Source organism: Perca flavescens, chromosome 9 (genome assembly GCF_004354835.1).
Source record: "Perca flavescens isolate YP-PL-M2 chromosome 9, PFLA_1.0, whole genome shotgun sequence".
Lineage (NCBI taxonomy): Eukaryota > Metazoa > Chordata > Actinopteri > Perciformes > Percidae > Perca > Perca flavescens.
The window spans coordinates 30,873,106-30,943,778 of record NC_041339.1 but is presented as its reverse complement, the minus strand read 5'-3'; the positions used below and the strand labels follow the sequence as shown (position 1 = coordinate 30,943,778).

General features: G+C 41.0%; 4 protein-coding genes and 1 non-coding gene across 10 annotated transcripts in view; 4 read left to right on the top strand and 1 right to left on the bottom strand.

Annotated features, from left to right (window-relative positions):
- The window catches only part of LOC114561036 (complement factor H), a 232,826-nt gene extending 228,535 nt beyond the window's left edge, over positions 1-4,291 (top strand). For 2 of the 3 annotated variants that reach the window (XM_028586691.1, XM_028586690.1), the window contains 5 exons: positions 1,396-1,410; positions 1,728-1,890; positions 1,987-2,252; positions 3,690-3,835; positions 3,916-4,291. In XM_028586691.1, the coding sequence (XP_028442492.1) occupies positions 1,396-1,410; positions 1,728-1,890; positions 1,987-2,252; positions 3,690-3,835; positions 3,916-4,149 (824 nt within the window). In that variant the 3' untranslated portion in view covers positions 4,150-4,291. The remainder of the gene's footprint in view (positions 1-1,395; positions 1,411-1,727; positions 1,891-1,986; positions 2,253-3,689; positions 3,836-3,915) is intronic. The other variant, XM_028586692.1, reaches the window with a different exon arrangement.
- A 16,271-nt stretch (positions 4,292-20,562) lies between these two features.
- On the top strand, positions 20,563-24,972 carry LOC114561044 (complement factor H-related protein 4). Of its 2 annotated transcripts, XM_028586705.1 has the most exons (6): positions 20,563-20,814; positions 20,915-21,097; positions 21,399-21,504; positions 21,662-21,738; positions 24,060-24,257; positions 24,589-24,971. In XM_028586705.1, the coding sequence occupies exons 4-6, from the start codon at positions 21,669-21,671 to the stop codon at positions 24,771-24,773; spliced, it is 453 nt and encodes a 150-aa protein (XP_028442506.1). In that variant the 5' UTR covers positions 20,563-20,814; positions 20,915-21,097; positions 21,399-21,504; positions 21,662-21,668; the 3' UTR covers positions 24,774-24,971. The 2 variants fall into 2 exon arrangements, with proteins under 2 accessions (XP_028442506.1, XP_028442505.1); XM_028586704.1 differs by lacking the exon at positions 21,399-21,504 and having other exon boundaries at positions 24,589-24,972.
- Positions 24,973-28,252: 3,280 nt separating this feature from the next.
- aspm (assembly factor for spindle microtubules) lies at positions 28,253-57,072 on the bottom strand. The gene is made up of 27 exons (XM_028586606.1): positions 56,657-57,072; positions 55,771-55,914; positions 53,547-55,056; positions 52,547-52,642; positions 52,355-52,420; positions 51,885-52,031; positions 50,087-50,326; positions 49,892-49,959; positions 49,634-49,775; positions 48,515-48,645; positions 47,459-47,634; positions 46,354-46,499; positions 43,895-43,980; positions 43,568-43,780; positions 42,983-43,187; positions 41,742-41,884; positions 40,591-40,719; positions 39,769-39,963; positions 39,310-39,401; positions 34,989-39,210; positions 34,564-34,713; positions 34,214-34,405; positions 33,256-33,448; positions 31,408-31,562; positions 28,943-29,119; positions 28,629-28,801; positions 28,253-28,530 (listed from the first exon to the last, which is right to left on the bottom strand). The coding sequence occupies exons 1-27, from the start codon at positions 56,930-56,932 to the stop codon at positions 28,428-28,430; spliced, it is 9,570 nt and encodes a 3,189-aa protein (XP_028442407.1). The 5' UTR covers positions 56,933-57,072; the 3' UTR covers positions 28,253-28,427.
- Positions 57,073-57,552: 480 nt separating this feature from the next.
- On the top strand, positions 57,553-57,624 carry trnah-gug (transfer RNA histidin (anticodon GUG)). Its single transcript has one exon. It is a non-coding gene; the product is annotated as a tRNA-His (tRNA).
- Positions 57,625-60,387: 2,763 nt separating this feature from the next.
- Positions 60,388-70,331, top strand: depdc1a (DEP domain containing 1a). Of its 3 annotated transcripts, XM_028588464.1 has the most exons (12): positions 60,553-60,914; positions 62,415-62,680; positions 62,794-62,941; positions 63,061-63,185; positions 63,384-63,514; positions 64,021-64,068; positions 64,352-64,489; positions 64,948-65,913; positions 67,435-67,607; positions 68,292-68,468; positions 69,120-69,326; positions 69,952-70,331. In XM_028588464.1, the coding sequence occupies exons 1-12, from the start codon at positions 60,867-60,869 to the stop codon at positions 70,078-70,080; spliced, it is 2,556 nt and encodes an 851-aa protein (XP_028444265.1). In that variant the 5' UTR covers positions 60,553-60,866; the 3' UTR covers positions 70,081-70,331. The 3 variants fall into 3 exon arrangements, with proteins under 3 accessions (XP_028444266.1, XP_028444265.1, XP_028444267.1); XM_028588466.1 differs by lacking the exon at positions 64,948-65,913 and having other exon boundaries at positions 60,576-60,914; XM_028588465.1 differs by lacking the exons at positions 67,435-67,607; positions 68,292-68,468; positions 69,120-69,326; positions 69,952-70,331 and having other exon boundaries at positions 60,388-60,914; positions 64,948-67,378.
- Positions 70,332-70,673: the final 342 nt, after the last annotated feature.

Genomic DNA, 70,673 nt, shown 5'->3' with positions numbered 1-70,673 from the left:
TTTGGTTTTTGAATATGTTAAGCCCCTCAAGAAGGCAATTCATTTTCCGGGAAAAAGAATATAAAGAAAGAAAGAAAGAAATAATAGAATAGAAACAATAATTCCTTCACTTTCTATAGGGCCTTTGCCGCTGTCGGCGCTCGGGCCCTAATTAAAGCTGCGAGCAGCGATGGATGGGCCCTCGCGCCTCTGTGCGCATCAGGGTTACTGGCGGACGCCGCTCCCTGCGACGTGCATTTGCACGTTAGTCAGACGCCGCAAATCGTCACCAATGAAAAGGGAACTCCCCGCTGAGTTCAATGATACCTCGGCTGTGAAAGGGGGCGTGGCCAAAGTATAGGGGGCGGGCCAAACCTTTACCAATAAAAATGTTTTTGAATATGTTAAGCCCCTCAAAAAGGCAATTACTTTGGTGTAATAATAATTCCTTCAGTTTCAATAGGGCCTTCGCCGCTGTCGGCGCTTGGGCCCTAAATACTTAGAAGTGGGTCTTTAACAAAACTGAGGTCAACATAACAATACTATCAGGTACCTTTTAATATAACAAAACCAACCTCCAGAGAGACTTGAGAGAGGGGTATATATACCCCAAGACTAGCCTACCCCAAACACAAAGGGAAGAAAATTTAACTTACTACAATTACCAAGACCCAAATTAAACTCCACAACCAACCATAAGCAATAAACACTACCAAAACCCAATATTAATCCCACCCAAACAAATTATCCACATGCTGCTGTGTTGTTAAGTATTTTTGTAGTTCAGAGTCCCCCTGCCCACTGCCAAGAGTTGGTTCCTTCCACTTCCTGGGGTAGAGTATAAAGGACAGTTTCAAACTCCAGCTCTCCCTTTGGCAGATGGCTCAGCAGCAGCATGTGAAGAAACCAAAGACCGGTATAAATCACTAACAGTTCTAATCAAATGATTACTGTTATTAACCAAAATGCATGCACTCAGATTGGAAACGTTAGCATAATTTGTGAAAAGAATAAACATATCTAAAGAAAATGTGTTGGTGGTTATTTGTAGAAACCAAACCCATTACCCCACTTTAAATGCTGGCGGTGCATAGGGCCGTCACAGAAGCAATATTGAATGGGTGAGTGCCCCTTTAAGTACTCTGACAGTTTTTAATAATTTCCACATAGTTCACATTTATAAAAAAAATAAAATAAAAGTTTGCCTCTGTTAAAGTATCAGCAGTTATCTCTTCTATCTTGAATAATCACAGTAACAAAAGTAAATGAAATACATCTTCACGACAAAGAAAAAATATTAGTTTGAATGACTTTGGTTATAATTTTTTATTTCTATGGTTACGAATGATCACATTAGGTGTCAGTAAATATAAATATATTTTAAATGTTATTTTGTGTTTGTTCCCTATTTTTCAGAGTCTCCCTCAGATGGTGAGTCAGTTTTATGCACACTTCTTTACTTTCACATGGCTGTCAACATGTTGGATATAGTTGTTTTGTTTATATCTTCATGGTTGTTAGTATTTGCTATCAAACCCAGTAAAAGCAATGAAATGTGTAGACTTCAATTGAAATAAGAATAGTTTCTCCTCTGTTACTTAGGACTGTTGGATTAGAAACACCTGAGAGCATCCCAGGATCATAATCCTCAACCAACAGTTAAAGTTTATAATCCCAGCAGTGCTCAGTGGTAATCCAGGGAGAGGGGAGTATTGCTCACTGTGTTCTTATTGTCTGTCTCTCTGCAGTGTGCGGTATAACTCCGCTCAACACCAGGATTGTTGGGGGACAGAACGCCACTGTGGTTAACTGGCCCTGGCAAGCCAGCCTGCAAACATCAGGGAGCCACTTCTGTGGAGGATCCCTCATTAACAGGGAATGGGTGGTGACTGCTGCTCACTGCTTCTCAAGGTAAGCAGTAAGGGTCAGATTCTCTTTGGTGGGGGTTTTTGTGTTTGCTTAACTGCTCTGCTCTTAACTTCTTTGCACTGTTTTGTTTCTCTTTAGCATCCCAGCCAGACTGACCGTGTCTCTGGGTCTCCAGAGTCTACAGGGACCCAACCCCAATGGGGTGTCTCGGATGGTATCAAAGGTCATTAAAAATCCTATCTATAACTCCATAACTAATGACAACGACATCTGCCTCCTGAAGCTCTCCTCACCAGTGACTTTCACAAAATTCATTGTTCCGGTCTGCCTGGCAGCTCCAGGCAGCACCTTCTTCAGCGGCGTTAGCGCCTGGGTGACCGGCTGGGGCGCCATTGCATTTGGAGGTGGGTCAGAAAGCAGCTAGGTTAAATTTATTTATTTCAATACAATGGTGAACAATTGAGTTTACTCAGACATTTAAATGCTAAAATGAGTACCATGAAGCAATAAAACAGAGTTTTAGAAATATCATTAAGTTTAAAAACACCCCACGATACAAAAGATAAATTGCTGCAACGAGCTTGTTCTGGTGATGGCAGGGACAGATCTACCGGCATTTGCCACCCTATGCCACCCTAAAAGAAAGCCTTGCCACCCCTGCTGCCAACCCAACAGTTGGCAGCAACGAATTAAAAGTTATGGCCAACTTGACCATTTACGAGCGCGACTCTCCAATGTCCGACTGCAGTCAGTCAAACACTGTTTGCTTCCCCTCTCACACATCTGTCACTCATCACCTGTGTCTTACCTTAATGCCTTTCCTGTGATAATGCCCCTTAACTTCTATCACACTTCTATCTCCTATTAAGTGAGATCACATTGTAGGGTCACCTCAAATGCAGGACAGTGATTGCATAGATTAAGTTTGTCTGTATGAGTTTGTAAATGGCAGCCTGTGTCCTTTTGTAGTGTACATACTATTTATCATCAAACTGTGATAACTGTGATTAAATTCAGTATATATACGTCTGCCATATGTTGCCACCCCTCAAAAATTCCTGCCCCCCTCTAGCCAACCCATAAATATTTTTCTAGATCCGCCCCTGGGTGATGGTGCTTGAGGAAAGGTCACTAAAGTTCACCTGTGGAGTTTAAAAGTTAATTTTCTCACCAAATCACACCGTGTGTCTCCTTTAGGTCTAACAAAGTGTTGACTGTGTTATCTTCATAAACAAAAAAAATTCAAAAAGAAAAATAATTATCAATTTAGAAAAATTTTGGAAAAAAACATTTCAAATTGTTTTCATCCATGTTCGGTTGCAATCCTTCTTCTTCATTGTCTTTGTTGGTGCATGTAGCTACACCTGGCCCCTTGCCTCGTACATGGTACAAACAAAACAGGGATTTACTTGTAAAAACATAGTGTTACTAGTGGTCAAAAATTCACAGATAGATTTTCAAATTAATTTAGAAATTAGAGGGGGTGAGAGGAAACACTCAGTGGTAGGCTGAAAAAATTAGGATTCATCCTCTTGGGAACATAAATATTTACAGCATATTTCATGGAAATCTTCAATAAGTGATGTTAACAGCATAAACAGCTTTAACATTATTTTTATTTGTCCCTGTCTATGACCTTTCAATTTGAGGTTTCAGTTCTTTGTTTTGAAGTTGTAGTGGACCTGTTCTTCGGGTTGACTTTGTTTAACTTTTAACTCCTGATTGTACCTTTTAATGGGCAAAGGTATGATCCTTTAGATTCATAGACGTACTGATGTAGTAATCAAACACTCATAATACATCACATGTGCTGTTTATTTACTGTATTTGTTTCTCTTTAGTTTCCCTCCCTACCCCAGGAAACCTAATGGAGGTGAATGTGCCAATCGTGGGGAACAGAGAGTGTAACTGTGACTATGGAGTGAGCTCAATCACAAACAACATGATCTGCGCCGGGTTACGTGCTGGAGGGAAGGACTCCTGTCAGGTTAACATTTTTACGCCTGTGTTGGTGTCAGATTTAATCTCCTGCAAAGATTTCTTTCCTAAATGTTTCTTTCCTTAAAGGGGGATTCAGGTGGTCCGCTGGTGAGCAAGCAGGGCAGCCGCTGGATCCTGGGGGGAATCGTAAGTTTTGGAAATGGTTGTGCCAAGCCTAATTTCCCAGGAGTCTACACCAGAGTGTCCCAATATCAGTCCTGGATCAACAGACAGATCACCAGCAGCCAGCCAGGCTTTGTCACCTTCACGTCCACTGGAACTGACAGTGACCTCAGCATCAGCTGTGCTGTCCTGCCATGATTATTTGTCATTGACATAAAGTGTGACCCTAAACTGACACAGAGAAGGATGCATTTATGATTACTTTGCAGATAGGGTCAAACTAACTTCATGTCAGGGAAGTATGGAGCTAAATCAGGGCCAAATTTTTTTGTTAATTTGAAAAAAAATATATATATAGTAAAACTAAAGCTTGAAATTAAAAAATTTAAGTTTTGGTCTAAAACTTGAAAAAATAAAACCATGTATTCAAACTAAAAATAAGTGTCCCAATTTTTATTTCAGTCCCAAATTTTGATTAAATTCTGGAATTATTTTGAATAAATTATACATTTTCATTTTTTCACTTTTACATTTGTTTTCAGTTCCACATTTCATGTTTTCAGATTCAAAGCATATTTTTTTTTTACGGCTTCAAATCTTTTTTTCAGTTTCAGATCAGTTTTTTTCAGTTTCAGACTTGTGGCCCCGATTTTGCTTGGGGCTTCAACTCAGAGGGGCGTGGAATTATGAGTGACAGCCTAACAAAGAAGGCAGAAGACTCCTCTGTCATGTTGCCTTCAGGAAATGGTGTTACCATTGACATATATTAAAGGGTGTTACTGCGAGAACTATGACTGAATGCTTTCTATCCACTATATACATGTGATTTTTACTTAACAAACTGATGCCAGTGACAAAGTTCCATTTAAAAAAATGTTTTAGACAACACGTGGTACCAGAGGTGGGTAGTAACGAGTTACATTTACTCCGTTACATTTACTTGAGTAAGTTTTTGAAAAAATGATACTTCTAGGATTAGTTTTAAATCACTATACTTTTTACTTTTACTTGAGTAGATTTGTGAAGAAGAAACTGTACTCTTACTCCGCTACATTAGGCTACAATGAGCTTGTTACTTTTCTTTTTACCTCTTTGGTATTCTACGCGTCATTGTTTTTATCCCCCCGCGTACGCCTCATTTTAATGTTTTATTTTGACAGAGAGAGAGACTTCCGCTAAAGGCTCTACCACGTTACTGTGTTTCACCAATCAAAAGTAGTTGTGCAGTCTCGTCACGTGACCGTACTCAATCTCAGCGGCGGGACCGGACCATAGACAGTATACCGGACCATGGATGTATTAAGAGAACGGACGGGTCAGCTTTACAGTCGTAGCAAAACAAAGATGTCAGAATCAACCGACTGTACTACCAATCCAGATCAACATGACCTGGATTTCTTTCAGTTACCCGGCTTCACCTAACCTAACAACCGCGGTCCCGCATAAACTGTGTCGTGACGGTGGTTATCAACTAGTTCAATCAACCCAGGGTTTCCCAATCTAGAGATGCGCATGTTCACATAAAAGAGGTGATGTTTGCACAACATGACCAATAGCCACATATTTTACATAAGAAGAGCAAACTATAATTCTACATAAATATAAAGAACACAGACACGGTTTTACAGGCAAAACACAATACAGTCGCTGCTTCCTAAAACAGGACAGCTGACAAAAAAAATAGACGACGCCGTAGATGCGTAAATCACAACACTTATCAGTATCACTTCCCCATCAGTCAGGCACAAGATCTGACCATAATTACACTTGTCCTTTCCATAAACTGTCGTTGCTTTAGCCTATTTGCAGTTGCAACCCTGGCAGTGGAAGCGATCATGAGAGCAAACAAAAAAAATATAAAAACATTATTCAAACCGCTGTGCGCATTGGCGACACATGGCTCAAGAAGCCAAGAAATAGCCGATATGTAATTCCCTCCCATTAAAATCTATATATTTCATAAATATATCCATCAGGGAATGTTAACGGGGTTGTCTGTCTCTAAATGTTTTTTGTATGATCGCACCCCTCTCTCCCCCTCTCTCCCCCTCTCGCTCTCTCTCTCTCCACGCACCGAGCTCCGCCTGATCTTCTATAAGAACGGTGACGCCGTTATCAATCGAGTATTGATTGGTCAGTAGGCGGTGCTTTTACACCGGTTGATCTCTGATCTCCAACCTGCTTCCGACCAGGTTAGGCGTCCAGCATAAGTTACCATGGCGATTGAACCCGTTAACAAGTGATCCACCTTCGTGATACAGAAAACCCTGGGTTGAACCTGAAGTTACCTCGTTAACCCCAAATCTTCGTAGTCCAGGCCTCTGGCCTCATAATGAAAGCATGTTTACCTTAGTAAAAGTGCCAAACAGCAGCTCCATTACCTTGTTCTAGTTCTGCCTGCAGAGCCTGGTAAAAAAAGTATAAAAGTTTGGAAATTTGTGTTACTTGTGCTTATTTATTTTTTTATGTATTATTATTATTTTATTGATTTTATTTTTTAAGTACTTGAATACTTACCTGGATTATTTTAATTTAAGCTATTTTGTAATTAATTAATACATTTTAATTTATTGTATTGATTGGATGAACTATAATTTGCCTAAAGATGATTATTTTGTATTTTTGTAGATCTGATTGAATGCTTGTGTTAAAAAATAAATCAGACGTTACTCAACAGTTACTCAGTACTTGAGTAGTTTTTTCACCAAGTACTTTTTTACTCTTACTCAAGTAATTATTTGGATGACTACTTGTTACTTTTACTTGAGTCATATTATTCTGAAGTAACAGTACTTTTACTTGAGTACAATTTTTGGCTACTCTACCCACCTCTGCGTGGTACCAATTACACTATAAGAGCAATAAACTGTGCCAGATTGTGCAGTTCAGCAGGAACAATGACTTCTCCCACTTCCACGTACGACTTTGAATGTAGCACCACAGTTTTCATTCGGCAGTCAGCATGGCGTCCGCTCCGCCAAGGCAACCCGATGGCGCCAGTGCACAGATAAGACATGTGAAAGATATTAGCCTTTTTGAATAGATACTTTGGGACATTATCCCCGCAGTGGCATTTTTTTTTTTTTTGTCATTAACACATAAAGGGAAAATAGGTGGACAGCTGGACAAAGCTGGCAATCAAGCATCGCTAGCACTAAAGTTAGCATTAACTAACGTTAGCTTCACACTAGCTGGTGTTTTTACACAAATTTCAGTGTCCAACTCAAGTTTCTTTACTTTAATGTGTAGTGGTCTTTGTTAACCTCTGTCAGAATGACCATAACTCGACAGTGGCTGCGATGAAGAAGGTCTCTTTTCATTTTCTCCTAGAATAGACAAATACGACTTTACATTTATGGCCTGATAAATTACGTTTTACACACATAACGTTACATGTAACAGCATGACAGTTATGCCTTACAAAATATGCCAAGTGGGCAAACATTGAAGGCTTCTACCACAGCCTAACTTATGTATCAGAATACACTAACTTGTCTTTTTGTATTTGTATGTCTTATTTTCCGTTTTCTGGAACGTGTGTGTCCGTAATAAAAGCTTTGATTGATTGATTAACAAAGCAACCAGGACAAGTTATGTTGTTTAAACTAACCATGAAAAGGTAACACTATTAACTAGGGATGGGCATTCAATTAAATTGTCTTAGTTGATCGTCGGGAGAATTAATGATCGTCTATTGATTAATCATTAATATTTTTATATTAAAATTCATTATTTATTTAACTTTTTATAAATTAAAAATGCAATGAAAATACAAAAATACAGCATGTTTTTCCTCGATGAGATCTTTATTACAAGAAGAACAACTTTTGGCAGTTAAACTGGAGGTTATAAATATAGATATAGATTATAGATATATGCGCTGCGGTGCAGTGCTCTGAAGCAGTAGAACCTGCAGCTGCGAGCCAGCGTTCTTAAACGCAGACCCGTGTTTGTTCCAAAATAATAAATAAAAAGAATCATATTAAATAATAACTTAACCAAAAATATAATAATTCTTAGATCTGACAGGTTTTGTCAAAATGTAACTCAAAACTATCCAAGGCACGGACAAAGTCTAATAAAAAATAACCAGTAGGCTAACTCAGATACAACTTCTGCACCAGTCTACTGACTTTTGTTGAGAAAGATAAGCATGTTGACATGATCTGGGGTCAGACGCGACCGCTACCTGGTGACCGTCAGTCCAGCCGCCAAAAACACCCGCGTTGCCGGGATGCACAGGTACCTCCGCGCAAACCTGGCCAGCCCTGGGAAACCTTATTCTGTTCTTCGTAGTGAGTTTCTGCCAGTCTGGTGATGGTACGTCGTGACGAAATGTGATATGCTGGTTCCAATATCCATCTCAATGAACTTGCAGGTCCCTTGGGTAATTATTTCTCTTCTCGTTGTGCAACGCAGCTCATCGGAGGTGCACGTTGTTTAGTGGTAGGCTACATAATTTGAGTCGTGGCCGTGTTGTACTTATACACGGCATCTCAGTGTTTGCAGTGAACTAAGTCGTTTAAAAAAATAAATCCAAATGGTCCCACGCCACACTTCGCCGTGTCCTCTTCATGATTACTTTTGAAATCAAAACGGAAACTCACAGCCAGGTAACTGAGTATGGAGTCAAATATTGCCCCAGAGTGGTAAAATGTTTAATTGCTGCCACACTGTGAAATTAATTTAGTTGCTTCAAGACTCACACTACACAATGCAACCAGCATTAGTGTAATCAATAACAAATTAACGTGATTGACGAAATTCTTAATAATCAATTATTGATTGTTGAGTAATCATGCCCATCCCTACTATTAACTTAGCAATGTGAGTTATCTATAATTTTTTTTACATTTATAAGGCTCTGTATAGCTGCAGCCACTGTCGAGTCATGGTCATTCTGGCAAATAGAGGTTAACAAAGACCACTACACGTTAAAGTAAAAAAAACTTGAGCTGGACGCTGAAATTGTAAAAGCACCAGCTAGTGTGAAGGTAACGTTAGTTAATGCTAACTGTAGTGCTAGCGATGCTTGATTGCCAGCTTTGTCCAGCTGTCCACCTATTTTCCCTTTATGTGTTAATGACAAAAAAAATGCCACTGCCGGGATAATGTCCCAAAGTACAGTACAGGCCAAAAGTTTGGACACACTTTCTCATTCAATGCGTTTCCTTTTTATTTTCATGACTATTTACATTGTAGATTCTCACTGAAGGCATCAAAACTATGAATGAACACATATGGAATTATGTACTTAACAAAAAAGTGTGAAATAACTGAAACCACCCTTTGCTTTTTTATTAATAAGGGAAAAACTTCCACTAATTAACCCTGACAAAGCACACCTGTGAAGTGAAAACCATTTCAGGTGACTACCTCACGAAGCTCATTGAGAGAACACCAAGGGTTTGCAGTGTTATCAAAAAAGCAAAGATAAGGACATCAAGTACACCGTGAAAACTGATTACAGCCATCAAGAAAGTGTTGAATTCATGTGTCAAAATTACTACACCATGGAGGGTGGGCCTCACAGAACCTGCATCAATGGTGAATGGACCGGACAGATCAAATGCCTCAGTAAGTTACAACTTCTTTCATATTTTTCATGTTGCATTTGTTGAGGATTTTGCATACAGTATGTAAAATTATTTTTTTGGTTTCTGGTGTTTGCATGTAGCCACTTGATTAAAACATTACATAATGAAGATAGACAAGAAGTAAATAATAATTAACAGGCAACAGTTGGTCTTAAACTATGCTGACAGTAGAGCTGAACACAGCCCTACAAAGCCAAAATGCAGTTACTACATATTTGGTAAAAAATAATTATTATCTGTTTTACCTTATGAAAGAAGAACTAGTCAGCTATATATATACTGTATATATATATATATATATATATATATATATATATATATATATATATATATATATATATATATATATATATAAAGATATTATTATTATCCTTTATTAAAGTTCTTTTTATCTGTTATATCTTGCAGAACCCTGTACTGTGGATAGATACCTCATGAACAAATATAATATTGCCTTCAGATATCTTCATTCCAATAAGCTGTATTCAGTCCATAATGATAATATCACGTTCACTTGTACTGAAGGTCATAGTCCTACCATTGTCCATGCGTCAGCAATGTATTGAGGGTGTGATGAACCTGCCCACTTGTCAGTAAAGGTTTTTAGTTAACTGGATGTGATAAACATGATCTGGCTGGACAAACATGTAAACAATTAACAAGAAGTACAGTTATTAACTGATCTTCTGTACCTACTTCTGCTCTGTCAACTGAGACAGTTTTAATAAAACATACATGTTCTCCTGTTTTCTTCTTCATATCTATTGTTTTATTAAAGAATTTGGTTAAGTAGATCAGACACTATTTTGTATGTATTAGTCACGCCTGCAATGCTGTTAAGTACATTTGCATTTTAAGGATTTATTTTTCACACTCTTAATAAAACATTTGAATAAATAATGGAGGAAGTATGCAGTATAGCAGGTACTAAATAAATAGTATTCTCCCCGATGCTGGACAGACAACTGTAACAGTGTTGAAAAGTAACTAAGTACATTTACTGTTTGAAGGTACTTGTACTTTACTTAAGTATTTTCATTTGATGCTACTTTATAGTTTTACTACTACTACTCCTACCACATTTCAGAGGGAAACATTGCTGTAATTTCAACAGCTCCATACCTTATTTCCATAACAGCTAATTACTCTTCAGATGATAATTTTACATAGAAAATGATATAACCTCATACAATACAACACATTGTTAAAGATTAAATCCAACCTTTTTTTCTCTTGTGGCACCGTTTACAAAAAGCAGTCTAGCTGAGGACTCCTTGTCTCATTTTGGAGAACTTTCTCTTCTAAACTTCTTAGATGGTTACTTTCCAAACACTGTTTAAAGGGTATAGAGGTCAAATTATCTATACTAATTTTTTAGTTTTGAAACATAATAGTGCATTAACATTGAGCCATGACCAAAAGCCCACATTAAGCCCATAGTAATGAACCTGAGATCAGGTGTACCAAAGGAAGAGCCAGTGAGCCACCCATTGATTGTGGGGGTGTTCTGATGGTGGGATGACCCTGTCCTCTTGCCAGTAAAAGCTTCAGTTGACTGGAAGTTACATGAGCTGTCTGGACAAACATGTGAATGATCAACCAGAGGGAAAAGATATTGAATTGTTGTGTATTGTAGTGCTGTTATCTGTAACAATTCTAATAAAGAAGAAATGTATTTTGGCCCTGAAGCACTCAGTGCTTTATAAATCAACAGTAGTATTTTAAAATAACTTATATCACAAACGGGAAGCCAGTTAAACAAGCGAGACATTTAAAAACAAAAATCTTTAAGCAGTAGTCGTAAGCCTGTTAAAGAAGCCAGTTAAAATATCTGAGAACTGGAGTGATGGTCCTGGTCTTTAGAGGACTTCTAAGAGAGACATTTAAAAACAAAACTACAGTAGTCAAGCCTGTTAAAGATGGCATGGACAAGTTTTTATAAATCTAGTTGAGACATAAGTCCTTTAATGCCTGATATAGTCTTACTGTAAGGTGATACTAGGCTGATTTGTATCTCATCTTAATGTGGATGTTAAAATATCCTGTAGGTCTGAGTATGTGTTTGTGGTGTTTAATGATAGCCTGGTGGTCAAACGTTCTTTTATTTTCTATTTTATAAGCATTCCTGACCCTGATTCCTTGACCCAAGTAAATCCATGTCTGAAAGCTGAAATTAATAAATTAATAAATTAAACCAATATTGCAAAATGCTGTTTGGATTTATTTACATTTCTAATCTCATTCCTTTTTTGGGGAAATTGTCAATATGTGTGTGTGTGTGTGTGTGTGTGTGTGTGTGTGTGTGTGTGTGTGTGTGTGTGTGTGTGTGTGTGTGTGTGTGTGTGCGTGCGTGTGTGTGTGTGTGTGTGTGTGTGTGTGTGTGTGTGTGTGTTGGTGGGGGTGTGAGACTGTTTCACTGTAAATGTCTGCATTTCTACTGCACAGACAGACTTCAATCTGAATAAGAGGAAAAACATTACCTCAGCCTCAAAGAGTGGAGTTCCTAAATACAGAGATTCCTGGATCTTCACAATGAGACTCTTTCACCTTCTTTGGCTTTTTATCCTGTTACTGAACAGTGAGTCATCTTTACAACAGAATAAGCCTGTCAGATTTTAGTCAGACATTATACATTATAAGTTAATGCTTTGTACCTCCATGCCAAAGTGACAACAGTGTTTGAAAGAAGAGTCTGAGTCCTGGGTTACAGAACACATCATAATGACTACCATAACTTTAGCCAGTTATAGAGACTGTTCTGATGTATCATAACTGATTATAAATACTGAATTTTCTGAAATTGAATAATGTCTCATAAACCAATAATACACTATAGCATGTCTGTGAGCTTTAAGCAAAGTGACATCACTGTATAAGGTTATTGCTATTCTATAATACAACACATTTATGAGGACTTATTTTTTTATATTTTTATGGGGTTTATAGTCTTGAATTTAACTGATGAATAAAACATGATATGGTGTCAACTTACACATTACCATTATACGTCACATGAAGCTAATGCCCACAGGAGACAATGGCACCATCACACCAAACAAAGTGGCTAATGGCACAATACTGGGCTAGTATAGAGCATTGGTTAATCTCTTAGGAGAGGTGTTAATGTGCAACAGAGAGTTGCTGTAAGTAGAGATGGCCCGATACCACTTTTTTGCTTCCCGATACCGAATCCGATACCTGAACTTCCGTACCGATCCGATACCAGTGTGTCATATATTTTATTATGTTTTAACAGCTGTATACTACTATCCCTGTATGGATGTGATATAAATTCTATCTTTGTTGTCTGTCTGGCTCAGAAACATGAACAAACACAAACAATGAATGCCACAGAACTTTCTTTTATTCTCCAGTTTGACAGTCAGTTATAACGGAAAAAGAACATAAATAAACTACTTTAATGTAGATTTTCTTTAGGGCTTTATTACGTGGTATCGGATCGGTGCATAAACTCCAGTACTTCCAAATACCGATTCCAGCATTTTAGGCAGTATCGGAGCCGATACCGATACTGGTATCGGTATCGGAACATCTCTAGCTGTAAGTGAGCTCAGCCAATCTACACTGGGTAAATAAAACCAAAATCCATGCAATCCCAGTTTAACGTTTTTATCCACCAGTGAAGAAAAGTCGCAAATATGTACTTAGCTTTTCAACAATTATGAACAGCAAATGTCTTAATGTCATGCTATAGCTATAGTCCTGCACTTTAGCTGTAATCCTACATGTACTGTATATACACTGAAGCCAGTTTGTGAATGGTAAGCATGTCAGATTTCAGGACCATTTTCTCTGTTGTTTTACTGCAGTTAGAAAACAACACGCATGCATACATTACATACATACATTTTTGTCAGTTGATGCTTGGGGCCTAAGACACCAGCTAAAAAAGAAAATCTATGTTACCAGTTGCTATGAAGGTCATGTCTTTAATACATCATAAGCACATTTATAAGACAATTCTTTCATAAGGCTTTGTAAAAATCTTTAAAAATGTTTAAATTATGCATGACAACTTATAACAAGGTTTATAAAGTATTGTAACATTATGTATTAGAAGTTAATGCTTTACACCTCCATGCCAAGAGTGTATCATGTTGCGTAGTACTACATGTTACATCCCAGACATTCCATTACACTACAAGATCTGAGATGAGACAAAGGGAGGTACCTTACTTTGTGACTTTGTCTTTAATTGCTCTTGTATAGTTTCTATTTTTACTTCTATTCTTATTCTACTTGTATTTAACTCCTTATTTATTTTACTATCTCTATTTATCTGTATTTATTTCTGTCTTTGTGCTGCAACAACTGAATGTCTCCTCTGGGGATTAATAAAGGCTTCTCTTTCTCTTGGAGACCAGCCTTTTTATATGACAAATGTTTTGTTTCTAACTATTTGAAAGCAGTCTTTCATACTGCTGACGTAAGAACACACTTGATGTTTACATGTTTGTTTTGTTTTGTTTTTTAGAAATAACATGTGACATAAAGGATTTGCCAGAGGCAGATATTATTTACAATAACAAGCGGAGATACCGCTACAATGAACAGGTCGGTTATCGCTGCAGGGATGGTTATCAAGGAGGAGAATTCACTCTAACCTGTGGAGGAGATGGTTGGATCGGGAGGTCAACGTGTACAGGTAAGAATGTTCAGGACAACTAATTCAGTGTTGGCACATTTTGTTCTTGCTTTATTGTTTTGAAATGCATGCAATTGATTGTGATTTTGAGGAATTACCATCTCAGCCAAACCTGTCAAACTTATTCTCCCAGTCAATCCCAGATACCATTTTTCATGCTTACACCACAATATAATGTATTTTGTTACACAGATTATTGGGAAATGAATCACTGATTAATAGTCACACGTAATCTGTAATTTTGAGTTTTCTAAACAACAGCAGTAACAGTAAAATAAAAAGGTTTGTGGTTTGCAAGATTCTGTTTTTCTTCTAACAAATTTTCTTCAGGATCTTATTTATTATTTTACTATTTCCCAGAATGCCAAACTAATCGACATTTAAAACTGATATTAATCTGTTTTAAAAGCACAGCTTGTTAGCTCTCATTAATTTTAATGTTGCATATTAATGTGCTCATTCTGGAGCACCACAAGATCTGAGATGAGACAAGGGGAGGTACCTTACTTTGTGACTTTGTCTTTAATTGCTCTTGTATAGTTTCTATTTTTACTTCTATTCTTAATCTACTTTTTTTACTATTTTACTATCTCTATTTATCTGTATTTATTTCTGTCTTTGTGCTGCTGCAACAACTGAATGTCTCCTGTGGGGATCAATAAAGGCTTCTCTTCCTCTTGGAGACCAGCCTTTTTATATGACAAATGTTTTGTTTCTAACTATTTGACCTGTGAGCAAAGTGGTTGGACTGGGATTAAGAACTGTAAAGGTGACATACAACTACAACAAATACAGTTTTAAGGATAATTACAGTGTGAGTTTGTGTTTTAATAGCAGAGACAAGAAGGCCATACAGAGAGTGCAGGCCTCCACCAAGGCCATGCCCTCTCTACGTGAAAAATAATTTGTGTATCCAGCAAGTGATTTGGATCTGCTCCAAAATGTAATGTGTTCTTCCTTGTCCCGTGCTACACCCTTCCTCTGAGTTTCATGAAAATAATTTTTAATAATTTTTTGCTTTTACCTTCTGACAAATAGACAAACAAACTCAACTGAAAACAGAACCTTCTTGGCCGAGATAAATGGTTAAACAAAACAATTCTATAGTAATGTGAAATTTAAATTGAATTAGTTTTTGATTAAAGATGTCAACAGTACTTTGAGCTAAATGTTAATGTCAGCATGCTGACATACTCAGAATGACAATGCTAACAGGCTGCTGTTTTGCAGGTATAATGTTTAGTGTCTTAGTTTAGCCTGTTAGCATGCTAACACTAGCTATTTATCCATTGATGCTATCTAAATATAACTTCTTTCCTTGTATTTTATAGATACATGTCCAAAGCCTGAAGTTCCAAATGGATTTGCAGTTGGCCCATACAACAACACAATATACTACAGCTGCAATGAAGGTTATAAGCTTTTCACCAACAAAGGCTGGTGGGCTGAGGCCAAATGTAATGACAATGGACTTCAACAATGCATCGGTAATTTATCTTTATTACCCTACGGGTCATGTTCTAATGAGCATGAAGTAAACCAAAAATCAACCTTAAGCTGTGGATCATTTTAAGGTAGAAAATCCATTAAGTGTCAATAAAGATTTCCTTGGAATATAAACAATGAGTATTACCGGAAAGAGAGATCAAACCCACCCTCTCCTATGCTACACACTGGCAGTGAACGCATCTAGCCCTGTACCTCATAGGAAGTAAAATACGATATGATCGCAGCCACGGCATATTTTAGTTTTTATAGGCCAAGGGAACAAAATACATGTTAGTTTTAAGTTGTTAAAATTTTGTTTATTCATAAAGGGACTTCCTTAATTTTTTGTTATTGTTTATTTATTGCTGATATCACATTTGTTGTTAGCAACAATATACAGACAGACCTAATTGTTTGTAATTATATCCACTCTAGAGAACACAGAGTGTGGAGAAACTCCTGTGATTCCAAATGGGAAAGTGGAACCTCCACGAAGGCAAAGCCCAGGTCAAGTCGCTGTGATTACTTGTAACACAGGATACAGCCCTAAGGTTAACTTCTTAAGTTGTCGCGGGGGAAAATGGATTCAAAATGAAATGTCACCCAAAGATATTTGTACACGTGAGTCATTTTCTTCTTTCATCATCTTACTTTATCAGATGAATTTATAAAAAGATGACAGGGTGTAAACCAACACTGATCATGCTTTCAACTCTTGCAGCAACTGCCAAGCTCTGCAAACCCCCACCTAAAGTTGAGAATGCATTTGTTCAGACACCTTATCAGAAGGAATACTTGTCTGACTCTCGAGTGACTTATCAGTGCCATGATGGCTATGATATGGAGGGAGAAGACACGATTCTATGCAATGATGGGAAATGGGAGGAGAAGAACATAAGATGCACACGTACGTACAAAATGCTTTTCAGAAAGTCACACAGAAGGTTTTTGAGAATATTCCAGTTTTAAAGATGTGTTGTGTAGCCTGCTGACTTTTCAAGATTCTGAATGTCATTATGAATGTATAGGGTGAAAAATAGTATTTAAGTTTGCCACTTTTGTGTGTGGTGATCCAGTGCTGCTTTGGGTAGAGTTCAAGCTATTGTTCAGATCTCTGTCATGGTAAACACTGTGAGTCAACCAGGGTAAAAAGAAAATACTGGTATTAAGACATGTGTTAACATTCTAAATATGGTTCTAAAAGAGCAGTATTGGTTCCTAATTAAGCTTTTCAAACCTTTAGCCTGAATTTAGGGTTTTCACAACTTGAATTCATGATTTAGGATTTCAGCTGTCAATAATGCCTGCGAAATACTAAACCTCGTCTCTGTTTTTATTGTTTTTTTGACTAGCACATGTAAGGCAGAATATGCAATGATTTTAGCCTCTAAAGGGATTCAGATCTGCTCCAAAATGTATTGTATTCTACTTTTCCCCGTGTTACACCCTTCCACCAAGTTTCATAAAAGGTTATAAGCTTTTCACGAACAAAGGCTTGTGGGCTGAGGCCAAATGTAATGACGACGTGTTGTCTGGACTTCAACAATGCATCGCTAATTTATCTTTATTGCCCTACGGAAGTTGTAACAAGCATAAAGTAAACCAAAAACTCTATTTCAAGCTGTACATAATTACTAGAAATGGTTGAGACTACAAGATATTGGTGTAAGACAGGCTACGAGAGCACAGATGGTGCTACCTGGGCCTCATGCAACAGAGATGGATGGACACCAAATCTGAGTTTAGGACCTGCAATATTTGTCTCCTAGCCTTTTGGCAGCTTTCTCTACCTTTCTACAAGGCCATCAACAAGCGTAGCCTTAACAGGGCCATTTATGCACAGTAAAAGAATCTTAGGTCAGTTTCAAATTTATTTTAAATAATATGTTTGATTCAGTCTTGAAATTAATATGTGCTTTGCTTTTATAAATATATATTTACCCTAGATGAGAAGAGTCGAGCCAACTCTCAGAAATGCATTACATTTGTTAGCTCTATTGATTTCTTGCAAATGATTGCAGAGAAGGAAAAAAACAATTAACCAGTTAAAGGAATACGCTTGTTTTTTGTTCATCCATCTTCGTCCGCTTATCCGGTGTCGGGTCGCGGGGGGAGCAGCTCCAGCAGGGGACCCCAAACTTCCCTTTCCCGAGCAACATTAACCAGCTCCGACTGGGGATCCCGAGTTCCCAGGCCAGGTTGGAGATATAATCCCTCCACCTAGTCCTGGGTCTTCCCGAGGCCTCCTCCCAGCTGGACGTGCCTGGAACACCTCCCCTAGGGGCGCCCAGGGGCATCCTTACCAGATGCCCGAACCACCTCAACTGGCTCCTTTCGACGCAGCGAGCAGCGGCTCTACTCCGAGCTCCTCACGGATGACTGAGCTTCTCACCCTATCTCTAAGGGAGACGCCAGCCACCCTCCTGAGGAAACCCATTTCGCCGCTTGTACCCTGGATCTCGTTCTTTCGGTCATGACCCAGCCTTCATGACCATAGGTGAGGGTAGGAACGAAAACTGACCGGTAGATCGAGAGCTTTGCCTTCTGGCTCAGCTCTCTTTTCGTCTGGCGGTGCGATAGATTGAATGCAATACCGCACCCGCTGCGCCGATTCTCCGACCAATCTCCCGCTCCATTGTCCCCTCACTCGCGAACAAAACCCCAAGGTACTTGAACTCCTTCACTTGGGGTAAGGACTCATTCCCTACCTGGAGAAGGCATTCCATCGGTTTCCTGCTGAGAACCATGGCCTCCGATTTAGAGGTGCTGATCCTCATCCCAACCGCTTCACACTCGGTTGCGAACCGATCCAGTGAGTGCTGAAGGTCGCAGGCCGATGATGCCATCAGGACCACATCATCTGCAAAGAGCAGCGATGAGATCCCCAGCCCACCAAACTGCAACCCCTCCCCACCCGACTACGCCTCGATATCCTGTCCATAAATATTACAAACAGGATTGGTGACAAAGCGCAGCCCTGGCGGAGGCCAACCCTCACCTGAAACGAGTCCGACTTACTACCGAGAACCCGGACACAGCTCTCACTTTGGTCATACAGAGATTGGATGGCCCTGAGTAGAGACCCCTCACCCCATACTCCCGCAGCACCTCCCACAGTATCTCCCGGGGACCCGGTCATACGCCTTCTCCAAATCCACAAAACACATGTAGACCGGTTGGGCATACTCCCAGGCTCCCTCCAGGATCCTTGCGAGAGTGAAGAGCTGGTCCGTTGTTCCACGACCAGGACGGAATCCGCATTGTTCCTCCTCAACCCGAGGTTCGACTATCGGCCGAACCCTCCTTTCCAGCACCTTGGAGTAGACTTTACCAGGGAGGCTGAGAAGTGTGATACCCCTATAATTGGCACACACCCTCTGGTCCCCCCTTTTTAAAAAGAGGAACCACCACCCCAGTCTGCCACTCCTTTGGCACCGTCCCAGACTTCCACGCAATGTTGAAGAGGCGTGTCAACCAGGACAGCCCCTCCACACCCAGAGCCTTGAGCATTTCTGGACGGATCTCATCAATCCCGGGGCTTTGCCACTGTGTAGTTGTTTGACTACATCAGTGACTTCCGCCTGGGAAATCGACGACAATCCCCGTTATCCTCCAGCTCTGCCTCTAACATAGAGGGCGTATTAGTCGGATTCAGGAGTTCCTCAAAGTGCTCCTTCCACCGCCCTATTACCTCCTCAGTGGAGGTCAACAGTGTCCCATCCTTACTGTACACAGCTTGGATGGTTCCCCGCCCCCTCCTGAGGTGGCGAACAGTTTTCCAGAAACACTTTGGTGCCGACCGAAAGTCCTTCTCCATGTCTTCTCCAAACTTCTCCCACACCCGCTGCTTTGCCTCTTTCACGGCAGAGGCTGCAGCCCTTCGGGCCCTTCGGTACCCTGCAACCGCCTCCGGAGTCCTCCGAGATAACATATCCCGGAAGGACTCATTCTTCAGTCGGACGGCTTCCCTGACCACTGGTGTCCACCACGGTGTTCGTGGGTTACCGCCCCTTGAGGCACCTAAGATCCTAAGACCACAGCTCCTCGCCGCAGCTTCAGCAATGGAAACTTTGAACATTGTCCACTCAGGTTCAATGCCCCCAGCCTCCACAGGGATGCACGAAAAGCTCCGCCGGAGGTGTGAGTTGAAAGTCTGTCGGACAGGGGCCTCCTCCATTGCCCACGTGTGCGTTGAAGTCCCCCAGCAGAACAATGGAGTCCCCCACTGGAGCCCCATGCAGGACTCCAGTCAAGGTCTCCAAGAAGGCCGAATACTCCGAACTCCTGTTTGGTGCATATGCACAAACAACAGTCAGAGTTTTCCCCACAACCCGCAGGCGTGGGGAGGCGACCCTCTCGTCCACCGGGTAAACTCCAACACAGCGGCGCCAGCCGGGGCTTGTGAGTATCCCCACACCCGCCCGGGCGCCTCACACCCTGGGCAACTCCGGAGAAGAAAAGAGTCCAACCCCTATCCAGGAGTATGGTTCCAGAACCGAGACTGTGCGTAGGAGTAAGCCCCCACCAGATCTAACCGGTAGCGCCCACCTCCCGCACCAGTTCCGGCTCCTTCCCCCACAGAGAGGTGACGTTCCACGTCCCCAGAGCCAGCGTCTGCCGCCCGGGTCTGGTCCGTCGAGGCCCCTGACCTTCACTGCCACCCATGTGGTTGTTTTTTGTTACTTAATGATAAACATAGCAAAGCCTGACTACGGAGGGCCATTAAACCATTGAAACACAAATTATATTGCAATAAAATACCCTTTCAAAAGATACAGACTAAGGAAGACATCCTTCAAGGATGCATTAAGAATCCAGTGTGTCATATAAGGTGTTGTGAATGTGTTCACCTCGTTTTTTTCTGTCTCCTGTGAGCCTGAGATTGTATTTGGAGGCTGGAACAGACTTGCGTAATTCATTGCGCAATCTCTTTTTTCCTGTAAAATCCACAGCTCTCTTCTGTCTGTGTGTGCGTTTGGGTGTAATAGTGTTTAGTCTCCAGTTTCTACTTCTGTTCGGTGGTTCAGGGGAATGAAGATAAAATGCGTGTAATAAACCAAATCTGTGTGCTACTTTTGTGGGTGCATACGCTGACCTTCGCGCAGATTCCATGTAAGCCCAAGCACTTACCATTTAAATTGTTGTTTTGATGTTTTGTTGTAAGGGTAAAAAAGCAAAATGATTTATATTTCTGTTTTTTGCTGTCCCACAGACTGTACACTTCAACAGTTTTTAGACGGGCCCAAGTATGATTCAAATTTTGACACATCTGGGCTTCAGTCCAGCTACCCTCCTGGAAAACAAATTTGAGTTGCCTGCAATGTTGGCTACAGTGGCTTTTTCAAACTGACCTGTGTCGAGGGAAAATGGGAGTCTAAAGGCACTGTATGTCAACGTAAGTTACAATCTTTTACTGTTTGAAATGATTATTTATTCTGCCATTGTGGTGAACTGTATTATATGCAACATGTTATGCTGTATCAGTATGTAGTGTTGTGGTTTGAATGAGTCCACAAAGCCAAAGCAGGCTTATCGTTATTGGATTTATATTATGGAATTCATATTATATTATATAGTATAAGATAATACACAGCGTATTATTGAATGGAAGAACCACTTCAACTTGCTTCATCACTGCAATTTGGTACGTCACACTATATTTACTCACTCATTACTCGTCATTCTTATGTTTTAAGCAAAATCATGCGGTCATCCCGGCAATGCCCAGTTTGCAGATTTTAATCTGGAAGTAGGAGACGATTTTGTCTTTGGGTCAAAAGTTGTATACACCTGCCACAAAGGGTATGTATAATCACAAATGTATACCGATTATGTATCTTTGTACATTTATGATGTGCTTTGTACATATTATACTGTATCTCTGTAGTAAACCCTGCATAACAAGGAGTGTAATTTAAATTTGCCTCCATTATTTGTTTTTACCTAATACTCGTTTCAGTTATCAAATGGTCAGTCGCACAAACTACCGGCGTTGCATGAGTGAAGGCTGGGATGGTGTGATTCCTGTCTGTGAAGGTAAGAGCTTGAATATTGTATTGTTCATCCACAGTGTTGGGAACGTTACTTTAAAAAAGTAATTAGTTATAGTTACTCACTACTTGTTCCAAAAAGTAACTGAGTTAGTAACTGAATTACTCTATAATAAAAATAACTCGTTACCAGGGAAAGTAACTATTTGTGTTAATGTTAAAAAAAAGTTGCTATATGTCAAAGAATTTGGATTTTTTTACTAAGTTTTTTCAGTCAGTTGAAATGAGTAGGACAGGTGTTTGTACATAACTTTCGATATTTATTGCACGTCGACAGAGAGCAAGAGGTTTATCCTGCACTTCAAGTATTATTATTTTTGTAAGAAAAGTAAACAGTTACACCATATAAACTTATATGACACATATACTTGTAACAACATACCTGCCTATCATATGGTTGACTTCAGCCTGTGTCATAGGTTTTTGTTGTGAGGCAGAAAGATCTAGCTTTTGCTGCTTGGAGGGCTTTGCTCCGAGTCCTTCTTTGCTAGTGGATGGCGAGCGATCATCTGGTGGAGGTATCGGTGTTTTTGGCTACTAGCTTTGTAGATGCGTGTGTCGTTGTGAGATGCTTCATTAAATTAGAGTTGCTTACAACGGATGTCGACAAAGTCTTCACTCTTGGACATAATGTACACATTACATGCACGTTCTTGCCATTGACCACAATGAATTTTAAGTAGTGCTTATATTTCCACCTTGGAAACGCCAACTTTTCATCGGATTGCTCCTGACTCGCCATCTCTGCTACTTCATCGAATCTGTTTAACTGTTGGATCTGATTGGCTACCATGAAACATGCCTCTGCTGTAGCCAATCATAATCGCTTACCTCGTTATTAACCCACCTCCTCACTAGCTGCGAGCCAGGGTTGCGTTCGGATTACAGTTTATTCAATCAGTGCATAGTAACGCACTGCATTTAACGTCCAGTAACGTTAACGTCGTTGTAACGACGGGAAAAGTAATTAGTTAGATTACCCCGTTACTGAAAAAATAACGTCGTTACCTAACGCCGTTCTTTTAAACGGCGTTATTCGCCGTAAGGAACAAATAAAATTAACAATCTTCGGACGTCGGCCGCCATTTTCTCAACTGCGTACTGTCAAACTTAACTGTTTACACATTTGACATACTTTTAGCTTACAGAGCACACATCACCCGGGATTCATATAAGCTTATAAACATATGTAGTCACATAAAAGGTGTGTTTGTAACCTGGAAATATTAGAAATATTACAGAGAAATCAGTGACGCAGGATTACAGTTGCTCATTCTCCATTCACTCGGATTATGAGTTTATCTTGCTCTGCGCATCGCTATATGTCCCAGTGTGACGCTGCTCGTGATTACTGCCACCCTGTGTCCATTTTAGGAAATACATGTAATTGGGTGCTTCTTCCGTAATTTCTCATTAGTATTCAATTATATAAATCACAATAAAATAAAATACTATTGCAATAGAAGGAAAGGAAACAAAAAGTAATAATCTTAACAAAACTTATTTTGTGGGAGTCACACATGCATTACATTGCACATTATAGCAGAGGGCAGGGGACATGCAGCTCGTCATACTTTTCCCCAACGTATATGCGTCACTAAAAGAAAATTGAAATACATGAATGAATTCAGATTTAAAAAGCAATAATTGCATGAAGACAGGTTGTTGACGAGTCCGAGTCAAGTCTGAAGTCTTTTGGGTCGAGTCGCAAGTCAAGTCTGAAGTCAGCTGTTTGTGCGACTTAAGTGTGACTCGAGTCCGAGTCTCAGACTCGAGTCCCCATCTCTGGTTGTCTGGACTTCAACAATGCATTGCTAATTTCTCTTTATTGCCCTACGGACAAGTTGTAACAAGCATAAAGTAAACCAAAAACTCTATTTCAAGCTGTACATAATTACTAGAAATGGGTGAGACGACAACAAGATATTGGTGTAAGACAGGCTACGAGAGCACAGATGGTGCTACCTACCTAAAACTTAAAAATGTTTGTAGTATAACTAAATGTTTTAAGATTTACCGTGGTCTGGTTAAAACTGCATATCATAACATTTCTGGTAATCCCTACTGTCTACTCTCCAAACAATGGCAAAGGGTTTAAAAGCTCAAAGAGAAGAAGGGCTAAGAGGACGACCCTGTTCAGGACACTAAAACAACTAGCTTGCATTTCTTGAATGTTAGCAGAGTTACTTTTTCTTTTATCTTTTTAACCATTTCATGAGATTGCCATTTTCCATGCTGAATTTGCATCTGCATCTATTGCTGTGGCCAGAGAATTATTTCACAATTGTCCCTTTCTGTGCCTTTCAGTGTCATTTACATTTTTAGAGAGTGTAGGCTGTGGGAGTCCACCACCTCTCACAGATGGAGACATCAAGTACACCATTAAAAGTAATTACAGCCATCAAGAAAGGGTTGAATTCATGTGTCAAAGTTACTACACCATGGAGGGTGGACCTCACAGAACCTGCATCAACGGTGAATGGACCGGACAGATGAGATGCCTCAGTAAGTTACAGTTCTTCTCATCAATCAATCAAACTTTATTTGTGTATAGCACCTTTTAATAAATAAGCCATGCAACACAAAGTGCTTCACATTATAAAAATGGAGACAATGGGACAGACAGTTATGGGACAAACTTACAGAGAGCTTTATTTCTGGAACACTGGAAGACACAAAATAAGGGCTGTGGGGGGGGGTCCTCCGCCCAATTTTTTTTCGATTTGAATCCCATTTCCTGCATTTCTACATAAGTTTAGGGACTATGGTGATAGAAAATTCAGGAAGTAATTAATTTGCTATTAACAAAGTGCTATTTGTACTTTGTCTCTTGCAGAACCCTGTATTGTGAATGAAGACCTCTATAGACAACACAACATTACTATAACATCTAGTGACAGTAAATTTTTCACTCATGATGAAATAATTGAGTTCAGGTGTGCCAGAGGAGTACCAGTCGGTGCAGTGGCAATGCGTCAGAGGTGTAATGGGGGTGTGATTCTCCTGCCTACCTGCCAGTGAGAGGCATCTGAAAGTAATCTACAGAGCATGCAGACTTATCCTCCACTTTAACTGTGAACACTATAATAAAACATACTTGATCTCTGTCTCTGTTCTGCCTCCAATTATGTAGCCTACCATATTATGAGTACAACTCAACATTTTTTTGTTTGAAGATTCTTTTTTGGGCTTCTGGGCCTTTTTTGATAGGACAGATGAAGACAGGAAAGGCGGTAGAAAGAGGAGAGGTGTGGGGGCGGCATGCAGCAAAGGGTAAGACTCAAACCTGGGCCGCTGCAGTGAGGACTGAGCCTAAGTACATGGGGGCACAAGGTGAGCGACCACGGTGACCCCTCAACATTTCTTTTTTCAAGAATAAAGCTAAATATATCAGTTTTTTTAATAATTATTAATGTTATTGTTTAAAAACGTTTAAGTAAATTGTCTGAGTGCAGAAATTATTTAAATAAGTAGGAAGTTAAAAAAATATACAGTATATATACACCAAATATATATAAAAAATTATATATATACTGTGTGCATATATATATACACACACACACACACAGTATACAGTCCCTGACAAAAGTCTTGTCGCTTATCTATTTTTTTAGAAACACCTGCTATTAACCTGACTTTTAATTAATCAATTGGTGTTAGAAATAGCTCATATGAAAAGCTAAAACCCTCCCAAATGATGTTTAATGCACTGAAATAAATTAGTTTTACTGAAAAAAGATTTATCATTTAATCATAGATAATTAGTTTTGTCGCCTATACAGAAATTGAACAAATTTACTGCAAATACAAAAATATGTCAGCAAATTAAGTAGTGGTGCTGTGAGATCCAAATTGAATATCTTGTATGACTTCCATGAGCTTGAAGGACTGCTTCCATGCGGTTTGGCAAGTATTCATACAATTTATTGAAGTCATCAGGAATAGCATAGAAAGCAGTCTTGCATGCCTCCCAGAGTTCATCAATATTCGTTGGTTTCGTCTTCCATGCTTCCTCTTTCATCCTACCCCACATATGCTCAATGATGTTCATGTCTGGTGACTGGGCTGGCCAATCCTGGAGCATCTTGATCTTCTTCGCCTTGAGGAACTTTGATGTGGAGATGGAAGTATGCGATGGAGCACCGTCCTGCTGCAGAATTTGGCCTCTTTTTTTGGTTGGGAATATAAGAGGTAGCCAAGATTTCTTGGTATTTTAGACTATTGATGTTGCCTTCCACCCTGCAGATCTCTCGCACACCCCCATACTGGGTGTAAACCCAGACCATGATTTTTCCGCCACCAAACTTCACTGTTTTCTGGGTGAATCTCGGATCCATGCGGGCTCCAGTAGGTCTCCTGCAATATTTGCGGCAACTGTGGTGTAATTCAACAGAAGATTCATCTGAAAAATCCACCTTCTTCCACTTTTCCAGCGTCCATCCTTTTAGCAGGCTGTGGGCCTTGGCAAATGCCACACGGTTTTTCAATTGTCTTTTGTTTAGTGCTGGCTTCTGAGCACTGATTCGACCATGGAGGCCATTTCGAGACAGAATCCGACAAACTGTTCTGCTTGACACAGGGACTTCAGGTGACCAGGTCTCGTGGAGCTCTGCTGCAGTGGAAGATGGGCTGGCCTTGGATTTTTGAGCCAACAAACGGTCCTCTCGAGCAGTTGTCTTGCAGGGTGTGCCTGACCTGGGCTTGTCAAAAACGTCTACAGTGTCTTCAAATGTTTTTTTTATCCTCTGTACTTGACGCTGAGACACATTGAAGGTGTCTGCCACATCAGCAGTGGATCTGGTCTTCAGCCTCTTGATAATCAAAACTTTAGTCTCAGGGTGAATCTTAGGCATGTTTGCAGAGGTCTAGTTGCAGTTGATGTGAAGGTCTAGTGTACTGGGGTTGTTTTTATACACACCTGAGACCTAATTGATCCATTAATAGTCACAGGTGATGCTCATATGACAAGGCGACAACACTTATGTCTTTGCAAAAATTGACTCAATGGGCTTTACCAAGCTGTGAATATTAGAATACTTTTTGACAGTTTCATTTTGCACTGAAACATTATTACTAAAGCTGTTGGGATTAAAATGAGCCATTTCTTGTAAAAACTTCTTGATTAGAAATATATTTCAGCGGCACTTCAGGTCAATTTGTACACAAGCGACAAGACTTTTGTCAGGGACTGTATATCATTTTTTTTTTTTTTTTAAATATTCCCTGCACTGATGTGATTCATGACATTATGAGAACCATGAATGACCTAAGATTATTTAACATACTGCTTGTTTGGCACAACCAAGACAGACATTTGAAAATTAGATGAACAGATGTCACTGCAAACCCTCCAGTGAAGAGGCCTAAAGATTTTATTTTGAATCATTATGTGTATATCTTCTAAGAGGGCAGAACAATGTTTGACACTTCCATAAAATTACCCCTTTAAGATATAAGTAGGAAGTTAATTATATATGTATAAAAAAAACTTACCCCTTTATTTAATACAAATTACATTTTCTAAAACTGATGTAACATACCTTAATGCAGAGAGCCTCACATCAAGTGGCCCGACTGTTAACCCCTACAGGACAGACTATATACTGTAGTACATTGCTGATTGATGAATTCACTAATTATTTAAGCCCAATGGAGATTGTACAAAAAAAAAAGAATACAATAAACCACTTTGGTCAAGACTGATATCCTGCTGATTTTAGTGTTAGTGCCAAATAGAAATTGTAATACTAACATTTAATAAAGATGGGGAATATGGTATCTTTTACCTGCTCAATAAGCAGAATGTACTGTATGTTGTCATGCTTCGGTTACATTTAGAGGCGTTTCTAAAGAGCTGCAACTTGGGAGCAAACAAGTGCATTTAAATTGTAAAAGCATCAAAATTATTGGTTAACCTGGCTTCCCTCTGCAAATATACTAATAGCGATGATGATCTCTCGTACACAAACACACACTGCTGTAGAAATATTTCTATAATCTGGATGGGTCAGTCTCAGTATTAAAGTTGTATTCCCTGTATTATGTATAGACTCAGGACACAGATAGTTAGCTTCAGCTTTGATTATCTTACAGTTCAGGAATGTGAGAGTGTGTTTTTCTATACGAGAGAGAAGTGGAATAGGAGGGTGTGTGTGTGTGTGAGAGAGCTGGAGAATCTGGCTGGAGGCAGGAGAGAGACAGGAGGGGGGATGCGGTTTCTTGAGTTGCAATGATGTGAAGATGTGTGGAGGAGAAAATTCATACTCCGTATACTATGTCTGCAGTTAGGGAAACTTTGTGTCATTTTTGTGAACCCACAACTGTGTTTAACTTGACTTGAGTAAACTTGCTTAACTGAACCCCTTCGCCTCAGATTGATCCTTGTGTTCTGGTAAACTGAAGTCCGATGAAAGAAGGCGCAGCAATTAATAAATTGGAGTCAGATTTGACAGGCCTCAGGGCCTTATTTTAGACATAATTCCACAATGCAAACGCATAAGAAAGATGCATGAAACTCACCCATGTTTAAAAAACAAATCCATTTTAATATATACATGGAAAACATGGAAGTGATTTAAAACAAAAAACCCTCAAACAATACTTAGTAAAATATTTTCTGAAGTAAAAAAGAAAAGAAATGAGATGAGAAATAGAAAGCATTTAAAATATTTTCATTTACAACACAATGGCGAGTGTGTTAGCCACTAATGTAATGGCCCGGAGAGGGTCCACAATGTCTCGGAGCTTGTTTTTTTGGAGAACCCACTCTGGTGCAAATCTGAAAAACAAAAAACAGGATCTCAATTACGCCTGCAAACACATCCCATCTGTATATCTGAGACCAACAGAACCGTGTATACCCACACGTATACATACTTTGGCACAGGGCGGGATTTACAAGGCGTTGCAGGAACGACGAAGCTCCCGTTGACCGACGCATTCATCTTCTGTTTCATAACAGTTCTTTCTGCATCCATCTTGTTTTTGCGAGCTACGAGGCGGTAAATACTGTGTATCCTCTCCAAGACTTTGGGTCGCTTCGTAACCTCCTAAAGAACAGAACAACATTTGCATTACATTTACAAAACTACAATAGTCGTCTTTCCTGTAAAATTTGGTATTAAAAACATGTCTTAAATTATTTGATTCTTATTTTTTTTTTTATTCTTCATGTCATAGTAGCTACGGACCACAGCACGGTGCTTGTCTTGGAGGAGGAGAGCGAGAAGGAAGCAGGCCTTGGTGAAAATACTGCCGCCCTTTTCTGCTACTTTATCCCCCGCCTTCTCCCGGTACCTCTGCAGCAGGTCCAGCAGCGTCTCCACGGAGTTCTCCACCGAATACACCGCCTCGATGGTCTTGTGGTACTGAGGAAAGAAAACCATGAGTGAGTAAGTGGAGGAGAGTGAAAGAAAAAAAAAAAAAAAAAAACCCACTTCATTTCTCCCCTGGAAATTATTCATCATTTTTTATCTTTGATTGTTGATGACCAAGAATGCCTAAACAAAAGCTGATAAAGCCCCATTCAAAACACCCAACAAAGCAAGGTGGAAAAAAAAAAAAAAAAAAAATCAATAAACAAACATTCTGGGACAAAAGGATGTAATGCCAACATATGCAAAAGGGAATGAGAGTATCCCAGCTTTGGAGAAAACAGGAAAACATTCCTCAGTTATCAGAGAACCAGATTCATCCTACACTCGTATCTCCAGTCATCTTGGTTCACGGTCCTCCAGTTTCAGCTCTCACTGCCTAAACTTGTTATCTTAAGTTTCAAAACCACCTTTTATGTTTTCCTTCCAGCATTCCTGACTGACTGCAAGGCTCTGTTCAACCACTGTTATCTGCTGGCTTGATGCTTTTTATATAATGTGCTGGCATTTCTGTTTTGAACATCTTTAGACTTGGTCAATTCATTCTTTGCGATTCGAAAATCCAATTTTAAGCCAGTAACACACTTAAGTGTCTGACAATAACCAAAAATGCATAACCTTATATTTACTTATCCAAGATACAAATTCTTTATGAAATTAACTTGGTAAAGGACGCGTGACCAATGCAATGTAAAGTCTTCTAAGTTTGTGGTCATTTTATCATAAAAGTCATAGAATCATTTGTAACAAAGATTGCCTTAAATGTGAAATGTCAGTTTATATAACCGTTTAGTTTTTTGTCTCCTCATGAACAAAAATGCAGACTCTGCGAAATGTTCCAGCAGTATCCACATGATGCATACTAAATTGTGGAAAACGGGAACCACTAAACTTAAAAACCGACAAAACAAGGTTGGCCCTCAGTCTGAACTTGGTTTAGCAGAAGAGGAACTGAGCCTCATGTGAGAAGGAACAGAAACCCTGTGGGGAATTGGAAGTAGACTCAGGACACAGATAGTTCGCTTCAGGAGTAGAGGTGGAAAAAAAGAAAAGAAAAAAAAAAGAAAAACGCGATTTTTTTTCTGCTTTTTTAAACCAATGATTGACCTAAATATTGTAGTTTATACAGTACCGCCGAATGAGACTACATCATATCCGTTTCCAGCTAAACTGAGCGAAAGCAGAAAATGCCACATTATGTTCTTCCTTACAAATGAAAGAAATGTCAGACTGATTGACGTGTGATGTGCATTCTTCTTAGAAAACAATTCGTTTTTAGAACGTTCTCATGATATTCTGTCTCTAGAAGTGTATTACTCAACTTTTGTTTTAGTTAAAGAAGGAATAAGAAAATTGCAATACTCAATACTATCTAAATCGCAATACTTCTAGAATCGCAATACAAATCGAATCGGCACCCATGTATCATGACAGAATCAGATCGGGACAAAAGCATATCATCCCAGCCCTAGAATTGAGAGCTCAGGGCTGTTGAGAAAATGCTGTGGCCTTCTCCATCAATCCTCAGCTGAACTTTACTTTCACGTCAGACAAGTCGCTTGGTAGTAACTCGTTATTCAGCACCGTGTGCAACTTAAACTATTCTTTTAACTCCATATTCATCCCATCAGTTTGACATTTTGGGAATACCGAGATCGATACCACTCGCAACTCTGTATGCTAAACATGAAGCTAGAGCCAGGAGACAATTAGCTTAGCGGGAAGCAGCTAGCCTGGCTGTCCAAAAACAATCCATCTATCATCCCCTCTAAAGAGCACTATGTAACACGTTTTATCTCTTTTGTTCAATCCGTACATAAACTCTCCAGTAAATACAACAAGCTGACAAGAAGTCACCGCGCCTTGCAACATAAATTAAAACAAATTAGCCCTGCACAAAATACTCCGTGAAACCTCAATGTGTTGTTTATTGTTAGAGATACACAGCCACAGAGATTATTTTTGGACTATTAGGTTATATTATGCATATATTGTGAGTAAAATCCGCTTGCCCGAAACTCGGTCTGCTTGGTTTAGAAAGTTCAGCTAGGCAGAATTCTTTGGCCTCTCCCTAACCGTGACGTAAGGGTTCCGGTTATTAACCCGAACCCTGACAATTCATACCTTCCTATCTTCAGGCGAGAGGTGTAGCTTATCTGTCAAAGGACCCTTTTAGCAAGTCAAAATATCACTTTAATATTATCTTCATGTTTCACACCCTGATCATGTCAGCCTGATTACTTTTCATGGCTACATAAAGAGAGAAGGTCTTGGGTTCGTACCTTGGAGAGGTTGAGGAGGATCTGGATGGAGTAGGTGATGACCTCCATGCAGGGGACACTCCTGTTGCAGCTGCGGATGAGGGTGAAGATGACGTTGGTGGCTCCGCTCTCTACCAGCCGCTCACAGCACTCAGGGGACAGTCTGGTGGTGGTCTCTGTACACACACACACACACACACACACACACACACACACGCACACACAAAACCAAACGTTAGCACTCCGAACAAACTGCACTACCAGAAAGATTGACACCTGAGATAATCTTCAAATGCTAGAGTTGTCAGTTGTCAACTAGTAAATGAATCTCCAAATTTGAGATCGTCGATTAATCAGTTTGAGTAAAATGGTTTGTGTTTTTAAGTAAATAGGTTTTGATTCCAGATTCTCAAATGTGAATATTTTCTAGTCTCTTCACTCCTATATGACAGTAAACTGAATATCTTTGCGCTGGGGACTGAATGAGACATTTGAGGACGTCATCTTGGGCTTTGGAAAACAATGATCGACATTCATATTCATTGACAATGATTAGTTATAGCCCTACTACCTACTGTTCAAACGTTTGGAATATATATATTTGAATGGTCTTTCATGCTTCAAGGTTGTAAAAGTTTTGTATATTGAGAGAAAAGGCTGAAGAAAAAGATTAAAAAACAAATGTGTGCTATAACAAGCAGGTTGCTTTAGCGAAGCTCTTCTTCAAAATTTCACAATACAAACTGGTGGTTAGTCTAGGGTAAGCACTACTGGAATATCAACTGAACATACTATGGACTGACAAATCAGTTTAAAACTTCTTCAATCTAACCACTGAGTAGACCGCAGACAGCCCAAACAAAAACGGGGTCCCAGAATATTTAGAGCCCAATTGCACCGTTGTGGTTCGATAACGATCGAGGGTCACTTGCACTTTCCTGGACTGGAAAACAAATTCAAAATCCAATTCAAACTGTATTGTCCCTTGTTATGCAACACTGCGGGGAAATCGATTAAATGGAAGTTTGAATCATTTCATTCTTTTTTTTTTGGAGCCACACCTATTGTAAATTATATATTTGGTGTTTGAGTATGCTGTTTTTATCTGTTTAAATAACAATTGTTGTTTGGGGCGACCTATAGCTCAGCCAATTAGAGGGTCCCCCCCCGACCTGTGGCCCTTTGCTCATTGTCATCCCCCATAGCTCTCTCCCACCTTTCCCGTCTATCCACTGTCACTCTGAATTAAGAGAAAAAGCCCACAAAAATGATCTTTCAATAACCATTGTTGAAGCAAAGAAAAGGGGTCAATATAAAAGCTGATTATAGACCTTTGAACGGCGAAGTCAATCAGATTCAAGTATTAGCCAAGGAAACTCAAATATTATTTTTTTTTGTCTATGAGGCACTTATACTTTGGATGTTTAAATTGCAAAAGTCAGACACCTTATGTAATGAACTTATTCTCATCTTGACAACACAAGCACTTTTGATACAACAAAACAACCAAAATACATCAGAAGAGGAACCGATTCTCCCGCACTTCCTACAAAGTCTTCCCGTTTCTCAGTCTAAACGGTTGCTAAATTACAGCGGGTACAGACATGACTTGTCTAGACTGGAATCACAGTTTACCCCAATTCAAAAATACATATTTTACATAATACATAATAACCTCTTCCTCTGGTTGTGAGCAGTTTCATGTAAGAATATTTTTTTCTACAGAACTACACCTGTGAACGGTCGCTTTCTTAGTCTTATAACACTAACTTTGCAAAGTGTTCTCTTCCCCAACTACAATAAAGGTTGCTTTTCCAGTAAAGCTACATAGTGGCATATGGCTGAATTGCCAGAAGAAGTAAACCTTACCCAGGTTTCTCAGGGCCTCTAGGATGTAGGAGAAGTGTTTGAACCGAAGGAGGTATTCCAGGGCAGACGAGGTCTTGTTGCACAGTTTGTCCTCCTCTTTGGCGCCGGCAGAGACTTTGCGTAGACGGTGTCTCAACTTCACCACCTTGATATTGTCATTTAGTTGACGGGAGCGGTGTCCTCTCCACAGAGCCTGGAGGGAGATGGAGGGAAGAAAAGAGAGAGAGAAAAAAATTAAAAATAAACCCCTCATAAAAATGAGTTGTTAATCATTAGCACATCAGATCAGAGGGGGATGTTTACCATTTTATCCCGAAAGGGAGGAAAACTGAGGATTGAAATAGTTTATCAACTCAATCAAATTACTATAAATTATTATCATCATCATCATCATCATCATGGACTCTCATCTACAATCCATTCCAACCAAACATTTTGTTGATAAATTAGGTTCTCAAGTTGCCCTGATTTCCCTAAATGATATAGCCAAGAGTCATACTGCCCTCATGTGTTCAAATGCCCTAGTTTAGAGGTTGGACGTGGTAAAAAATATTACACAGTTACAGAAACTAACATTTTATTGGACTAATTTGTCCACTAACATCAGAATAAAGGCGACAATTCAATGCAATCTGCATTGCATAAAGGCAAATAGGTTTTTCAGTATCAAATTTCATTTTTGTGTCCCCGGACAGTGGTTCCAGATGTTCTGCAGAGGAGCGGAATAGAAGGAATATTGTACTAAAACGACTCCGGATTTTGTCCTCATTCATTTCCATTGAAAGTGCATTAGAAGAGGATCTCCTAATGGCCAGTATGAACAGGAGGAATGATTACAGCAAACACAAACCAGTTCCACTGTTCATAGGGGAACCTGACTATTGTATAAGACGCATCTGAAAAAGTGTGAACCCAGTACAGAAGTCATTTGCTCCAAATTCACCACTGACTGTAGTACCTGAGCTTTTACAATGCCCTGTTGAACCCTCTTCTGGCGCCTGAGAAGGAGGAATTTGCGGACTGCTTGCTGGATGACAGACGCCACCTTGTGGCGACGAGCTAACCAGCACTTGACTGCTCTCTGGGCTATGACCACCTTCCTCCTGTCTTCCAGATACCGTCTCCTCTGCTGCCTCGCTCTCACCCATCGCTAGGATGAGATGAAAAAAAAAGAATAAAAAACAAGGCCATCATTTGTATCACTGTAAGAAATGAGCTCAGCACTGATTCATTAAATTCATCAGAAGTGCTTTTCAGTGACCGATTTCATTTTAGAAAAATTGAATTGTTGTCTCTATGTTTCTGTACCTGTATGGTGATGACAGAATGGATTTGTCTTTTGGCCGACTCCAAAGCCCAGTGTGCTCTCAGAGCTCGCTGGATCTTTATGGCACGGAGATGGTGGAAGATCGCCGATGTGAAACGGAGCCTCCTCTCTGCCTTGGCTCTTTCTAGTACCTGAAACACAATAGCAAGGATTATAACTTTTATTTTTTCCTACAAATCACATTTTAATATGGTGAGCTTCTTTCCACAGGCAGTAGTTTCTCCCTCTAGTTTCTCCCTAATTTTAGTATATTCATTTATAATTTCGTCTATTGACCATATCAAATTACCACTTGTTAAAATACAAAAGGCTGCGAAAGACTACCCGTTTAAAGCAATTTTCTACAAAGTTAGTGAAGGCAAATTTAAGGCTGTCTGGACGACAGAGAAATGTGTTTTAGCATTACCTGTCGTCTTGCAATCCAGGCTCGGCAGTGTGTCTGAAGTGCGATGGCAGCTTTCCTGATTCGGGTGTAGTCGTTCCTCTCCAACCTGCCGAGCTGCACCGCCCGGACCCTCCGCTGAAGTTTCACAGCAGTCTCACGCTTCCGTTGGAAAATGCGCCTCTGCACTAAGCATCTCCAGCACGACTGGATCACAATGGCAGCTTCATTTTGTCGGCTTATGTCCCTCCTGACAGACCAGCCCCTAAACACTGCCTGAAGGGTGATGGTGGATTGCTTCATCTTAAGGAACTTTTCTCTCTCTCGTCTTTGAAGAATACAGGCGCGATAGTATCTCTGGATGATAATGGCGGACAGGCGCATGGCCTGGAATTTGACTTCCTCTCTGTGCTTTCTGAATGCAGACTGGATCACGGTGGCAGCCTGATGCCAACGAGCAACCGCCTTTCTGAGCAGCTGGCCTCTGTATGCCGCTTGAACAATGATGGCTGCGCTGCGCATTTCCAGATATAGACTTCTTTGTGCTTTAGCTGCAACAGCCGACCGATATTTTCGCTGAATTGTAAGCACGGACAATTTAATTTGCAGATACTGCTTGCGTTCGAAGAAGCCTCTGTAACCTCTCTGGATAACACTGGCGGCATGATGCCTTTGTTTGAGGATTCTTCTGGATTTCATGCCACGGAAAGCAGCTTGGAGTTTAATGACAGCTTCTCTAACATCCTGATAATGTTTTATCTCAATGTGTTTCAGTCTCTGAGCTCTAAACCTCTGCTGTAAGACACAGGCTGCCCAGCGTTGCTTCCTGAAGGCCGATTGCTGTTTATGCCTCTTGAGGTTTGCTTGGATGACAGTAGCTGCCCTGTGCATACTGGCAATGTTGGCTCGCACACGATGACCTCTGAAAGCTGCCTGAAGAACGATGGCAGAATGTTTTATTTTTAAGAACTTTTCTCTGTCACGTCTCTGAAGAATACAGGCGCGATAGTATCTCTGGATGATAATGGCAGACAGGCGCATGGCCTGGAATTTGACTTCCTCTCTGTGCTTTCTGAATGCAGACTGGATCACGGTGGCAGCCTGATGCCAACGAGCAACCTCCTTTCTGAGCTGCTGGCCTCTGTATGCTGCCTGGAGGACAACAGCAGCACTGCGCATTTTTTGGTATTTTTCCATTTGCTCCTTTGCTGCTACAGTGGCCCGATACCTCCTCTGAATGGTGATGACAGAGGATTTCAAAGTCAGATACTGCTTGTGTTCACAGAATGTTCTGTAACCTCGCTGGATAACGCTGGCAGCATGATGCCTTTGTTTGATGTTTTGCCTTAATTTCATTGCATGATATGCAGCCTGCAACATGCCAGCAGCTTTTCTGCGCTGTTGATAATGTTTTACCTCAAGGTTTCTCAGTCTCTGAGCTCTAAACCTCTGCTGTAAGACACAGGCTGCCCAGCGTTGCTTCCTGAAGGCCGACTGCTGTTTATGCCTCTTGAGGTTTGCTTGGATGACAGTAGCTGCCCTGTGCATACTGGCAATGTTGGCTCGCACACGATGACCTCTGAAAGCTGCCTGCAGAACGATGGCAGAATGTCTCATCTTTAGGAACATTTCCCTTTCTTGCCTCTGAAGAATACAGGCGCGATAGTATCTCTGGATGATAATGGCGGACAGGCGCATGGCCTGGAATTTGACTTCCTCTCTGTGCTTTCTGAATGCAGACTGGATCACGGTGGCAGCCTGATGCCAACGAGCAACCTCCTTTCTGAGCTGCTGGCCTCTGTATGCTGCCTGGAGGACAACAGCAGCACTGCGCATTTTTTGGTATTTTTCCATTTGCTCCTTTGCTGCTACAGTGGCCCGATACCTCCTCTGAATGGTGATGACGGAGGATTTCAAAGTCAGATACTGCTTGTGTTCACAGAACGTTCTGTAACCTCGCTGGATAACACTGGCGGCATGATGCCTTTGTTTGAGGATTTTTCTGGATTTCATGCCACGGAAAGCAGCTTGGAGTTTAATGACAGCTTCTCTAACATCCTGATAATGTTTTATCTCAATGTGTTTCAGTCTCTGAGCTCTAAACCTCTGCTGTAAGACACAGGCTGCCCAGCGTTGCTTCCTGAAGGCCGATTGCTGTTTATGCCTCTTGAGGTTTGCTTGGATGACAGTAGCTGCCCTGTGCATACTGGCAATGTTGGCTCGCACACGATGACCTCTGAAAGCTGCCTGCAGAACGATCGCAGAATGTTTCATTTTTAAGAACTTTTCTCTGTCAAGTCTCTGAAGAATACAGGCGCGATAGTATCTCTGGATGATAATGGCGGACAGACGCATGGCCTGGAATTTGACTTCCTCTCTGTGCTTTCTGAATGCAGACTGGATCACGGTGGCAGCCTGATGCCAACGAGCAACCTCCTTTCTGAGCTGCTGGCCTCTGTATGCTGCCTGGAGGACAACAGCAGCACTGCGCATTTTTTGGTATTTTTGAATTTGCTCCTTTGCTGCTACAGTGGCCCGATACCTCCTCTGAATGGTGATGACAGAGGATTTCAAAGTCAGATACTGCTTGTGTTCACATAATGTTCTGTAACCTCTCTGGATAACACTGGCAGCCTGGTGCCTTTGTTTGAGGATTTCACGGGATTTCATTCCTCGGAAGGCAGCCTGTAAGACAACAGCAGCATTTCTCATGGCACGCAGGGCTTGCATCTCCGCTCTCATTTTCTTGTTGCCTCTGTAACGTGCTTGCAAAACACTGGCAGCCCTGTGGAGATTCGTGTAGTAGGTTCTCTGCTGGTACTTTCGGAAGTGAGACTGAATTGTTACAGCTGCCGTGTGCTGGATGCGCAACTGCTTTCTGACCTCACATCCTCTGTAGGCTGCCTGCAGACAAATGACTGCGCTGCGCTTTGACAGATAGCCCAAACGGTCTTTTCTTGCCAGAGTTACTGCTCTGTACCTCCGCTGACAAACCAAAGCTGCTGCCTTGAGAGCTAGGAACCTATTTCTATTCCAAGTGGTGAGAAACTTTCTCTGAATGATTGTAGCAGCTCGGTGCATCTCTACAATCTTCCTCCTGGCGCTGTGGCCACGATATGTTGCCTGGATGACTAAAGCTGCAGATTTCATTGTTCGGTAACTCTGCACCTGTTGATCCCTGAGCATTTTGGCCCTGTAGCGCTCCTGAATAATGATTGCAGCACACTTTGTGGCAAGGTAAGCCATACGCATTCTGTGCATCCTGAACTGAGCTTGGATTGCTCTGGCAGAGTTGTGCTTCTTCTTTAGGTCATCTCTCGCTCTAAATCCCCGGTAGACAGCTTGTGTCTTTACGGTGGCCTGCTTCAGCTCTCTGTATTGTTTTTGTTGTGCCCTGCAGAGGAGAAGAGCTCTGTATCGGCTTTGGATGATAATCGCCGCACTTTGTATGAAGAAATATTGTTTCCGACATAAAAACATCCTAACTGAAGCCTGAATGACAGTCGCTGCCCAGTGATTTTTCTTCAGCTCCGCCCTAACTCTCATGCCTCTGAATCCAGCTTGGAGTGTAACGCAGGCTGCTCTTATGTGCTCATATACTTTCCTCATCTCTTTTCCTGCCACATAAGCTCTGTAGTGACGCTGTATGACCACAGCGCAGGCCTTCTTGGACCTGTATTCTGCTTGTGCTTTGTGCCGACGGTAGAGAGCCTGTATCAGTGTTGCACACTGGTGTCGCCGCTCTATCCTCTTCCTGTCAGCTCTGCCTCTCCAGTTAGCTTGTAGGACAAGCGCAGCATTCCTGAGAGCGTCATAATCCTGCTTTGTCTTAAGGGCCAAAATTGTGGCTCTGTACTTTTGCTGTATCACAGCTGCAGCTTTTCTAAGCACAAGGTAGCACATTTGGGCAGTATACTTCCTGAAAGCTGCCTGGATTACGGTTGCTGCCTGGTGCTGTTTTTTCAGGGACTCCCGAGCCACTTTTCCACGATAGGCTGCCTGTATGGTAATGGCAGCGCATTTCATCCTCACAAACATTTGCCTTTCAACGTCCCTTTCCACGGAGGCCCTGAACCAGCGCTGGATTAGGACGGCAGCGCATCTCATCTTCGCCACCTGTTTTCTGACAGCGTGCCCTCTGATGGCACTCTGAATGACAATAGCCGAGTGGTGCTGCAGTTTTAACATCTGAAAGCAGCGCCTCTGTGCATGACCTCTGTACCGGGCTTGAATGAGCACCGCTTCTCATGAAATTGATGGAGACACCTCCATGAATCCTCACAGAGTAGCAGTTCCTTTAGCCAGTGTGGACAAGATAAGAACAATCTACTCACAGAACAATTACACAAGATTCTTCCAGGGTTCATTATTGACAACAATGGCGTAGTATCTAAGGCGTTGGTAAGCCCTCAAGGCCGAAAACATCCTCCATTGAGCCTGTGACAAGATGCAATCTACAAATGGATAGACATTGAAATTGGATAACATTGAAATTTAAGCAAAATCACAAATGGTAAATAAACAGCATGTAGATTCATGACCAAAACTCTTAAAACTGTCTGAGGCAAGAAAAACAAAACCAGATCTGATGGCTTTTACTTGTTGATCTGGTTTTGTTTTTCACCTGAGAATGCTAAAAACATACAGTACACTCTTATTTCTACTGTAATATCTGCTAGGTGATATTTTTCATTTCAAATCAATTGTAGATATTAACTCAAAAACTCTAAAAATGGTTTATCACGTACAAGTATAGATTTTGTCAACAGTCCTTTTCATCCTCACACATGTAATAAACTCCTACCTGGATGACGGTTGCCGATTCATGCTGCAGAGCCCGAAGTTGAGCCTGTTTTTTTAGCCTCAGCCTGTTGCGGGCTACGTAACCCCTCCAGACTGATTGGATGACAACGGCAGCTCGATTCTGCCTCTTAGCTCTGCGCTTCTGGAGAAAACTCCTCACAAATAATTGGAGTTTCACAGCGGCCAGGTTTCTCTCCTGTGTCCCCAAAAAAATAAAAAAATAAAAATAAAAAGGGTCAATTATGGGTCATTAATTTTACTGATTTAGATAGATTTAGTTTCAATCAGTATCAGTGACCCACTTTCCATCTCCTCCATGCTTACAGTGGCTATAAATCAATATTTTAATATTAAAGCAACACTAGAGAACTTTTTGTAACTTAAAATAAAGTTTTCAAAATTGTTTCAGTGGTTCATCAACTCGTAAAAGGGTGAACAGCACTTAAGCATTCGCTCTGCGGCTCTCTACCGGCTTTAACCGCACTATGCAAGTTTGCCAGATCGAGTAGCAGATCTGTAGTTTCAATGAGACGTAATGGGACAGTTCTGCTTCCAACCTGTAGGGGGACCGGAGCTGGAAAAGTTCTTCAGCGTTGCTTTAATGCATCAAATGACTTTGGTTTTAGAATAGAAAATAAAGCAGGATAAAAGAGCACAAAACATGAACAAACCAAAATGTTTTTTTCAAAGTCTGTGACAGATTAATGTTGGTTCCGGACATAAATAAATGGCCTCACCCATGAATGAATTTGCTCAAATAAAAGAACAGATCAGATAAATAAAAGTCCCATTACTTTGCAGTTGTACCAAACACTTCACCAACCTTGTAGAGCTGTAGATCCTTCTTTAACCTGTATCGCCTCCAGGCGCCCTGTATGACCCGAGCTGCTCTGGTCTCATTGCGCAGGTCGAGCAGACGAGCACACAGGATAGCCAGGTAAGACATCACAACCTGTAAATAAACACATGTGGATGATGATGATGATTGATGTGTAGCCTTGCATCCTTTTTCTACAGAGTTTATAAAGATTGAATGATGGATCTAGAGCAGTCAGTCTAAACCCAGATTACTTTAAACATTAATATTATATTAATATTATATATATTAATATTAATTAATTAATATTAAATATTCACTGTATTTGACATACATAAAATGTAAAAAAAAAAAAATTTTAAAAGATGATTGGAATAATCATAATTGCTGCTAGTTAAACTACAATTAGATACAGAATTAGAAGTCTCTCACAGAGAAAAAAAAATTCAGACAAAGGAGACAGTCTTAAAAAAACAAAAACAAAAAAAAAACATTTCAGTTGTTTTAGCTGAATAACTACTGGTGGCCTACATTAGCGTTAGTATCGGTCATATCCCAAAGTACGCAATTATAACAGTTAACATTTTCAAATTAGAAATGTTCAGGTGATAAAACCACCTTAAGTCCTTCACCTGCCTAAAGACATCAGCATTTATAACTCACTGTAAATTGTGATTTTGCTCCAAAAACAATGTTTTATCCTCTGACTAATTTCCAGTCATGGGGGTGTCCTGCCTTCAAGAAGGTAGGATTTGAGAGACTGTTAAAACTTCTGAAGCTCTAAAATTAAGTTGCTTTAAAGAAACATGCATTTCATTATCATGTATTTCTGATTATCAAGTTTCTGATCTTTGCTAGTGGATATTTATGGCGTACTAAAATGAAAGCCACTGTTATGGCCATTCAGTTGTGCCTTAAAGCAAAACATACTTTCAGGGCTTCACCTATGACCCGATATTTATGAACATGAACACTATTCTTTTAATGCTGGAAAACAAGACATCTTGGGCTTCCAGGCAACAGCCTGCTCCAGTGACAAATTTGCTATACATTGGTAATGTTGACTAAGAGGATAAAGCAGATTTATACAGCTCTGCATTTGATAAAAACAATAATCTGTGTTCCTGCAGAGGGTAGAGGGTAGTGCCTGGTCTCACCTTCTCATTGGGGATCGTGTTGGACATGTCGGCTGGGTTGATCATGGCAGGAACTCCGCCCAGGAAAGACACTGCCGTGTTGACCAGTCTGAAGTTGTTTTTCTCATTCTCCAGTAGCTCTTTAAATTCCACTGACTGAGAATCTGGGCCGGTTGACAAAAACATTCATTAAGACTTTAATTTCTTCATAATCTTTTAAAAGTCCTACATACAAGTTCACAAATATACGTTTAGAGGCATGACATGCAGTCAGTCATTATTTTCTAAATGTATCCTGTAATTAAAAACAACCGTCTTTCAAAGTTTGGAAATTAGGAGAAATCAAGTTAAAACATTAAGCATTTGATTTAATTTCTTTTTACTTTTCAATGAATTTCCAAAGCTACACCAGTGTACTTTAATGACATTCCCCTTGTAGGAGACAAAAAAGCAGTTTGATGATATTTAAAGAGCAATAGTTATTATTTGAAGACTTCCCATATTTTGGTTATAGTTCTGATCCACTGATTTTGATTGACAGCTAGGCCACTGATCGGCCACACCATAGTAATTGTGGGTGTGGTATAATTGATAAAAGGGAAGTTGGAAACACGGGTGGAGTTTTTTTTTTTGTGGAAGTCCTAGCTTTGGTTGAGACCAAACCGTTTAACCACATCTAGTCATCCCGTTTCATCTTATTTGAGATCATTTCAGAAACCATCAGTATTGTTTATTTTCCCTGATTCATACACATGCAACATTAGCCTACAACGCTTTTTTAGGATCATAAAGATTTATTTCTATAGGTAGGATATTTGTGTTTCATTATTTTCAAACAATGGCCGCATGCCTGGATCAACAATAAAGGAACAAAGGTGCGTTAACTCCGCTCTTCTCTTGCTGGGGCAGTGGCTATAATTTTGTAACGAACACCCACTACACTCCTCATGAATGGTTTGTTTCAAATAAAAAGTCTAGATCCCGTAACAAGTGGGTTTACTGTGTGTACTGGTTTATTTGCTACAAATCCCGGGGATAATGTAATGACTGTATAAAACATGATGGGACTATAAATCCAGGTTTATTCCTGTCAGCATTTGTAAGTTTCCCTGATTTTTAAATTTTTTCCCACCCCCAAATGTTGCAGACATCTTGTCAAATACCCAGTTTCTACACTAATGCACCACAAATGTCTCAACGTCTTTAAACTGTGCATCCGAGCAGACAATTTCACGACAGAACAGCACACAGCTGACAAGTACCGTTCAAGGCTGTCGGCAAAGAGTCAAAGGAGTTGTCAGAGTCGCTGGCTGAGCAGTCGAGCTCCAGGCGACCCCTCGGTGAGCACTCGACAGTCTGGCTGGTGCGGTGACTGACAGCCCTCTCTGGCAGGAGACTGGGGTGGTAGTGGTGGATAAGGTAGCAGAGGACGCGGCCATCCGAGAACGTCACTGTGAAGTTCTCCACCTGCACAGACAGCCAACACACTTCATTTACAGTTTTTCTATCAGTTGGACTTGTGAGGGACTTTTGGGACTGTGACAGTTTGACACGAGTGAAAGTAGAGAAATGTAGCTGCCTCTAGGCACACGCAGCAGTTCAGCAACCCAAACAAAAAAACTGAAATTTACTTTTTAACCCTTACAAGTTTTTGCAGGTGAAACCGCCACCAAATACACAGCACCAAAGGCTACAACAGGAGAACAGTTCAATAATACATCAAATGACAAGAGGTGACAAAGTACCCCTGCATCCTGCTTAACGAGTTGAAATGAAAACAATCAATACAAACTCTTTACATTTTTACTTTCAGCTCACATTCCAAAAACCAAATACTTCAAACTCACCTTAAGATTGTAGAAGTCACACACAGTGCGGGCCCAGTCCATCAGCAGTGTAATCTTAGTGCTGCTGTGTTCATACAGCACCCTGGTCTTTGCGGGACTTGGCTGGAGGCCCCGGTCGGCCCTCAGAGACGCCAGCCTCCGTTTGGTCCTCAAGGTTCTCTTCAGGAAGCCAATTTCCTCCCTCAGCTGATCCTCGTCCAAAATCACCTCCACCTTAACGGATCATTTGATAACAGCATATCAATCAAATCCTTCCACAGGTTAAAACAGAAAAGGATGAATTGTGTGCCCTACTGGCAGATTTGAAACAAACTGTCAGGTACACACATGAAACGCAAAGATGATTTTCCACAAGAGGCTTAGGGTCTTCTCTCTGTGTCCATCCACAATGTCTCTGGAATCGATGATGGAGCCTGAAAATAAAGACACAATGCTCAAACGCCTTTGAACCACATCAGTTCATTGCATTGAAGTCTCATTACTAGACTACTTTTCTCCCTTTCGTATTATAAGCTGCATCTCATGGCCCTTATTTGACAGCTCCTTGGTCCTCTGCTGAACCGGAAGTTGTTCTGTCCCTCCTCGGTGAAGGCCGTCTCAAAGCTCTCATTGTTGCCCCCCCGAGGAGCGAGCATCGAGGAGGGCTCACCGAGAAGCAAGGATACACGAGAGCAGCCTTCCCGGAAGCCATGCAGCTGAAGGAGTTGCTAACGCCGCCCAAAGAGCTGACAAATTCATGAGACGCTTCAGAGGAAAGGACGTCTCATCCCTCTAAAAACACATTTTATCGCTGCTTCCTCGGTGGGAGGGACTAAGACAAGGAAGGGAGGCAAGTGGAGGAGTCGAGGAAGCAATTCAAGTAACATGAGAAGCACCTATAGTAAATGGAATATGTCTGGGTTCAACCCGCAGACTTTTTATAAAAGATGGACTTAACAGCTCCCCAAAAGTGAAGCCAAACCTCTTGATCGCCCCCTGGTGGCTGGCTGCAGTATGTATGTATGTATGTATGTATAAAAAAATAAAGCCCAACCCCTCTATGTTGGCCGATGGCACATTGGCCAAGGCTGTTGCTAAAGCCATTTTTAGGATGCAAAAGGAACTTGTTGTTTTAAAGCATTAGGGGTGGTCTTTTTTGTGACTGAGTTGCAAGCAAAATTATTGCATTTAAATTTCCTTCATGTTCTTGAAATGGTAGGTTTCGTCAAGGACCGCTTAGTCACCGACACGTTCCCTTATGCAGAAGTGCATTAACAACCAAGTATATTGTTAAATAAAAGGGAAAAGCAATCCAATGATGTCGCTGAGCAGCTGTACAACAGCTGGTGTTGATCAAACATAAAAATGTGTGCAGTGAAATGGCAGGTGTTCATTCTGAAGTGAAAGATGTAATAAATAGAGGTCGACCGATTAATCGGCCGATTTTTGGCTTTTTTTTTTTACACATAATTGGCATCGGCCAATATCCCAGTATATCATGCCGATTAATAGGCAGGCGCATCTGCGGGCAGCCTAGTGTTAAAAACATGAATAGGCGACATTTTTTACAGCGCACTCCGACCACCTGCCTCCAGCCCCTCCCCTCGTGAATTCTTGCGCTGTGTGTCTCGCACAGTCACTCCAGGCTCCGACGCTACCGTTAGTAGTAGCTAGCATATTGCTGGTGTTCTTGCCTTGGGATTAACTGTACTAAAAAACCGTACAAAACACCGCGGCCACACCGCTGTGGAAGCTCCCCAAATGTCATTTATCAAAGCCTGGTTAACCCTGTGCGTGGCAGTCTCATCCACTCCTATAACGGAGCTAACTGGAGCTAACCGCTAACGGAGCTAACCGCTAACGGAGCTAATAGTTGCTAACAGAGCCTTCAGTTCTCCGTGCCTGTATCCATTAACTGAATCTATGGACTCGAGCATGAATATAACCCTTAATTTTATTAAATTGGCTGGACGAGTTTTAAATTACAAATCACAGTTTTGATCCTAATGAGTGCAACAGGACATCTAACCGTAGGATCCCCAAAGCACAGATACAACACTTCAACAAATGAACAATGATCTAACAAACAAGGTGAACAAGAATTGACTTTAGATAACCCTAGTCTGATTTGATTCAACAGGAGTTAGGAGGAAATAGTGTTGAGATTAATAATAACATGTCACTTTCTGTGAAGATGTGCAGATTTGTATTCTCAGAAGTTTAATAAATGCTGCTAAGTGCACTAAACTTTATTTTTTCATTTACAAGTTTATTTGACAAAGTTTATTTTCTTCTTACCTGTTTTGTTTATTTAATATATTTTTCATATATTATTTATACAATATACAGTATGTTTTTAAATTATACATTTTTAATTCAAGTATACAAGTGTAGATTGGTGAAGTATGCAATAAGAGTTTTTGTTGAGAAATTCTGTGTATATTAGGGTTACATTTTATCTTTCAAATAGGTTTAAAAACAAGCAAATATCGGCCAAATAATCGGGCAAAAAAAATCTGCAGCATTTATCGGCCATCGGCTGACCTTGATTTCTAAAGATCGGCATCGGCCAGAGAAAACAGATATCGGTCGACCTCTAATTATAAATGAATAAAACGTTTAACAATGGTGAAAAAGAGCCCAGTATGAAAATACAATAAATATGCACCACTTATGTGAAAGAGAACATCAGACCGTAACCTGAAAATCTCATTTTGTGGAGGACAAACAAACAAACAAACAAACAAACAAACATTCTTTCAGGTTGAGCGGCTCCGCGTTTTTCCCAGGAGAAAAACAACAATTACCGTGTTCATCCTTGAGGTCGACCCCTTTGCTTTTCAGCACTTGCAAAGCAATGTCGACGTTGTGGACCTTCTGCAGACGGCTGATGGCTGGCAGACGGAGCTTGGCCGACAAACTCCACTCCTGGATGAGGAGCTCCATCACGCGCCTGGAAGCAAAACCCCACATGAAAGACCTACTTTAAAATGATGCTGCATAAGAAACTTTGCCTCTGTTTTTTGACATCTTAGGACTTGTTGCTTTGGCACTTTTTTTTTACTCCAATAACCTCACATATTCCTTCTACTGTAGAATCAATGAATGCTGATGGTTTGAGAGCCCTAAATGACCACAATCTACATCATTTTAGACAACTACACTTGTCTCTCTGGATCAACTGCTTGAGATTTTGTCCTAGCAAGCATTTGTTTTAACTTTTGAATAAAACAGCAGGAGGAAACAAATTTTCAGATACATCAAATAAAATGTAATTGCGGCATGTTTTTGGGTTGATAGCCTCTGTTGGCACCTTGGCTTTGATTGTAATACAATAGCAGTTCAGTATTGATTATTCACCCAATTAGCTTTATGTGTAAATGAAGATAATCCCCTGCCTCCCCAATTAGGGGTACACAATATGGATAAAAACTATCAAAATGACTGTATATTACAACATCAATATATATCTTGATGTAAACCATTTTCTGGAAAGACAGTTGATAAATCGATAACAGATCCAACAACTAGATGGCTAGTTTTGTTGAGGTTCTTCATCGTACCAAAACAAAAATGATGTTATGCCAATCCTGCCATGAAGCGAATCCTGCTAATTGATCGCCAACATTGCCCACAATGCCTTATTACAACCCAGAAACCACAAACTTTAGGAGACACATGCACGAGATTGAACTATGATCAGAGAGCAATACTGTTTGATCGGTAGGGCAGCTGGAGAGAGCATCCTTCAGTGAGAACCGCATGAGGAAATCCCCGGTCTCAAACAGCTCTGCTGAACACTGATTCCCTCCCAGCTGCAGGGATACTGCCGTGTAGCGGAGCCTGACCTTTGAGAAAAGCAAATATTCGACGGGGATCAGAGAGTCACATTAAAATTCAAGACTAACTCACACTAGACGAATGCCGCATTTCAAATCAACTGCCAAATTCTTCACAGCAAAGTTGAACTCGTCCAGGGGCGTCTGAGCGTGGGAGACGGGTAACCCCAGGTAGCCGAGATGCCGGGGAAGGATCCCCTCTCCACTCAGGAAGTCCCTGGAGAAGGCCAGGAGCAGGTCTTTACTGGTCTGTAAAAAAAAAATAATAATAAAGCATATAGCATGGCAGAGTTTACTACAACACATTCATCATTTAAGTTGAACGATGGATTCAGAAAACGAGGATAGCGGGTGAAGTTCACTTATGCATAGCTTTTCAGGTCTGTGCTCATCTGTATTTAAAAAAATAAATAAATACATACCAGTGCACGCCGCCTCTCAGATAAAAGGGTAGACGCTATGTAAACATTAAACACATTTATGGTTTTTCTTCTTTTTTCATTTGGTCACATCCCAAAGAATGTTATAAATCTGATCCAATATGTATTAGATAACTCAAAGTAAGACTTGATACATTATTGGTACATAAGCACAAATTTACATACATTTTACTATTACTACTTTTAAATCCATCTGTTGATAATGAACTATTCAAGAAGCAATCTTATAATTCATCTGTATGTATATATTTATGTGAAGAGTTCATAACCATGGTAACATAAGACCCAATGAAACCGAACTACAGGTGTGAAAGAGCCGTGAGTGCTGGTCTCAGCTCCCAGTGTCTGTTTCTATGCCCTGCTATCAGCAGATTCAGAACAGACATTTGTTACATAGAGTTAAGCCCTGAAACTTTACATACTTAATGTTTCTGAACCCAATTTCTCCATAACTTTGATAGCTTTTGTATCTTAATTATTCTTCATTTTGGTATAAACCGCATCAGATAACAGACCGTAAAAAAGCCACGAATAATGACTGAGATCTGAGACAAGATACAAATACTAAAATGTATAAAAAAAATAGAAAATTTAAAAAAAAAGGTTGCATCGTTGGCCCTTAATGAGAAAGTGATTTAATGTTTTTTTATTAATGTATTTAATGTTTGTTGCATTGACATGAGGACTACCTTGAACTCTGCGTCCAGGCAGAACAGACAGGGATCGTGCTCAATCAGCCGCGACTGTTTGGCTTTGTCCAGGAAACACACCAGCAGGAGCAGCTTCTTCAGAGTGAAGCGAGACAGCGCCTCCTCGTGGCCTAACCGAGGACAGGTAAAGAGAGGTCAACACCAGGCCAGGGTAACACAAGCCTGACAACGTACACAACTTAGACAACTGGCACAAGAACTACATGAAACAATTACATTGTTATACTACAGAGAGAATTCTAAGTTTTAAATGGATTCCCTTGGCAAGTATTTTGATCACAGATAATAGTTTGTCATGTTTGGGCAAAATCTAAAAGATATTTTGGTTTCAGCTTTTTAAATGTGAGGATTTGCAGTTTTATATAATTTTAAAACAATACATAGTTTGGTTTTGGAGAGCTGTTCTGACAAAACTAGACATTTTAACACATCACTACAGACTCTGGGAAATTGTGATGGGCCGCTTTTCTGACATGATATCATCAAATGAATAAATCGCTAAATGACCAAATAATCAGCAGACCAACCGATGATTAAAACAATCGGAAGTTGCAGCTGCGAATTTCCAGAAATTCCAGCTCTTAAAGCATAATTTGATTAAAGCATTGCAGCAGTGTTGATTTCCCATACAAATGGAAACCCACTGAACACCCTTTAGTTGAGTAGTCATCAAAACTTGCGTACAGATGATTTTTAGCGTCAAGAGCACTGATCTACCAAATAATAAACTACATGACTTCTAGACAACATGCTCTCATTTTGTAGATATCGGCAGAAAATGTCATAGCTGTTGTGTTGTCGGCAGAGAAAGAATGGCAGGAAGTCAAGTTGTTAAACGTCTACCCAAGTTAAGTTTCTGTCTGCATATAATATGGCAAAATTGGGTTACGTTTCTGCTTGGGTAGGAAAGGGGAAATACAACCTGAGCCAATAACTCCCTCAATATCCCTTTAATTAATTTGGATATGAATATATCACAAGAAGTAGTTCCCAAGGTAAAAGTCTACACCTCAGGATATTTCTGAAATGCTTGCAGCTCCGGCAGTAACACAGCAGTCTTCCGTTCAGACGACACAATAACTGATGCTCTTAAATTACCGTCTTTGTATAAGTTAGGCACTTTGGCGTGTCTGAACTGAGCAGCGATGTCGGGGTTCCAGAGCAGCCGCTGGAGGATGAACATAGCCAGACCCAAGGCGTCACTGTTGCTCTCCAGCGAGATCAACTCCCCGTAGATCGTCTGAGAACGAACAACATTGTGTTTAGTAAGCGTAGCGTGGATGGCGAAGACACGAACATGTACAAAAAATATATATATAAAAAAAAGCAGAAGGAAACACCGTTGTACAAGATTACCTCGAGCCCAATCCGTAACCACAGCAGGTTGTATGAAAGAAGCCAGTTGAGAACTTTTCGTCGTTCACCTGAAAGAATGGCAAAAAAAAAATAAAAAATAAAAAGTTACTTTCAGGCATATCTGGGGTTTGATGAGTACTCCAGAGCATTTAAAAACCCTACATCAGCAGGCTTCATGCTGTAATGTTCATTTACCTATGTCCTTCCAAAGATGGCGGTCTTTGCGGACGAGCAGCCTCTTGGCCTCCACCTCCAGTTCGAGCCTCTGAATAGCCTTGACCATGGCCTCAGAAGTGAACAGCTGGCAGGCAGAACGACGGAGGCGGTTCAGCTTCCGCCTGGCCGTGTAGGTGCTGAAAGACATCTCCTCTTTGGTGGGAGCTTTAGGCCCACTGTACTTGTCATCGCTGCCCATGGCGAGGGACACGGCATTCACTATACAAGAAATAAATGAAAAATCAAATCTATCAAGACTTATAAAGTCCCTTGTGCAAACATGTAGAGCTCAGATACTCATTAAAACAAAGACTCAACCACAGCAATTACTGCGTTTAAGTTGTAAAGTGTTCAGACTAGTGAGCGAGTCAATAAATCATCTGGAAGCTACTCTAACATTTCTTGAATCCAAACCCTAGACCATCAACTAAATTTTTTCAAAGGCCAGAATTTTTCTAAGCAGAAACTCTGGGGGCCGGACTTTGAAATAAAATGAATTTATACCTAACACACCTATTCTTGTTTGAAATTTTTTAAACTTTCTTACTGAATTAATGCTATTTTTTTTTAATATGTATTAGTGTGAGCAAACTCCTAAAAAACATGGAAACTCCATAATGATAACTGGCTCTTTAACAATAAAATGATCTCAGACTAGGAGGCAGTTCACTGAGTGAGGAGTGATGGTTAAAGTCTGTGATTATGGAAAGATTATTGTAGTATGCAGTGTCCTGATTGGTGGAAAATGCTTGCAGAAAGAAATGGCTGTTGTCACGTAAACATGTCCCTGTCGAAGAGGCTGAAGCGAAAAGTTGACGTGGAAAAGCCAAAAGCCCAGCTTTAAATGATGAATGGACTGATAAGCAGACTATGCACTCGTCATGTATGCCTCATTTGCAATGAAACGATGTAAAATAATACAACCGGCATCATCATCATCAAGAATGAAGAACTCGTAAATAACGATCGTGTCATTCACGTGCATATCAAGTAGCCACTTATAATACCTCCATAGATTTACTGCTCTAGCGGAGAGTTTGGTTTGTTAAGCCAGCAGTGAGGTTTACAAGACTTTGTCCAAATTTCCAGATTCCCGGCAAACTAAGATAAACGGACTACAAACAGACAGCTTTTGTTTTAGCTTGTTTGTAAAAATTCGCTATTTGCAGAGTAGAGCTGTGTTTGCGTAAAACAGCGCGGTGGACAAGAGTGGACTGAGCAGACTGATATATCACTTTCTACATGTTTATGCCGGTCTACACAGGTGAGTTCATTGATAAGTATTGACTTTTTACTCACGAAGGTTTAATTGTAGCCTATTTACAGAAAAGAGACCAGCGTGAGTTCATCTGCTCCAGCGGCCGTTAGTAGGCTAATCATCTCTGTATCGTTCCCAGTCAGGTGCTGCGTATTTTAACGCACACCCATCCCACACATCCCGGCTCAGCTGTGTTTGTGTGTGTTTTAACGCACGCACATGTCGGCTCAGCGGTGTGTGTGGAGCTCGGGCATCGCTGTACAGAATCCCGGCATGTGAATAGAGATGCAAATACAGGGGGCTGGGTTTTTGCTCTAAATGCTTGAAATGATAAATAACCGAACGCATTTTTTTCCCTCTTTACATTTTGTGAATTCACGATTATTCTGCGGGCCAGACTAAAAGCTTTGGCGGGCCGGATGTGGCCCGCGGGCCGCCAGTTGACATTCCCTGCCCTAGACTCTACAATACAAAGATGTTCCCCACATGTTTGAGTAGTAAAAGCCTGCTGAATGTTACCTTGAGCGACTTCAGTGTTGACTTTAAAGTCATCTGGGGTGAGGACGTAGTTGATCCACCACGTGAATCCCCTCTGCTGCTTCTCAATCCACCTCTCATCATAGAACATGTTCGTGGCAGCAAACGGCATCGGGTGCCTCGGTATGGCTGGAAGAGAAAGAGTAGATGCAGAAAACGGAATTGAAATTTTAAGATAAACAAAGGCTGCAAAGAAACTCCTACAGTGTCTAACTTGCAAAGATCTTTGCCTGTTGACGGTCTAGTACCAAAACATTGCCTACTATTAAAATAATTACTTTTTGCAAGTTAGACAGTGTGCGGGAATTTATTTGCAACTTTTGACCTGCTTGTCTCCCTCCGTCTCACGTTGTAGATGTGCAAAGTCATTTTCTGTACCAAGATGAACATAAAAAGGCAAATTACCCTTTGACACACTCAAAACATTTTACAATGTTCTGCCATCAAAATACCTGTTTGCGCCGGCTTAATGAAGGTCAGCTTTGACTGCGCTACAGCAGCTACAGCTGACCGGGCACCTGCGAACAATAGAAAGGGTCATTTTGAATTTCACCACAAATTTATGTTGGCAAAACTCCCAGACAGACCTACACTACAAGAACAGCAATTGGTCTCATTTAAGGAAATTGGACATCTTTTAATACCTCGTGAGGAGAGTTTGGAGCTGGATAGCTTTGCCTGGGCAGGAACCACAGACCTTGCAGTCCTTAGAGATAATGTTGTCACTGATCGCACCGAGCCTGGGGAAGAAGAAAAAAAAAAAAAAAAAATCATTTTAAGTACAGAGTCCAGAAACAAGTCAGATATTCAACAGAAATTTTGATACATTTTTGGAAATACAGGTACTCATGAGTTTATCGATTTCCATAAAGGCACATCTGCAGGGGCAGATGTGTTTCTGACTCCAGGATCTAACTACCTACAAATCATCAGGTAGGATATGTATTGTAAGGAAACTATTTGCTGTATGTCTATGTACCTTCAAAGATGTCCTAATCTGAACATTTTTTTATTTTATTGTGACCTTAATTTTTAAAATGCTCCAAACTTGGGACCTGTGTGTTGTGATGCTGAAGTGAAAAAACACTGAATAATAGAGAATGTCTTACAGTCTTAAAATTGTGTAATGCCAATGCTTTTTTTTTTTTTTTTCTATAATTCTAAAGCAAACCAATTATCATTTACTTTTTACTGCATATCATTTGATAACAAATCAAAAATGTTAAGTAGAATTAACAACCCTTAAATGATGCACTCTGATATGTGTACCATTCAAGTTGTATACACTCTGTTGTCCATTTATAAGTTATGCCCAGCTAAAATTTGTCTAATACAACAGTCCTGCAATAAAAAGGTTACAATGCTCGTTTTTTTTTTATTCTAAACTGAGATGTTAATTCAACTTTATAATCATTTTTGGAATGTAGTTTGTGGTGTTGAGTTATACAGAGAGGTGTTTGTTATTCAGCCTACCCTACATCACTGAGATACATGTGGGTTTCGATAGACCTCCGAGCGCAGATTCAGACTGATTTTAATATGCAGGTCAAAAACAGACAAAACATCTGTAGCATTTTTGAATTTCTATGAAAACCTATCACACACCATAACATCCCATATCAATAAATGTTCACATTAGCTCACCTGCTGTTCTCGGCTGTTGCCTCTGTGATGCACTTCTCCTCTCCTGGACCGATCTTGGGGGCCCTGTTTTTCCAGCTACCCCCCTGCTCCTTTTGACACACTCAGCATTCCCAGCATCCACAATCTTCGCATCACTTTTCAAATACTCCTCACTCTTCCTCTTCTTGCTATTCACTGCCATGTGAATGGGAAATGAGTCCTCCTGAGCGCACGGAGGTACCGAGAGAGTTGGAGACATGTGTGGAGAAGATGAGCCCAGGGGTGACACAGAGGTGACAGTAAAAGTTGGGGCTGCATGAGGTGAGGAAAAGGCTGGGAAGGAGAAGCGACCAGGGGCCACAGACGGAGGGGAGGTGACGGGGAAGGGGATGGGTGTAGGCGAGCCGTCGAGCCGTTGAGTCAGGCTGTAAGAGGTAAACTCCTGGGCTTGGTGTCTATCATCACACAGGGAGCTGGCAGCTTCAGAGATTTGCCAGTTTTTGGTTTCTCCGTCTAGGTCTATAACAGGAAGGTCAGGAGTGCCCAGTCCGGGCTCACACTGACTGCTGCCGTCAGACAGCTCCAGTGTTTTTTCTAAGAGCCTTCGCCTTGACTTCGTTGTTTTCCTGTCACTCGAAAGGTTCGCCTCCACTGGTGCTTTGCTCTTGGTCACTGTGGCAGAGGTAAAGGAGGCCTTTTTGACCCCTGCATCATCAGCTTTGGAAACAACAACAATCTCGCTTATAACCTTTTTGCTGACAAAGAAAGTAAGTCTTGGCTCGCTGGACTCAGGTAATGCTTTGAGGGCATTTATTTCAGGTCCACAGGTGAGACTCCCACTCTTGGATTCCAGGGAGTCTGAAAAGCCACCGCTCAAACTCGTGTCTCGAGGACTGGTGTTAATGTGGCTCAGATCAGAGTCAATGAGGGCCAGGGCATCTTTCAGCGAAGGCACCGGGGTCCCAGTTAACACACCGTCAGCATCATCAGCCACGGACTTCACAGTAGCAAAGAGTGGGCTATCTGACTGAATACGCGGCATGAGCTTCTTGAACATCTCTGGTGTCCCGATAGGTGACAGCGTCCTGTTGAGCATTTTGGCAAGACCTTTGTTTTCCGGTTCGCCTAGCAACGCATCTGGGCTGGCGGACACGTTGCCAGAGTCCGTCAGCATCATGGCTGGTACGAGCAGGCCAAGAGGAGAGTTTCTCTGGACATGATTGATATTCTCCTGGCCTGACAAGCCCAGAGACCGTTGCCTCAGGGCGGAAGTGGAGGCCTTCCTCTCCTCTGCATTCTGAGAGTAATCGTCAACAGGACTGACCTTGGAGAGGGAACTCTCTCGGACAGCTTTGCCCTCATTGAGAGAAGCAAGTGGGCTGCGCGGCTTTTCTCGTTTGTACTGTGGCTTTCGGGACACTTGGAAGGTTTTATTGGCAGCCATCTTCAGGGGCTGTTCCGTTTTCTTTCTCCTGGGTGCGGCTACTTTTTCGCCCTCCTTTTTGTTTTTGATTGTGTCCCATAAGCTTTTCTGAAACACAAATGAAAAACAAAGATATATGCCATGTCAGAGTTACAGTATAGGATGTAGTTGTTAAAGTTCCTGATCCTGTTTAAATGAGAACTTGTACCAGGTTTAACCCTTGTGTTGACTTCGGGTCACAATGAGCAGTTTTCTATTTTTGTTTGTTGTCAGAAAATATGGGACATAGAAATAGAAAAATTTAATAATTTAAAAACCGCTGGAAAAAGCAAAAACAAAATGTGGTGGAAAAAAAAAAAGGCATAAAAAAACGAGATGACGGGAAGACAACACAAGGGTTAACTAAGCAAATTAGGCCTGAATTTAGGGCTTCAAATCATTTTCATGGTTTATCAATCTGCCAATTATATATTTGTGATTAATCATTTTGTCTATAGAACATCCAAAAAAACGACTAAAAAGTACCCATCACAATTTCCTATAGGCCAAGGCAATGTCATCAAGTCTTGTTATATTGATTAGGCAAGAAAAAGAAGCACCTTTTCACCCTTTAGAACTTTCAACAATATCTTTTTATATTTTGAAAAAAAAATAAAATAATCCAGTGATTGTTCAATTATCAAACTAGTGGCCAACTAATTTTCTGTCAATCAACCAATTTATTAATATTTGTTAGAGCTCAACCGGAGTAAATTAAAATCTTCATCTACTTGTGTGCAATTGTAGCTGTAACCGCCTCTGTGTTTAGCTGAGGACATTTACCTTTTTCTTTTTGGGGGCGTCTGCTCTCCCAAGCAGTACAGCCTGGTGTTTGAGGACCCCATTTGTATTAAAGATGATGAGCTCTCGGATCCCACCTTCTTCTGTTGGAGTCCAGGTTACTGTCAAATTGAAGGAGTCCTCAGGCTGCAAACACAAAGCACAAGTCAAGTTAAGATGTGGAACAACTGCGACCATACAATGGACAAAACAAAAGTCATGAGGTGTATATTGATTAATTCGTTCCAATAGTGTAAACATAAAATAAGGAGAACAGATTAATTTTGGCACAAAGCAGCTCCGGAGCATGACAGCAGCTTGGTTTACAGGCTCTGTGGGACATGGCTTTACCATGAAGTAGGAGAGTTGTGTCCACATAGATATAGAACAACAACAAAAAAACTATTCCATAAGTTTATAAATAAAAAAAATAAAATTCTTAGAATTGGTCACTAATTTACTGGAATGCTCATACTGCCCCCCCCCCACATTATATATTAGTTATGGCATATTTGACATCCTTAACTTCAAATGGGTATCGTTACTTTTGTTGTGCAAAATATGTTCATGAAATTAATGTTATTTCTTTATTTTTTAATTCCTTGGTGTTTGTATGTCTACTATACATAGATATTTTAAAAATATGTAACGTTAGGCCTAGCTATGTCGGTTAATAAATTGGTGACAAGCATATACCTTTACAGCTGTCATTAACTCCAATGTAACGTAAGCTGGGTTCCTTTTACAAGCACTCATTCTAACGGTGCATTTTCGTATATATTTGTTCTTTTTTTGTTTTATTTTCTTACATGCACAAAAAATAACATAGGTTGCGTCCCTTCGTGTTCGTTAACGTTAAAGAAAAGCGGTTAGTTAGCGAGATACATACCTGAATCGTGAACGTGTTGTGGTCCACAGAAAAGCCTTTACTTGACGGGACCTTTTCAACAGTAACCTCCGCTTCGGCATAGTCTGTAGGGTTTTCAATACGCAAAACAACAGCCTTCGAAGTGCCCAACTTTACGGTTCCAAGTGAGAGAAACGGAGCCTTTGAAAAATGGGTCAAAATCAAAACTGGAACATCGTTCTCCTTGTTAGATTCTTCTCTCTTTATTGGACTGAAGTCCAGTAATTCTCTCCGTGTTGAATTTTCCATGTCAGCCATTTCAAATTAAAAAATAACAGTAGCTAATAGCTAGCTGCATGTTACGAAGTTACCTAATGTTAACTGCACCCACTAGTAGTTCTGCCTAGAATGATACTAGCCAAGTAGCAATCGTTAAAACACGCTTCCTTCAACACTGACAGACGAGCAAGTTTGAAATTCGGTTGTGTTGTTTAATCAGCCAATTATAAACGAGGGTGGCTGCGTCTTGTCCAATGGGTAAAGAGAATACATCTAAACCATAAGAATACGCTGCTATCGACCAATCAGTTATCGAAAACATTTTTAAACTGCCGCAAGCCACGCCCATAGTCTGAGAAACCAAAAACCGAAGCTGCTTCACTCTAATCATAAAGACACCACTAAAGCCAAATTACTAATTTATGATATTGTTTGCTTTAATATGTATTTTACTTATTATGGTTAGTTATCAAATGAACTGAAAATGTTTGACATAAATAATAATTGTTAAAATATAACTTAATTTTCTTTGTTGCGTTAGTGACGTTATATCCTTTTTAAGACAAAAAAGTGCTCTGTTACAGGCTTATATACTGTCTATGGTTACAGGAGGAGAAGACTTTCTGTGAAAAAGTGCTTCTACACCTGGAGGATAGCTCGCCGTGATCGTATAGTGGTTAGTACTCTGCGTTGTGGCCGCAGCAACCCCGGTTCGAATCCGGGTCACGGCAGCATTTTGAGGGATCCTCTATGACCAACTTACAGTTAACGTTAAATGTTCCATGAAAGATTGTTAAATTAGGTTACAAAGACAAATTACTTAGCAAGAGAAATACCAGCATATGAAACGTAGCTTTATTGCCAGTAATGTTGTAGCCTATAATCTCACAAGATAATAATTGTAGAATACTAGTCTGCCAAGTAAGTACAATAGTATAAATTGTGAAATATAGGCTAGTTGATTAGAGGCCTACTAAAATGAAGGTTTATATATATATAACTTTTTATAAAAATAACTGGACCCAGTGGAGGAAACCTTCATTTTAGTAGGCCTACTATGCCATATATATATATATATATATATATATATATATATATATATATATATATATATATATATATATATATATACAGTATGTGTGTGTGTGTGTGTTTGTTTGTTATAAGGGGGTGGAAGTAAAACAGACTCAGTTATTAGTTTGACTCATTTAAGACATGCGTTTCACAATAAGAGGAACCTTTTATTGTGGCAGGTGGGAACATGTTCCACTGTGAGGTCTGTAAACTTTGTTCCTCTCCAGGTTGATGAAGGTGAAGTTTTTGCAGCCCCAGTCTGATCTTCGTTCTCTCTCTGGTTCTCTGTGTTCGTCGGTGCTGGGGACGACCTGAATTTTTCAATAAAAATGCAAAAATTAGGTTAATTAATGGCTGAATTAATGGATTGATTCATACAAGTGTTTTAATTGTGTATATACAACGTTTAAGGTTAGTTTTTATCATCATCAATTTTCAATTTCAAAAGAAATGCTGCAAAAGTGCCCTGTTTGCCCCTATGGTAGATACAACGTGTTAAAGTGCCCTCTAGAGTGCCCTTTTAGTGGAGAAAATGGGATAAAGTGGCATTTAGGCTGCCATGCATGATAGAAAACTTTCTACACACTGCTGGTGCCCTTTTTTTATATTATGACTCTGCCACTGGTACCCATGAAGACCAGCTGGGGGCAGCCATGCTCAGGAGTTCAGTATGACCCTGCAGTGTATTGGTGCAAAATGTATAATCCTCTTTCAGAGCCTTGTATTGCATTCAAGCATCACATAGAATATTTTTTTTTATCGATATTGAGGTGATTAATATTTATCTTGAGGTGATTCATCTTTTAAAAGTATTTGAGAGCATGTTTATGTTTTATGTTCATGTTTATAACCTCAAGAGTTTATTTCCAGTGGTTACAAACGACAACGTCTCAATTCATTTTAAATCAACTTTATTGAAATAAACAGAATAGGGAAATGATATACACAGGACATAAATCTGGGACATTATAAATAATAATGATTGAATTACTAAAAAAATGAAGATTTCACAAAGGATCACTATGTTTCACAATGTCTTCCAGGAGAGCAGCAGTTTTTTTGTTGCACTTTTCGGTTTAAATGATGGTAAAAGTATACATAAGATTCCACAGCAATTTTAAAAGGTCTTATGTTGCACGTCACTTACATCCACTCTGTAAATGCTGTGACGCAACTGGTCTAAAACCCACTAAATCATGACTCATAGTACATCTTGAACAAACAAATGTGATTAAAATAGCTGTAGTGGACCATTACATAGCACAAAAATACAGAAAATGATATCAATCAGTCACTCTATCAGCGGTCGACATGCCTTTGCACAGAAAAGGCCAAACCTACAGGTCCGTGCACTATATGAGACACATTAGCTACTGCACTACGGCATTTTATATTTTTCAGTGGCCCACTGTATTTTTACACAATCCCCATAGTCCAGAAAGTGGAACTGTTTGTGGCACCAGCTTTATTAGTCCCAACGGTGTTGAATTCTGACACAATACCATTGTGTTTTCTTCTTTCAAATCCATTTTTCAAAGGCCTCACAAGTTGCATGTTATTCATGTCTCTCGGTAATATGCTCCTCATCTTGTATCTGTGTAATTCCTCTTGTGGTTATTGTGTTTTTCCATTAGTCTTTATTAGCAGTAAACTACCACTGCTGCTCAAGTTAGTGTGAATTCAAGTAAATCTCACACTCAAATGGTGTGGCTTGCCCAGACTTTAAGCCCCCCCTCTCTTAAAAATGTGTTTTGCTGTTACTTGACTTGAATCTTTGAGCGTCACTGTGCATACTGATGAATGTGCACAGTTTGATTGTAGAAGCCTGTTTTCACATTAATCTGCTGAAGAGAGACATTTTCTCTGCATGCACTCTCTGCACCTTAAATCTGAATTGAAGACGTGTCAGCACAAGCATAATTTGTGACATGTTGTCACAATCCTGGCACAATATGCATTCTAAGCAACTGTGATGTGGAAATTTAAAATCTTCACTTTTATGTAAAGTAGGAGACATTGTGTGTGTTCAGCAGTTAAACTTTTGAAAGTAACAATATTTGCATGTTAATAGACTCAAAATGAGGAAGGAGTAGATGTAATTTTTTATTTATTTTTTAAACAAGGTAATTGAACTTTTTTTGCGGGGAAAAAAAACCCATATCGAGCAGATTGTGGTGTTATGTCTTAAAACACGTTTGGAGGAAATTTAAAGCAGAAAGATGGATGTATGGTTTTAGTGTAGCCTACTGTTCCCAGACATTAGCATGTCTATAGCAGTGGCTTGATCAACACCACTCTCCTTTCTCGTCTCACCCCTACTGTCTTTTGGTCTGACCCCCCACCTCTCTTTCCGCTTTTAGCTGATCAGTATAATTGGTATAATCACCACAAAAGGCCTTTGAAGACATGCTAATGTAAATTCCCAGTGTGTTTGTGTTTTGAATGCAATAGAATCGTCTCCATACACTTACATTGCTGACACTGCAGCTATTTGACTGTTACTTTAGGCAAAGAGAACAGCAAACGTGGAATAACGTTTTTGTGGAGGACAGAAGGGTGGTCTCAGGTCTCATCAGTGAAACAATATCGTTATCGTAGACAGGGTGATCTTTACACCGCAAATCAGATCGTTTTAAAAGCTAAATTGTGCTGCCTTCACGGTCGAACGCCCTCTTCAGGCCGAGGCTGACCACGTGACCCGCGCGCCGTCCAATCCCGTGCCAGAAAATACGGCTCGTAATTTTGAACAGACGGAGAACAGCCAGGCAGAGCTGTGTGTGTGTCATCAATGCTGCCATTCATTATATGGTAGCAAAACATCGGTTAATTCCTTCCCCGAGTAATGGATATTTGTACATCTTGTCATATCGGATGAAGGCAAACGTTTTGTGTGATAAATATGAGTTCTCATGTTATCACCCCTGGACCGTACCGGGCCACAAAACTGGTAAGTTAACATTGGCTGATAAGGTCACTAGCTACGTTAGGTAACGTCAACTAACCTAGAGCTGGCTAACGTTACCTGCTAACGTTAACATTAACTCGTTAACTGTAAAGAATATCGAACTTAAAATAACCGTTTGTTGTTTCGGTGATACACGAGTGTTTATCACGGATTTATGGTCTTTCACTAGTTTCTATTTAGCAACTAACATTAACGTCAATCCAGCTAGCTAAGGTTAACGTTAACTTGTTAAATACGTGGCTATGCTTGTTCCTCGAAACTGTTTCTGCAACTCAGATATCTATGGCTGCCACTTAGCTAAGTTATAAACCACTATTTTAATTCCCATGAATGTACCAAATATTCTCTGAAGGTTAATCGATTCATCTTTGGATGTAACGTTCTGTGGTTCTAACATGTCTGTTTAACTAATTTATCTTAATTTTAACGTTACGTTACAATAGAAGATTAGGGAAACCAGCAAATATTCACAATTGAAATGGTGGAATCAGATAACTTGCCTACAAAAATGTACTTTACTCGTATCAATCGTTACCAAAATCGTTAACAGTTAATATCAGTCGATTAATCTATTATTTGTATCCCTTGTATTAAAAACTAACTTATTCAATCCTCGTCGAGCTGCCCGGTCAGATAATTTCAATTGCCCTTTTTGTTCAAGTAAAATGTGACTTGTTTTGACACAACTTCACTCTTAACCAATAAAAGCCAAACAGCTAGCTAGCTAGCTAGCTAACGCTGGATACTGAACATTGAGCCGAATGTGAACTGAGGTATAGATGATATGGATAAGGCCTAGATGTGCCTTGGTTCTGGGGCTTCAACTGACAATGATTTTCATTGTTGATCTTTTTTTTCCCCATCAATCCTATAGTTTGTCAGATGAAAGTGGAAACATTTTGGAAAAATGTCCAAGTTGGAAAACAAGTTGATGTCTCCTAATAGCTTGTTTTTATCTGACTAAAATTGATTACTCAAAGAAAGTCAACCTAACTTTCTTCCAATGTGCATGAATCAGAAAATATTTATTGCTGGAGTAAGTTACACTTACAAGGGGAGGTGCACTTACATGGAGGTGGGAAATAGTGGTCATAGAGACATACTTTACAGTTAACCCAACAATGTTTGACCTGTGGCCCCCTGGATGACGTCGAAGAAGACCACAAGCCAAAACTGTTGATCCTACCGTTTAAGTGTTGCTGGAGTTTTGATCCTTTAGGACCACTAATCTTTCAGCACCACATGGTTCTTTCTATTGTTGGTCTTGACTGTGGAGAATTTTGTTAAGTTTGTCTCAGAACGATGCTCAAGACAAAACCTAAAGGTTGGTAAACCTCTTATCAAACTGCACCAATGCTTCTTCAGTGGTCCTCGGGTCAGTGCTGTCACGAATGTCCCTCAGGAACACAGTAATAAAATAAAATTGTTCTACTTTGCATGCACAATTTGGTTTGCACTAAACTTCCCCTTCCTCCTCTTCAGTGGAATGAGGTGACTCGTTTGTTTCGGGCTGGTATGCCCATCAGGAAACACCGCCAGAACTTCCGGCACCACGCCGCCTGCTTCACCGCCTCGGCCGCTGTGGATTGGATGCACCAGCTGCTCCGTAGCAACAACAATTTTGGCCCTGATGTCACCAGGCAGCAAACGGTGCAGCTCCTGAAGAAGTTTCTGAAGAACCACGTGATCGAAGATGTGAAGGGTCGCTGGGGCACAGAGGATTTGGAGGACAACAACACTCTGTACAGGTAGGCAGCATTTTGGAGAAACTTGCATTTTTAATTATTCAAAAAGGCACTGTGAAATGTATGTATAAAATTTATCAAAATTACACACTCCATCTCCTCTCTTTTTCTCCCAGATTCCCCTCCACTTCTCCTCTGAAGCCCATTCCCTGTCCAGCCTCGGCCTCAGCCCCTGGCTCTATTAAGAAAAAAACTTCATTTAGAGACAAGGAGAGTTTCTTCAGGTTTAGGACTGTTAAGAAGCAGCTTGAGAAGGAGACACAGGTAAGCTAGACTGGACAAAGATTATTGTATCTACAGTATGTTATGTACAGTATGGTCTAAATGTGAGAAATAATCCATTGTGTGATGGTGATTTATGCTCTGTTTGTGCCTTTTTCTAGGAAAATGTAGATCCTGCCCTCCAAGCAGAGGGAGAGAACGAGCCAATAGGAGAGCAGCAGGTGCCGAGACGAGAGCTGACGGTGGATGATGAACAGGAGATCTGGAGAGACATCACCCTGACCCAGTACGAATGCATTTCAACTGAAGGAGGAAAAAAAAAAAAGACTTGACTTTTTTGATGTCATAGACATTACAAGTTTGTTACAAAGCAATGTTTCCTTTTTGTTTGAAGAACCTGTAGAATAAGTACGGACAAAGAATCTGAGACCAGAAAGTGAGGAAGATTTTTGTGTGTGACTAAACTTTGTGTGTTGTGTTTCAGCCTGCAGAGGATTCTGGGCGTTGCATCGCTCGATGAGGTTTTAGACCAACGTTATGTAAACCCACAGAACATCATCCATAATATGACCAAAGTCAACAAGCATGGAGTGGTCACACTGGACGACAAGACCAGTAGGTCTATACATCAACAAACAATGTTTATCGATAGAAATCGTAAAGCTGCAATCGCACAGCCTGCGTCGGCCGAAAAGTTTTAAAACACGAAACACGAGCACTGAACTGCCGAGGAGTTTGTGTAACAGCTGAATTTTTGCCAAACAACAAAGCACGTTAAAGAACACAACGACGTCACACAAATACCGCCGCTGCCGCAGAACCCTGTGCAAAATCGCCAGATCGCTGTTTCCTGGTCTGAAATCAGCGTAATAATCCTCATACTATAGCGGTATTCAAATATGTCTTCTCTATTCAGCCCATCTCATTGAACACCTCTTTCACTGGATACTTAGATTCTCTTTTCTTTACCATGTGTACTGCTCACTTTACAGATGTAGTCCACTAAAATATGAGCATCGACAACATGGCATTAGGATTCTGTTGTTTTAGGTGATACAACCCACAAACGGTACAATTTACTGTAACTATCAACCATTCTAACCTGTTAATCATTTCTCCAGATGACCTTCCACACTGGGTGTTGTCTGCCATGAAGAGCCTGGCCAACTGTGAGTAGCAACAAGTTGCTTAGACACCAGGCCTCCTGTGCTGCATTAAATGCATCATTTAAAAAAAAAAACATTAACTACATTTTGACTTTCTCAGTCAACATTCAGTCACATTAACACTTTTTTTTTTTTTTTTTCAATGAAAACTTTTACAAAACAAACGTATGTGGATGTTTTAGAATTCTATGTTAATTTCTTAAAGCTCATAAATAGGTTTGTGTTGGGAGATTTGAAATAGCCTTCACTCTCATGGTAGCTACAGTAACGCGCCGTTTATTTCCAGGGCCGAAGTACGACAGCGCGCAGCCGTCCTATCCCGGCTTTGAGAGGGACGTCTTCAAAACGGTGTCTGATTACTTCTACAGCCTGCCGCAGCCAGTACTCACATACGAACTGTATGAACTATTTATCAACGTCCTGGGTATGTACTGTGGACTCATTCCATGAGGCTTTTTTGCCTGACCATGAAACAGCAGTTAAACGGGAGTGCTTTTAAGAGGCTTTAGTATGAGTGGGTGCTGTCGTGTTAAAGTGATGATGCTCGAACTGACGGGAGCGTCTGCAGGGTCTTCACTCGGTTGCGTTGTCACGCTGTTTCCACTACGTGGTTGCGTGCCCGGGCCTCTAACCGTGCCTTTTGACTGCTAACCGAGGTTCTGGTTGTTGTTACTTATGTCTGTGGAGACCCGACAGCGCTCCGAGCAGCTGTACTCTGTGTCTGTGCCTGTTGTGTGTTGTCTCTGACTACCTGATGGTTCTGAATGCACCGTAAAGGTTTGAACTAACTAACCAAACCCTCTCCCTCCCCTTCACTGTCTGCTTGCACTGACGCTCTGCCTGCTCCGCTCGCCTCTCCCTTTCTCTGCCTCCGCCTCTCAGTGTTTTGCGGGTACGTCGCGGCGCCCGCCAAACCCCAGCGCGGGAAGCGCAAGAAGCCGGACCTCCCCTCAGTCCCGCCTCCAGCCAAGGCTTCTTTCCGCTCCACCGAATGCCTCCTCCTGTCGCTGCTCAGACAGGGGACGTGCGACGAGACGGAGTCGCCGATGAGCGAGGTGATCGGCGGGAAGCTTCAGTCGCGGCTGGCGGCGCTGGAAGGAGGCGCCGCCGGCGCGGGCGCCGGTCGGTTAGGCGGCAGCTGCGTGAGTCTGGGTACAGTCGGTTCCGCGAGGCCTCGAGCCAGGAGCTACTCGCTGGAAACCATCCTGGATGACTCTGCCCCGCTCACCAGGCAACAGCTGTTCCTGTCCAACGACAGCCTGGCATCCTGCGCCTATAGCAACCGGTGCCAGGGTGACGGCCCTGTCGTCATCACAACCCCCCACAGTCACACAGACTCTAAATCTGCTTCCAAAGCAACCCCCTTAACTTGTGAAGAGGCTCCAGGAGGTCCAACCAGAAGGTGCAGCCGCTCCTTGCGGCCGCGCAGCGTAGGCAGCTGTCTGGACATCGTCGTAGAAACCAGGGAGGAAGAAGACAAGGAGACCAAGTGGCGGGGCCGGGCAGCCAGCTGCCTCAACGTCAACACTCCTGCAGAGCAGCATCACTCCTCCCCTGCTTCCCGTCCTCCCTCGTTGCCCTCCTATCATTCCTCCTTTTCCTCCCATCATCCTTTCGCCCCCTTCCCTCCATGCGCTTTGGCCAAAGTACACGGGCCCCGTGCTCCTGCAGGACCTAGTGGGCCCAGACCCGCCGCCAGTACCTCTGATCTTTGGACGCTCCCTGCACCTGCTGTCGCCCGGCGCTGCCTCAGCTCTCTGGATGTGTCGAAGCCTGTCTCGCTGTTCGCTCCGCCTGTCCGTGTGCCCGCCAGCACCTCCCAGCCCCCCCAACCCAAACCTGAGCACAGTAAGACCCTCTCACCTAATACCTGTCTTGTGTGTCTGCTTGTCTGTTGATGTCTAATCAAACTAACTACATCTAACCTTCTAACCACTGTTGGTGTGTAAGGTTTCAACTCAGAAATACAACTTCTGTTGAACTCTAAAAAAAGTCGAAGTCGAAGAGGTGCAGAAAATGACTTAAATACGTTGACCAAAGAGAGCACTGGTTCAACGTACATAGAGCTCATGTGCAACTTAAGCCTTAGATTAAATACTGTAAGGTACGCAACACTTTATATGTTGCTTGCTTTTGGCATGTTTTGTTATATTTCATCTCTGCTGCTTTTGATTTATGCAAAACACTTTGCAGCTTTATCTCTCAGTCCTTTTATCACTATTTTTCTGGCACTTGGGCATTTCAGTTACCAATTTACCCATACAATTTGTTAAAGGTAGAGCATTGAATACAAACTCAATGGATAGGAGACAAGCTTCTTTTTCTTCTCTTTCATTAAAGTCAATACAAACTGTGAAATCAAAGAAGAAATAAATCCTTGTTCACCAACTGTAGAGCTCCAGTGACAGGAAGATGTATGAATGAGATTACCATATTAATCATTAGTATCTCTGCACCGTGCCTCCCAGCCACGACTAGCAGCACTGAGTGTTCCTCGACAGAGCAGCAACATGGTAAGGGAGGAAGGACAGCCGTCCTAATGTCTCTCATGTCGTTAAATTGCATCCACTTTCCCTTTTTTACTTCCTTCCCTTTCTCGCGTCTTAAGTCAAACCCACCGAAGAAACATGGGAGGGACGCGAGGAAATCATACGGGAAGAGAGGAAACGATGAAATGTTTTAGAGGGGTGAGACGTCCTTTCCCCTGAAGCGTCGTGTGAATTCGTCAGCTGTATGGGTGGCGTTAGCAACGGCTTGCGTCTGCTTTGGCTTCCGGAAAAGGCTGCTCTCATGTCTCCTCGCAGGTCCTTCCTCGCTTCTCGGGGGCAGGAAGGAGGGGCCAGAGCAACTTCTGGGTTCAAGCGAGGAGCTATCAAATAAGAGACGTGAGATTCAGCCCTAGTAGGTCGCATGGAATATTGGAATATCGTAATAATCAACATTCTTCCCATAGCAAATTTTATGAGCGACTGTGACTGAAATGTCCAAGTTCCAGGAGATATCCATGCAGGAACATGATGCACATGGTGCAGTCCTGGATCATGGCTATGAACGGGGGTGTATGCTTTTAGATATTACACATAAAATGTCATATTTATCACTCTTCCCTGACTCATCTTACACGGTAGCTGTAGTTGATTAATCCTGTCTCCCATTCATCCGTCAGTCCATTCATTTGTCTGGTCTACTGAATGTGATGTAGCAGTGATGGATGAATGTGGCCATAACTCGTGATTCTACTGCGGTGTGTTTCTGTACTGATTGCGCTACAAACTCCCCCAGTCTCTGTCATTATCTGTGTGTGTGTGTGTGTGTGTGTGTGTGTGTGTGTGTGTGTGTGTGTGTGTGTGTGTGTGTGTGTGTGTGTAGGCCTTCTCCAGCCTCAGTGTGAGCGTGTGGCCATCGAGGCCCTGCAGCTTTGCACCCTCCTCCTCCCTCCCAACTCCCGCAGGAAGTTGCAGCTCCTTATGAGGATGATGTCGCGCATCAGCCAGAACGTGGACATGCCCCGCCTCCACCCCGCCATCGGCACGCGGACACTGGTGAGGCACAAAACTGACGATGATGTGGTGATCTTTCCTCTAGAACAAGTGTCAAATTCAAGGCCAGCGGACCCAATCCAGCCCCTTGCAGATTTAGATCTGGAAAATCAATTTGGGTTCACAATAAACTGCAATTACCTGTCATTCAAAGCAGAATATGGCAGATTTGCCGACTCTGAGACCACAGAAGCAGAGAGTTTTCATATTCAGGCTGTAAAACAGGTTGTTGTTAAAAAACTATGTTGGCTAAGGAACTCTTTTGATGACTTTTGTGGGGCTTCATGTCAACAAAAATGCGACAAAAAGTGTATAAAAATGTCGTAAAAAAGCAACAAATTTACAAAAAGGTGATGAGAAATGTCTGAGAAAGCCACAAAAATGTTAGAACAAAAACAAAATGGGGAAAAAAAAGCTACCAAAATGTAAAAAAAAAAAAGAAAAAGTGACATGCAGTAACAAAAGCACGTCAATAAACTCTACATGTCTGGCCCTTGGTGTGATTCTCTTTTCCCAGTGTGGCCCTCTGGGAAAATGAGTTTGACACTCCTGCTCTAGAACTAACACAAGACCTACATTTTTTTTTTTTTTCTTTACATTTATTTATTTCTGTCTTAGTGGCTGTTTTTTTTACTGCTTGTCTTCATTTACCCGTTTCTCTATCTGTTTTTGTGGTTGTCCTTCCAGATGGTTCACACGTTTTCCGGTTGTATCCTGGGCAGCGCCGAGGAGTGTGATTTGGACGAACTTTTAGCTACCAGACTTGTGTCATTTCTAATGGACCATCAACACAGCATCCTCTCGGTCCCAGAGTACCTTCTCAGTGCTATCAATGACCATATACAGTACCTGCGCACTGTACAGGTACACCCATAAACTCTTACAGCGTAGTGCCTCCTGGGTGCATATGGCCAAATAGAAAACCACATACACAAATAAGTCATGCAGTCGTAGACTGTGTAATACAATGTACAGTATATTTGTAGAAAGACGCCTCTGCTAAATTGTTGTATGTACAGTAAAATATACAGTATAGTTGTGACCTCCTACATATATACAGTATAAAGTAGTATGGTTTAAGTAGGGCCCAGACGGTATGCAAAAACAAAAATCTGGTTAAAACAGTAATAGATACTTTTATTACAAAGTAGTAAATAACAAGTTTATTAAACGTCACATCCCTGATTTAGCTTCAACTCCCCCCGTTACAAATAATAATAAAAAAAACTGCATTTCGAGCCTGACACCCCATCGACACGGTGAAACAACCGTGTGTAGTTTATCAAAGTCATTTTGAGATGGTTTCATATACCTAGTGTTATAAAAAAGTTAGTTCAAAGTATGTCAGAAGCAGACCGTCTCATTCGTCAACAATATGGAAAATGCCAATGATGTTGTGAAAGTTGTGAGCAAAGTGGGATTTCGGCTTTGATCGAGTAAATCAGAGACACACAGACATACAGATGTTTTTTTTGTTTTTTTTTTTTTTTTTTTTTCTCGCTCTCCTGACCCCAGGTCCCCATCGATTGTGTTTCCAATGTCGATGGCGACAATCCAGTTTGCGTTCCAATGCCCATGTACGCGTTCTGCCGTCAAATTAGCGGCGCCGAGTTTGAACAGCAAAAGCTGGCCTCTTCCCAGAAGGCCATGGAGGAGTTGCTGGAGATGCTGCTGACCGACCAAAACATGAGTGAGAAGGACAGACGCAAGAAACTGAAGCAGGTAACAAAACCAGGGTAAACAAGACGCTATTGGACTGTTCAAAAAGCAGTTCTCACTAAGGTCACTCAAAGGTGCTATAGGCAGGATTGCGAAGATCCAGGACTTAGCAAAAAAAAATTTAACATTGACAACTTCTCAGTCCCTCCCCCCTTTCCAGCAAAATGCCCAAAACGGTCTCCTAAAACCCCCGCCCCCTCACCCCCCAAGGGAAAATAAATGTGTGTGCATGAGCAGTGATTTACATGCAGTTAGAGCCCCCCCCCCCCCCTCCCTCCCTTTGCCCTGATTGGTGCATCTGAACAGGGAGCGGTGGATTTTTGCAAATCCCATTACTACAGCATGTAGGTGGTGCCAGAGGAGTCTGATTTTATTTTTTTCTTTATTTTATTTTTTTTTTTTTAATTACCTGTTTCATGTAGTTCTACTGGAACATGGGGTCAGTTTTAGCAAATATGACCGTAGGTTAGTTTTATAAGTTACCTACTGCACCTTTTCAATTCTCCAAGCTTACCATACTCCAAAACGGAGGACATGTGGGTAGACGACAAACATTTTTTATTATGTAGCTACACGTGGACACGGAAAGTCAATCACTCACTCATGAGTTTAATTGTCTTTGCTTCAGTTTCAGAAGCAGTACCCAGACATCTACAGTCGTCGGCTCCCCTCCTCGGACGGGACTAACAACAAACCAAAGATTAAACCTCCACTTCTCAACATCAAGAAGACCAAAGCTTTCAGCATCAGGAACTAAACCAACCATACAGGTTGTCACCATTCTAGAAGCCACAGTCATTGTTCCGCTGCACTGTAACTGCACTGATACTCAGAGATCTCGAGAAGTCACTCCTCATTGCGGCCGTTAACTCTTTCTCGTTACATTGTTAGTCACATTTACTGTATGTAGTAATGGGAGAGTTAATGCAGACTGGAAGACTTCTACAATGGTGTGTGTGTGTGTGTGTGTGTGTGTGTGTGTGTGTGTGTGTGTGTGTGTGTGTGTGTGTGTGTGTGTGTGTGTGTGTGTGTGTGTGTGTGTTCATGTTGTGTGTGTGTGTGTGTGTGTGTGTGTGTGTTCATGTTGTGTGTGTGTGACCGCTGAATAAGATGAAGGAAAGTTGACAGTTCAGCTCATATTGATTACTGTGTTCAAATATAATATGGTTTTATTAAGCAGGGCTTTTTGGGAAAAAGTTTTTGAGTAACATCTGTGATAATTTGGAACAGTCACATTTTCTATCTACCCATTTTGTGTGTGTGTGTGTGTGTGTGTGTGTGTGTGTGTGTGTGTGTGTGTGTGTGTGTGTGTGTGTGTGTGTGTGTGTGTGTGTGTGTGTGTGTGTGTGT

What these genes read in the sequence shown, in the direction of transcription:
- aspm (XM_028586606.1), bottom strand. Translation starts at nt 56,932, where the DNA reads ATGGCTGACATGGAAAATTCAACACGGAGAGAATTACTGGACTTCAGT. An exon ending in GCCTGGACGCAGAGTTCAAG is followed by an intron (nt 47,635 to 48,514) that starts GTAGTCCTCATG and finishes TTTTTTTTACAG; the next exon opens with ACCAGTAAAGACCTGCTCCT. An exon ending in AATCGGCAACCGTCATCCAG is followed by an intron (nt 39,402 to 39,768) that starts GTAGGAGTTTAT and finishes ATCTTGTCACAG; the next exon opens with GCTCAATGGAGGATGTTTTC.
- depdc1a (XM_028588464.1), top strand. Translation starts at nt 60,867, where the DNA reads ATGAGTTCTCATGTTATCACCCCTGGACCGTACCGGGCCACAAAACTG. An exon ending in CACACTGGACGACAAGACCA is followed by an intron (nt 63,515 to 64,020) that starts GTAGGTCTATAC and finishes TCATTTCTCCAG; the next exon opens with ATGACCTTCCACACTGGGTG. An exon ending in GACGCAAGAAACTGAAGCAG is followed by an intron (nt 69,327 to 69,951) that starts GTAACAAAACCA and finishes TCTTTGCTTCAG; the next exon opens with TTTCAGAAGCAGTACCCAGA.
- LOC114561044 (XM_028586704.1), top strand. An exon ending in TGTGATTCCTGTCTGTGAAG is followed by an intron (nt 21,739 to 24,059) that starts GTAAGAGCTTGA and finishes TGTGCCTTTCAG; the next exon opens with TGTCATTTACATTTTTAGAG. An exon ending in CGGACAGATGAGATGCCTCA is followed by an intron (nt 24,258 to 24,588) that starts GTAAGTTACAGT and finishes TGTCTCTTGCAG; the next exon opens with AACCCTGTATTGTGAATGAA.